This window comes from Arachis ipaensis, chromosome B2, assembly GCF_059453495.1.
Source record: "Arachis ipaensis isolate K30076 ecotype BB chromosome B2, ASM5945349v1, whole genome shotgun sequence".
Taxonomy (NCBI): Eukaryota; Viridiplantae; Streptophyta; class Magnoliopsida; order Fabales; family Fabaceae; genus Arachis; species Arachis ipaensis.
In genome coordinates, this window is record NC_142437.1 from 19,166,062 (window position 1) to 19,238,150 (window position 72,089).

The 72,089-nt window shown below is 34.5% G+C and overlaps 1 protein-coding gene, 1 long non-coding RNA gene and 2 pseudogenes across 2 annotated transcripts; 1 reads left to right on the forward strand and 3 right to left on the reverse strand.

Moving 5' to 3' along the window:
* Window positions 1-11,605: 11,605 nt before the first annotated feature.
* LOC148573197 (uncharacterized) lies at window positions 11,606-13,940 on the reverse strand. Its single transcript, XR_015905289.1, has 5 exons — window positions 13,273-13,940; window positions 12,972-13,113; window positions 12,397-12,567; window positions 12,120-12,179; window positions 11,606-11,833 (listed from the first exon to the last, which is right to left on the reverse strand). It is a non-coding gene; the product is annotated as an uncharacterized LOC148573197 (long non-coding RNA).
* A 16,999-nt stretch (window positions 13,941-30,939) lies between these two features.
* LOC148573198 (formin-like protein 3) lies at window positions 30,940-34,588 on the reverse strand (annotated as a pseudogene).
* A 59-nt stretch (window positions 34,589-34,647) lies between these two features.
* On the forward strand, window positions 34,648-38,867 carry LOC107626945 (oxysterol-binding protein-related protein 3C-like; annotated as a pseudogene).
* A 21,303-nt stretch (window positions 38,868-60,170) lies between these two features.
* Window positions 60,171-66,749, reverse strand: LOC107625035 (protein CUP-SHAPED COTYLEDON 3). Its single transcript, XM_016327565.3, has 3 exons — window positions 66,399-66,749; window positions 62,594-62,859; window positions 60,171-60,937 (listed from the first exon to the last, which is right to left on the reverse strand). Exons 1-3 carry the CDS (start codon window positions 66,565-66,567, stop codon window positions 60,449-60,451), a joined length of 924 nt encoding a protein of 307 aa, XP_016183051.1. The 5' UTR covers window positions 66,568-66,749; the 3' UTR covers window positions 60,171-60,448.
* Between the last annotated feature and the right edge of the window lie 5,340 nt (window positions 66,750-72,089).

Consider the following 72,089-nt stretch of genomic DNA (forward strand, 5'->3'; position numbering starts at 1 on the left):
ATTCAAACACGCTTGTTCCTATCTAAGATGTTCATTCACGCTTAACTGTGATGGAGGTGATGATCTGTGACATTCATCACCTTCCTCAAATCATGAACGTGTGCCTGACAACCACCTCCGTTCTATATACGATTGAATGAGTATCTCTTAGATTCCTTAATCAGAATCTCCGTGGTATAAGCTAGAACTGATGGCGGCATTCATGAGAATCTGGAAAGTCTAAACCTTGTCTGTGGTATTCCGAGTAGGATTCAAGGATTGAATGACTGTGACAAGCTTCAAACTCCTGAAGGCTGGGCGTTAGTGACATACGCAAAAGGATAGTAAATCCTATTCCAACCGGATCGAGAACCAACCGGTGATTAGCCGTGCTGTGACAGAGCGCGTGAGCGTAGTTTTCACTGGAAGGATGGAAGGTAGCCATTGACAACGGTGATCCACCAACACACAGCTTGCCATAGGGGGACGTGCGTGCGTGAACAAGAAGACAGAGGAAAGCAGATATTCAGAAGACAAAGCATCTCCAAAACTCCAACATATTTTCCATTACTGCATAACAAGTAACCTTTAATCCATGCTCTATTGTTTATTTGCAATTCAACTGATAAACATAATTGACTTCCTGACTAAGATTTACAAGATAACCATAGATTGCTTCAAACCAACAATCTCCGTGGGATTCGACCCTTACTCACGTGAGGTATTACTTGGACGACCCAGTGCACTTGCTGGTCAGTGGTACGAGTTGTGAAAAGTGTGATTCATAATTCGTGCACCAAGTTTTTGGCGCCGTTGCCGGGGATTGTTCGTGTTTGAACAACTGACGGACTATTTTGTTGCTTAGATTAGGAAAATTTTTCTTTTTGGTTTAGAGTCTCTTATTATTGTTCTTGGTTAAAAATATCCTTCTTTAAAACAAGTGTTACATTTACTGCCCAATTGGCTAGAGCGTTAGTCTAAGCCCGTGGCAGTTTGGTACACTCTTTTTAAAACCTTTTTCATAAATAATATTTTTTCTATTAAATTTTGTGCCAAACTTTAAGTTTGGTGTTTCCTTGTTGATTTTTCAAAAAAAAAAAAATTCGAAAATTTATTTTGGTTTTCTAAAAAATTTTAAGTTTGGTGTTCTTCCTTCATGTTCTTGTGTTCTTGTGAGTCTTCAAAGTGTTCTTGAGTTTTCCTTGTGTCTTGATCTTAAAATTTTTAAGTTTGGTGTTCCTTGGTGTTTTCCCTCCAAAATTTTTGAAAATAAGGAGCATTAGATCTAAAAATTTTAAATCTTGTGCTATCTTATTGTTTTTCTCTTTCCTCTTAAAAATAAAAAATATCTTTTCTCTCTATTTTAAAAACAATTTTTCGAAATATATTTCTAAAAATTCAGATTTTTTTATTTCAAAATTTAAAACTTTTTTAAAAAAAATCATCATATCCTTTTCAAAACTTCCTAACCACTTTCTCTCTCCTCAGTTTTTCGAAAATCTTCACTCAATTTTTATTTATTTTAATTTATTTCATTTTCGAAATAAATATATAAATAAATAAATAAAAATATTTTTTCTATTTTACATCATCTCCCCTTTCTCCATCATGGACCTAAGTGGAAATGAACAGTCCAGGAGGACTCTGGGGTCATATTCTAACCCCTCTACTGCTTCATATGGGAGTAGTATCTGCATACCCTCCATTGGAGTCAGTAGCTTTGAGTTGAATCCTCAGCTCATTATCATGGTACAGCAAAGCTGCCAGTATTCCGGTCTTCCACAAGAAGAACCTACAGAGTTTCTGGCACAATTTTTACAAATTGCTGACACAGTACATGATAAAGAAATAGATCAGGATGTCTACAGACTATTACTGTTTCCATTTGCTGTAAAAGATCAAGCTAAGAGGTGGTTAAATAACCAACCTAAGGCCAGCATAAAGGCATGGAAACAGCTGACAGAAAAATTTCTGAATCAATATTTCCCTCCAAAAAGGATGACACAGCTAAGGCTGGACATCCAAGGCTTCAAGCAAGGAGATAATGAATCTCTTTATGATGCCTGGGAGAGATACAGAGAGATGCTACACAAATGCCCCTCTGAAATGTTCTCAGAGTGGGTTCAATTAGACATCTTCTACTATGGGCTTGCAGAAGGAGCCCAGATGTCTCTAGATTACTCAGCTGGTGGATCTATCCACATGAGAAAGACAATTGAAGAGGCTCAAGAGCTCATTGATACAGTTGCCAGGAATCAGCATCTGTACCTAAGCAGCAACCCTTCCATGAATGAAGAGGTTAAAACAGTAACTGCTGAACTCAGTCCTGTAAAACAAGCTGCTGAATTCAATCAGCAATTGGACTTTCTAACAAAGCAGCTAGCCAAATTTAAAGACAGGTTACAAGAGACAAGGATGGCTAATATACATATGGACGAACAGTTTAAGCAAACAAAGCAGCAGCTGTCAAGGCAAATAGCAGAAGAATGCCAAGCAGTTCAACTAAGAAGCGGGAAAACATTAAATACCCCACCTCAAGGCAGCAAAAAGCTAAGAAATGAGCAAACCACCCAAAATTCACCTGAGGATAGTAAGAGCCTAGGAAAAAATAATTCTGGCGATAAAACGCCAGAAAATTGGTGGAAGGCTGGCGCTGAACGCCCAGACTATGGCCAAAACTGACGTTCAACGCCAGAAACAAGGGAGGACTGGCGTTCAACGCCAGAAATGGGCAAGGATCTGACGTTGAACGCCCAAAATGGGCACAGTTCTGGCGTTCAGACGCCAGGAGCAGACAAGGAGCTGGCGTCCAGTTTCACCCCAGCTTCTAACTCTGGCACTCAAGTGCCATTGAGGGATCAGACACACACAAATGCTGATAACAACCCCTCTAAAAAGGCTTCTTCAACCACTTCTGTAGGCAATAAACCTGCAGCAACTAAGGTTGAAGAATATAAAGCCAAGATACCTTATCCTCAAAAACTCCGGAAAGAGGAGCAGGATAAGCAATTTGCTCGCTTTGCAGATTATCTCAGGACTCTTGAAATAAAGATTCCATTTGCAGAAGCACTTGAGCAAATACCTTCTTATGCCAAGTTCATGAAAGAGATCTTGAGTCATAAAAAGGATTGGAAAGAAACAGAAAGAGTTCTCCTCACTGAAGAATGCAGTGCAGTCATTCTGAAGAGCTTTCCTGAAAAGCTTAAAAACCCTGGGAGCTTTCTGATACCATGCATATTAGAAGATAATTGCACCAAGACAGCTTTATGCGATCTTGGGGCAAGCATCAACCTAATACCTGCATCCACTATCAGGAAGCTTGGCTTAGCTGAAGAAGTTAAACCAACCCGGATATGTCTCCAACTTGCTGATGGTTCCACTAAATATCCATCAGGCGTGATTGAGGACATGATTGTCAGAGTTGGGCCATTTGCCTTTTCCACTGACTTTGTTGTGCTGGAAATGGAGGAGCACAAGAGTGCTACTCTCATTCTAGGAAGACCCTTCCTAGCAACTGGACGATCCCTCATTGACGTCCAACAGGGGGAAATAACCCTGAGAGTCAACGATGATGAGTTCAAGTTGAACGCTGTCAAAGCCATGCAGCATCCAGACACATCAACAGACTGCATGAAAGTTGATCTTATTGACTCTTTGGTAGAAGAGATCAACATGGCTGAGAGTCTCGAATAAGAGTTGGAAGACATCTTTAAAGATGTTCAGCCTGATTTGGAGGATTCAGGGGACATGAAAGAGCCTCTGAACTTTCTTCTGAATGAGGAAAAACCTCCTAAACCCGAGCTCAAGCCACTACCACCATCCTTGAAATATGCGTTTCTGGGAGAAGGTGACACTTTTCCAGTGATAATAAGCTCTGCTTTAAATTCACAGGAAGAGGAGGCACTTATTCAAGTGCTAAGGACACACAAGACAGCTCTTGGGTGGTCCATAGGTGACCTTAAGGGCATAAGCCCAGCTAGATGCATGTACAAAATCTTATTGGAGGATAATGCCAAACCAGTGGTGCAACCACAGAGGCGGCTAAATCCAGCCATGAAAGAAGTGGTGCAGAAAGAGGTCACCAAATTACTGGAGGCTGGGATCATTTATCCTATTTCTGATAGCCCCTGGGTGAGCCCTGTCCAAGTCATCCCAAAAAAGGGAGGCATGACAGTGATTCATAATGAAAAGAATGAACTGGTTCCTACAAGAATAGTTACAGGATGGCGCATGTGTATTGACTACAGAAGACTCAATACAGCCACCAGAAAGGATCATTTTCCTTTACCATTCATAGACCAGATGCTAGAAAGACTGGCAGGTCATGAGTATTACTGCTTTTTGGACGGCTACTCAGGCTATAACCAGATTGCAGTAGACCCCCAGGATCAAGAGAAAACAGCATTCACATGTCCATCTGGAGTGTTTGCTTATAGAAGGATGCCATTTGGGCTGTGTAATGCGCCTGCAACCTTCCAGAGATGCATGCTCTCTATTTTCTCTGATATGGTGAAAAAATTTCTGGAAGTCTTCATGGATGACTTCTCAGTATATGGAGACTCATTCAGCTCCTATCTTGATCACCTGAAACTTGTTCTGAAAAGATGCCAAGAGACCAACCTAGTTTTAAACTGGGAAAAATGTCACTTCATGGTGACTGAAGGGATTGTCCTTGGGCATAAAATCTCAAACAAGGGAATAGAGGTGGATCAAGCAAAAATAGAGGTAATTGAAAAATTACCACCACCTGCTAATGTTAAGGCAATCAGAAGCTTTTTGGGGCATGCAGGATTCTATAGAAGGTTTATAAAGGATTTTTCAAAAATCGTAAAACCTCTAAGTAATCTGCTAGCTGCTGACACGCCATTTGTGTTTGACACAGAGTGCCTGCAGGCGTTTGAAACGCTGAAAGCTAAGCTGGTCACATCACCAGTCATTTCTGCACCAGACTGGACGTTGCCATTTGAGCTAATGTGTGATGCCAGTGATCATGTCATTGGTGCAGTATTGGGACAGAGGCATGACAAGCTTCTGCATGTCATTTATTATGCCAGTCGCGTTCTAAATGATGCCCAGAAAAATTACACAACCACAGAAAAAGAATTACTTGCAGTGGTTTACGCCATTGACAAGTTCAGATCATACTTAGTAGGATCAAAAGTGATTGTGTATACTGACCATGCTGCTCTTAAATATCTACTCACAAAGCAGGATTCAAAACCCAGGCTCATCAGATGGGTATTGCTTCTGCAAAAGTTTGATATAGAAATAAGAGACAAAAAAGGGACAGAGAACCAAGTGGCTGACCATCTGTCCCGGATAGAGCCAGTGGAAGGGACGTCCCTCCCCTTTCTTGAGATCTCTGAGACGTTTCCTGATGAGCATCTATTTGCCATTTAGGAAGCACCATGGTTTGCCGATATTGCAAACTATAAAGTTGCAAGGTTCATACCCAAGGAGTACAACAGGATACAAAAGAAGAAATTAATCACTGATGCAAAGTATTACTTGTGGGATGAACCCTATCTCTTTAAGAGATGTGCAGACGGAATAATCCGTAGGTGTGTGCCTAGAGAAGAAGCACAGAGGATCCTATGGCATTGCCATGGATCACAATATGGAGGCCATTTCGGAGGTGAGCGAACAGCCACCAAGGTCCTCCAATGTGGCTTCTATTGGCCCACACTCTATAAATATTCCCGAGAGTTTGTACGTAACTGTGACAGTTGCCAAAGAGCTGGCAATCTGCCTCATGGTTACGCCATGCCTCAACAAGGAATCTTGGAGATTGAGTTGTTTGACGTATGGGGAATTGACTTCATGGGACCTTTCCCACCATCATACTCAAACACTTATATTCTGGTGGCAGTTGACTATGTATCAAAATGGGTTGAGGCTATTGCCACACCCACCAATGATACTAAAACAGTGCTGAAGTTCCTCCAGAAACATATCTTTAGCAGGTTTGGTGTCCCTAGAGTACTAATCAGTGATGGGGGCACTCACTTCTGCAATAAACAGCTTTACTCTGCCATGGTTCGGTATGGAATTCGCCACAAGGTGGCCACTCCATATCATCCACAAACCAATGGGCAAGCTGAAGTCTCTAATAGAGAATTAAAGAGAATCCTGGAATGGACAGTAAATACCCGTAGAAAGGATTGGGCACGGAGCTTGGATGATGCTCTGTGGGGCTTACAGAACAGCATTCAAGACCCCTATAGGGACCTCTCCATACCAACTGGTGTATGGTAAAGCATGTCACCTGCCCGTGGAACTGGAACATAAGGCCTACTGGGCAACCAGATTCCTAAACTTTGATGCCAAATTAGCAGGAGAAAAAAGATTGCTCCAGCTAAATGAGCTAGAGGAGTTCAGATTCACAGCTTTCGAAAATGCCAAGCTTTATAAAGAAAAATCAAAAAAATAGCATAACAGAAAGCTGTCATCTAGAATCTTTGAACCAGGACAGAAGGTCCTGTTGTTTAACTCTAGACTCAGGCTATTCCCCGGGAAACTGAAATCCCGGTGGAGGGGACCATACGTGATTACAAGTGTATCACCATATGGTTATGTGGAGCTTCAAGATATTGATTCTGATAAGAAGTTCATTGTCAATGGACAGAGAATCAAGCATTATCTTGAAGGCAACATTGAGCAAGAATGCTCAAGGCTGAAGCTAGATTAAAAGCTCAGCAAGGTCCAGCTAAAGACAATAAAGAAGCGCTTGCTGGGAGGCAACCCAGCCATGGGGCAACAATCCTCTAAGCATTTTGCTCTATTTCTATTTTTATTCTTATTTGTTTATATAGAATTCATTGGCAACAAGGTAAATAATAATTTACAGAAGACCTCGGCACACAAAACAGAGAAAAAGAGCTCACTGGCAAGAAAACGCCAGTAAAAGTATATTTTGGGCGTTCAACGCCCAAAATGGGCATCCACTGGGCGTTGAACGCCAGTGATGGTAGCAATCTGGGCGTTCAACGCCAGAAAGGGGCACCCACTAGGCGTTGAACGCCAGTAATGGCAGCAGCTGGGCGTTGAACGCCCAGGAGAGCAGCATTTGGGCGCTGAACGCCCAAAACAGGCAGTGTTTGGGCGTTCAAATGCCAGGACAGCAGGGAGGAGCCAAATTCATTTTTCCACACGTATTTCCATTCTAATTTCAAATTTTATGTTTCAATGCATGATTTTACATAAACATGTCAAGAACCCTGATTTCTAAATTCCATAATTTCTAAAAACCCTACCACAAAAAAATATCAAATGTATTTTAATCCATAAGCACCAGGCATCTTTGCAAATTCAATCCAACTCTTTTCAAATCTTTTCTGAAAACAAATCTATCTTTTTCACTCAAAAATATTTTCAACTAATCCATATCTTTTTCAAATCTCCATATTATCTTTTTCAAAATTCAGATTTATCTTTTTCAAAAATCTATCATATCTTTTCAAAATTAAATTATATCTTCTATCTTATCTTTTTCAACTCAATCTTTTTATCTTATCTTTTCCAATTTTTCGAAAACCCACCCCCCCATCCCTTTAAATTTGGGTTCAGCCTCCCCCCTCCTCCATCAACAATCGCACCTAGCTCTCCTTCTATCCCTCTCCTTTCTTTTCTTTTGCTTGAGGACAAGCAAACCTCTAAGTTTGGTGTGTTTATCCGAGATCACTAAGATCATGGCTCCTAAAGGAAAACAACCCACTCCAAGAGGCAAGAAAGAGAGCATTCCAAAACCACTTTAGAATCAAGGGAAGTTCTTATCTAAAGAACATTCAGACCATTATCTTAAAGTAATGGGTCTGAGATCAGTGATCCTGGAAGTTAGATTCGATCTGAAAGAAGATGAATATCCGGAGATCCAGGAGCAAATTCGAATCAGGAACTGGGAAGTCCTAGCTAATCCTGAAACGAAAGTAGGAAGGAATATGGTCCAGGAGTTCTATGCTAATATGTGGCAGACTGACAAGCAAAAACTATCTGGAACTGCCTTCTATGAATTTCGGACCATGGTCAGAGGAAAGATTATTCATACCACCCCTGACAAGATCAGAGAGATCTTAAAGCTACCTCAGCTAAAGGATGATCCAGACTCCTTCAACAGGAGGATGATGAGAGCAGACATTGACCTGGATAAGATTCTAGAGGACATATGTATCCCTGGAGCCAGGTGGACCACCAACACAAAGGGTGTCCCAAATCAACTCAAGAGAGAGGATCTCAAACCAGTCGCCAGAGGATGGCTGGACTTCATTGGGCGTTCTCTGTTGCCTACTAGCAACCATTCTGAAGTCACAGTTAAAAGAGCAGTGATGATCCATTGCATCATGATGGGAAAGGAAGTGGAGGTTCATCAACTGATTTCAACTGAACTCTACAAAATTGCTAACAAAAATTCTAAAGAGGCCAGGTTGGCTTATCCAAGCGTGATTTCTCTGCTCTGCAAGGACGCTGGAGTGAGGATGGGAATAACTGAGTATATCCCAATTGAGAAGCCAATCACCAAAGCATCAATGGAAAAACAACAAGCACAGGAGGATCCCATCAAGAAGAGAGTACAGGAATTCCTCCCAGAGATCCCTCAATCTGAATACTGGGAGTATCTTGAGACGTCTGTTACCAAGATACGGGAAGCCATGGAGCAAATAATAAAAGAACAGAAGGAACACAGTCAAATGCTGACCTATATGTTTAAAGAACAAGAGGAGCAAGGGCGTGACTTAAGGGAGTTGAAGCGCCAAAAGTCTTCTCTTGTAGGACCAAGCACCCCAAGGATCAGAGGAACCCCCATTCCCCCAGAATAAAGGTTGTTAATTTCCAATTTCTGCCTTAACTCTGTGACAGTGTCCTTATAGAAGTTTACCTTAGGAGTCATATAGTAGTAATTAGTATCTATTTTGATTTTATCTCCAATTAAGCTATAGTTTATTTTTCTCATCATCAGCAAACATGAATAAAGTAGTAGATCTTTTGAATAAGAGGCAATAAAATTTCGAGTTTTAATAAGAGAAATTCTAATTAGTTAAATGTGGTGGCAATGCTTTCTGTCTTCTGAATGAATGCTTGAACAGTGCATATGTCTTTTGAATTTTTTGTTTAAGACTGTTAAATATGTTGGCTCTTGAAAGAATGATGAACATGAGACATGTTATTGATAATCTGAAAAATCATAAAAATGATTCTTGAAGCAAGAAAAAGCAGCAAAGAACAAAGCTTGCAGAAAAAAAAATATAGAAAGAAAAAGAAAAAGCAAGCAGAAAAAGCCAAAAGCTCTTAAAACCAAGAGGCAAGAGCAAAAAGCCAATAACCTTTTAAACCAAAAGGCAAGGGCAAATAAAAAGGATCCCAAGGCTTTGAGCATCAGTGGATAGGAGGGCCTAAAGGACTAAAATCCTGGTCTAAGCGGCTAAACCAAGCTGTCCCTAACCATGTGCTTGTGGCGTGAAGGTGTCAAGTGAAAACTTGAGACTGAGCGGTTAAAGTCAAGGTCCAAAGCAAAAAGAAGAGTGTGCTTAAGAACCCTGGACACCTCTAATTGGGGGCTTTAGCAAAGCTGAGCCACAATCTGAAAAGGTTCACCCAATTATGTGTCTGTGGCATTTATGTATCTGGTGGTAATACTGGAAAACAAAGTGCTTAGGGCCACAGCCAAGACTCATAAAGAAGCTGTGTTCAAGAATCATCACACTGAAATAGGAGAATCAATAACACTATCTGAATTCTAAGTTCCTATAGATGCCAATCACTCTGAGCTTCAATGGATAAAGTGAGATGCCAAAACTGTTCAGAAACAAAAAGCTACTAGTCCCGCTCATCTAATTAGAATCTGAGCTTCACTCAAAAACTCTGAGATATTATTGCTTCTCAACCTATTAGTCTTCTATTTTATTTATCTAGTTGCTTGAGGACAAGCAACAATTTAAGTTTGGTGTTGTGATGAGCGGATATTTTATACGCTTTTTGGGGTTAATTTCATATAGTTTTGAGTATGTTCTAGTTAGTTTTTAGTCTATTTTCATTAGTTTTTAGGAAAAATTTATATTTCTGGACTTTACTATGAGTTTTGTATTTTTCTGTAATTTTAGGTATTTTTTTGGCTGGAATTGAAGGAGCTGAGCAAAAATCTGATTCATGCTGAAAAAGGACCGCTGATGCTGTTGGATTCTGACCTCCCTGCACTCAAAGTGGATTTTGTGAAGCTACAGAACTCGAAATGGCATGCTTCCAATTGCGTTGGAAAGTAGACATCCAGGGCTTTCCAGAAATATATAATAGTCTATACTTTGCACAAGGATAGATGACGTAAACTGGCGTTCAACGCCAGTTCTCTGCCCAATTCTGGCGTCCAGCGCCAGAAAAGGATCAAAAACTGGAGTTGAACGCCCAAACTGGCACAAAAACTGGCGTTCAACTCCACAAATGGCCTCTGCACGTGACTTACTTAAATCTCAGCCCCAGCACACACCAAGTGGGCCCCAGAAGTGGATCTCTGCATCATCCATCATAGTCTACTCATTTTTTGTAAACCTAGGCTACTAGTTTAGTATTTAAACAACTTTTAGAGACTTATTTTGTACCTCATGACATTTTAGATCTAAACTTTGTATTCTCTGACGGCATGAGTCTCTAAACCCTATTGTTGGGGGTGAGGAGCTCTGCTGTGTCTCGATGAATTAATGCAAGTATTTCTGTTTTCCATTCAAACACGCTTATTCCTATCTAAGATGTTCATTCGCGCTTAACTGTGATGGAGGTGATGATCTGTGACACTCATCACCTTCCTCAAATCATGAACGTGTGCCTGACAACCACCTCCGTTCTATATACGATTGAATGAGTATCTCTTAGATTCCTTAATCAGAATCTCCGTGGTATAAGCTAAAACTGATGGCGGCATTCATGAGAATCCGGAAAGTCTAAACCTTGTCTGTGGTATTCCGAGTAGGATTCAAGGATTGAATGACTGTGACGAGCTTCAAACTACTGAAGGCTGGGCGTTAGTGACAGACGCAAAAGGATAGTAAATCCTATTCCAACCGGATCGAGAACCAACCGGTGATTAGCCGTGCTGTGACAGAGCGCGTGAGCGTAGTTTTCACTGGAAGGATGGAAGGTAGCCATTGACAACGGTGATCCACCAACACACAGCTTGCCATAGGGGGACGTGCGTGCGTGAACAAGAAGACAGAGGAAAGCAGATATTCAGAAGACAAAGCATCTCCAAAACTCCAACATATTTTCCATTACTGCATAACAAGTAACCTTTAATCCATGCTCTATTGTTTATTTGCAATTCAACTGATAAACATAATTGACTTTCTGACTAAGATTTAAAAGATAACCATAGATTGCTTCAAACCAACAATCTCCGTGGGATTCGACCCTTACTCACGTGAGGTATTACTTGGACGACCCAGTGCACTTGCTGGTCAGTGGTACGAGTTGTGAAAAGTGTGATTCATAATTCGTGCACCAGTTACAAAACACTATTTATTTTGTAATAATTTTTTTAATACAAATTACACGCATAATTTTCCAAATTATATTTTTTTAATTATTTAATATATTAACTAATTTACTCAACAAGTCAACATTTATATCATATATATAACATAGATAGTTCAAATATATTTCATTTAACTAAGATTGTTTTATAAATCTTCAACATATAAACCTTAAAGTACAAACTAACAAGATACATTGAAGAACCCTAATGAACTAGATAGATACATAGGACAAGAAAAACAAGAAATTATAAATCTCCAAAATATAAACTACAAATTACAAACTCCATCATGTTCATACAGCTCCTTTCTCATGGAAAAACTTCTAATAAGTGCCACACCTGAAAAGACCACCAATAAAAAAACACTAGCTTAAGAAACAAGATTTGTTTCAATATGTATGTGATGTTTTTGTAGCAATGTGGCACGACATAGACAGTTTCAAATAAATGAGGAATATCAGCATACCACTTCAAGCTATGTATCCTCAGGAAATAGATTCATTATAAAGATCAAGCACTTAGATGCCGAAATATAACAGTAGGGTGAGCCTCAAGCAGGAAATATTCTGCTCATCATTACATATTTAGTTATAGCAATATAAAAATCAATGATACAAATACTTACATGATCCTCAAAATCTGGGCTCCTTAAATTGATAGACAGAATTCTCATCAGCAGTAGCACCTAAACAGAGCATGATTTGGTAAGTACTTCTCTAACATAAATTTATAACTTCACATTTCTAATATCTGTCCAAAGTCAATATTTCAAAGCATTTGTAGAAATAAAGTTTCAATATCTTAACTCCATTTAAGGAGTAGGAATTATTTGTTTGAAGCAAATGAAAATGGACTGTCAAAAGAAATGATTCATTGGACAGTAAGAACACAGGCAAACATACCATCTCAACATCTATAGGATCCATCCTTTTTAGTTTCTGTAAATGTAACCAAACGGTTCAACTCAAATTAAATGAGACCTGCAGCGGTGGTGGCCTCCATCATCCTCCTTCGCATCTCTCTCTGTTTTGTTCTGCTTCTCGACAGCGACTATGCGGAATAGCAATTAATATCTAAGACAAGATCAATAACAATATGATGTTAATTAATGCAATTCTAAAAAATTGTCTAGAAAATTTGAGCTTTACTTGGCAAAGGAACAAAAAAATTTACAGCAACAAAAGATTTAGCTAAGTGATTTTTTAAGCAACACAACAATAAATTCAACTATTCAAGTATTAAACTCAACCCAGTGATGTTATCCATCAACAAAATTCAACCCAGTGATATTATCCAGCAACAAAATTCAACTCAATGATGTTTAACAGCAACAAAAAAATTTGCTCAGGTTCAGTAATAAGTATTACAACAACAACAACAACCACCAGTCCACCATCATAAAATTCTAATTTCAAACCCTAAGATACACTGAAATTGACACTGAAAGTCTGAAAGAACTGGGTCGAAGGGAGCTCACCTGGGAAGCTAACCAGCTGAACTAATGGTCGAAACAAGAAGACCACCACCACTACCACCACTCAAGGGAGCACATGCTGGTTCCGTCTGCTTCTGCAATTCACCACAATGGTATAAAAACAACAACAAATCAACCCTAAACACTAATAATCAGAAAAACAAAAGCATCAATCAACCACTAAACCTACATATATTACAATGTATCAACAAAATTTGAATGATCTGCCAACAAAATTTGGGAGTAATTGGAACAGGAGAAAGATAAGGAACAGGATGGAACCAAGGCAAGAACTAAAGCTTACAGTCTCAACAATGGAGGAATTGGAACTGAATCAGCAACTTCAATGACAGCTCTATTGACGGGAACAGGCGCAATAGCAACGATTCTGACCCCAATTGACGGCAGTGGCAGCGGTGGCATCTTTGACGGCGATGGCTAGGGCTCCGATTGGCGGCGGATCGGCAGGAGCGGTGCGACGGAGGTCCCACGTAGCCCCCTGTTCTCTCTCCATGCGTTTCTTCTCAGCTCAGACCGGCGGCAGATTCGACTCCACCAGCGGCAGTAAGGGATCCTGCCGAGGATGACGATGGCGAGCTTTAAGGCGACGGTGGCGACCTCGCGCAGCACAGCGGCAGAGCGCAGCTTCGACATCCCTCGCGAGCGCGCTTTCTCTTTCTCCACCGCGGACTCTCTCTCTCCCTCTGTCGTCTCTCTCCTCATCCGTGACGGCACAGCCGCAGTGACGCGACGGCGCTTGGCTCGGCGGCGACAACGGCGCGCGACGGTGGCGGCGGACCCAGCAGCGCCAGCAAGCTCCTTCCTTTCTTCCCTCTTCTTCTCCTCTGTTCCCCCCTGCTTTCTCGAATCTCCCTCTCTTCTCGGTTTCCTTTCTTTCTTCCTGCTTTTCTTTCTTTCTTTCCCAGTAAATGGGTGAATAGCTGGGGGTTTTGAGGGGTGGATGGCGGTGCTGTTAGTATTAGAGAGGTTAGGGTTTAATTTGGGGATAATTGAGTTAATTAGGATTTTTTTTTTGTGACTCATAGAGATTTTTTTGATGACTGGGTTAATTAGGATTTGGTAATTCTAATCAAATTAGGGTATATTTTATTAATTTGAAATCTAATTTAATTTCTTGAAATTATTTTAAAAAAATTACTTAATTATCAATTTGCTAATTAGATTTTAATCGAGTATCTTATTTTAAAATTAGAGATGATATAATTTATTTTTTTTGTTTATGAAATTAAAATATTAAATTCTAAAATTTCAATTATTTAAACTAAATCATATAAAATTCTTATTCTTTTACAACTGTTAAAATTTATAATTTATGTATAGAAAATTATTCAATAATAATGAAATTAAGTAAAATTTATATTTTAATTATCAAAACCTGATTTAATTATTTTCAATGAAATAATTTCTGAAAATAAAATTACTAATAAATAAATAAATTTGAAATTGGCTCATAATAAAATTTTCTAAAATTTTTGGGTCTTACATATTCCATTCAAAATATTTAAGAATATTATTTATTAATTACTAAAATTATAATTTCAATTATACCAAATATCCAATAAAGATTATATAAAAATTCTAATTAACTTAAACTCCAATTATTATAAAAATTACATATTATATAAAAATTCTAATTAACTTAAACTCCAATTATTATAAAAATTACATATAACTCCTAATTATTTTTAAATTTAAAGTATCATAAAGCTTTATTTAATTTCTTTCAGTAAAATAAAATCCTCAACAAATATAATAAATTTAATTATCAAAAAATTTGGAATGTTACAGTTGAGTTATGGTCGGTTTAGGACTAGTAGAAAGAGAAAAAAACCAGAACTCGATATTTTATTCTTAAGGGAGTTTTTCAAAATTTTATTTAAATGGACAAGGACGGCAAACAGCAGAATGAAAAATAATACAAGTGAGGGATAAAATTAAAATTTTTACTTTTATATTTGTTTTTATTTTTAAATTTTAATTATTTTTATTTATGTTTAATAATTAATTTTTTTAATTTAAAAAATTAATTTTTAATCAACATTTAAAACTTAATTATTAGTAGAATTATATATTAATTTTATAAAACATATAAAATAATATATATCATTTTTAAAAATAAATCATTTAATCTTTAATTTTTTATAAAAAATAATTAATTAACACAAATAATATTTAAAAAATAAAATTTTTAAAATAAAATAAAATTATCTTAAAGATTTTAACATTTTAAAATAATTTTTTTTAGTTACAAAAATTCTTGTATTTTGTGACAAACAAATAATTTGTTACAAACAATATTGAATTTTGTGACAAATTAATTTTTTGTTACAAAATAATTGGAGTTTTTGAAACAAATGGATATTTTGTTACAAAATATTTTAAACTTTTGCAACAACTTCATCTTTTGTTACAAATATTTTAAAATTTTGCAACAAAACACTTGTTCGTTACAAAACCAATATAATTTGTAACAAAAAAATCAAGTAGTTACAAAATATCAAAACGTTTTGTAACAAATTGTATTGTTGTTACAAAACATTATTATTTTGTAACAATTACTAATTTTTGTTATAAAAAAAAATTATTTTTTATAACAATTTTAAATTTGTTACAAAGTTTTTGTTATAAATGTTCCATTTTCTTGTAGTGATACTTTAGCTCACAGTATCTGTTTGCAAATTTGACTTGATCTGTGGCAGTGAGGAGCTGGTCGGCCTTTTCCTGCGGGGTAAAGTTCTTTTCCCGCCAGGAATCGTCGTGAAGGATATTCAGGATAGAGGTAGAAGATTCTCTTCTTTTCTGTTTGCCTGTAGTTGCCTTGCCTTTTCCCTTACTTTTGGGATCAGACATCCTGAAAAGCAGAAGTAGCAGGATATAATTGAAGAACTAAAGCACGAAAACAAGTAGGCAAGTAGAATTTTGTCAATGTAAGCATAAAGGCAAAAAGAACAATAGGAGCATGAAATGAGGTAAGTATATGTACATTTTGGATTGAATTCGAGTTAAAAATCTGAGAGTAAAAATCACAATCCAAAATGTAATAGAAGTGGAATTCAAGTTAATTTGAAAAAACAGTAATCATGCCTTGAGTTAGAAAGTTAAAGTAGTTAGGTAGAAACCAAAAAGAGAAGTTAGAAAGCTAAACTGGTTAGGAGTTAAAAAGGAAGTTAAAGTGAGTGGCATGAGAATGGTTTTTCTAGTTACCAAGAAATTCACAAACTTGAAGAACAAACAACTTATATTCAAGCAAGGATTGCAGTTTATTGATGATAAGTCCTATAGATAAAGTAAGTTTAAAATGAGAATGAATTCATCAATAAGCAATTTATTACTCAGGGAACCAAGAGGAATAAGAATGCTAGCCCGTGCATTCATGAATTGGTTTGGTTGTAGCCAAGTAATGCAAAACACTGAATTTCAAACCAATACATGAATGGGGATAGATTGAACCATAAATTTGCAGAAAATTTGGGCAGCATTCCGGCTAAAATTGGATATTCCCGGGTAGTAAACAGCAGAAAAAATCAGTTCATATGAAATTAAATAGTGCTGGAAAGATTAACAAATAGCAAGAATATTAAAGAACAGCCCAACAGCAACATCAAATATGAAGAACAACATATGAACAGAATCATCACAACAAATTCAGAATTGCAAATCAGATAAAAATAGGTAGTAGGAACGGTGCAATTACCAGGCCTAAATCCACTAACCACATCCTAGCTACCTAACCACCTAAAATCCACTACAATCATGCATCTCTAACTATCCTATTTCGAACAAAAACTGTAAAATATGCAACTAACTGACTAATTGGAAAATGAAATCGGTGTTCGGAGGAACCTGGTGTGTAGAAACATAAATTAGGCTCAGAGAGATGGTGGCGGTATGGTGGTGACGCAGCGGCGATGGGTGGCGGAGCGGCGGCGGTCCGAGGTAGGGGCAGTTTGGTGGTTGTGGTTAGTTAAGGGTTAAGGAGAAGAGGTGAGGGAAGGGGTGTGAGGGTTGAGGTGGTTGGGGGGTGGCGCGGTGGTGGTGGCTCGGTGTTGGGGTGGTGGCAGTGGGGTTGTGGAGGGAGGAGGAAAGGGGAAGAGGGGAAGGGGAGGGAGGAGAAGAGAGGAAAGAAGAAGAAAAAAGGGGGGGGGGGTGCGGTGGTGGTGGCTCGGCTGGTGTGGTTCGGCGCGGCGGTCAGAGCTGGGCAGCTGGGGCGATGGTAGTTGCAGAGGGGGGAGGAGGTGCAGAGGAGAAGGAAAGGGGATGAATGGGTGACGCGAGGGGTTAGGGTTTCGCGTGAATGGGGGTTAGTATTTTTGAATCCACGCGAACACGTGGAGCACGCGATCGCGTGATTTGGGCGAAAAGGGGAGTGACGCGGTCGCGTCGTTGACGCGATTGCGTGAATTAGGTAAAAGGTAAGGGACGCGTATGCGTGAAGCACGCGAACGCGTCGCTAAATATTGTGCTAAACGCATAGTTCCAGCGTCGTTTTGGCGCAACTCTCTGTTTTCAAAAGGGTCCATAAAATCCACGCGACGCGTACGCGTCGCTCACGCTTTCGCGTGGGATGTGTGTCGTGCAGGTGACGCGTTCGCATCAGGGATGTGAACGCGTGGGCCAATTTGTGCTAAAGGCACACAGCCGCACGATTTCAGCCCAACTTTTTGGGCGTTGGATCTTTACGCCGATTTCCAGTCGACGCCCACGTGTGACCTGCGCGCTCGCGTAGGGTGATTTTTTTTTATGTAGTTATGCAGTATGCAATATGCAATGCTAATATGGGTGATATGAATAATTTCAGGTTCAATGAAAAATAAAATAAAATAAAAACAAACAAAACGAAATAAAATTGAAAAAAAAAGGAATGATCATACCATGGTGGGTTGTCTCCCACCTAGCACTTTAATTAAAGTCCTTAAGTTGGACATTTGGGAAGTCCTTTGTTATGGTGGCTTGTGCTTGAATTCATCCAAAAATCTCCACCACTGTTTGGAATGCCAACAGCCTCCGGGTCCCAAACTAGGCATGTAAAGCCTTTGAGTAAATTCAAACAGGTTCTCAGGTTCCCGGGATGTTAAATGTCAGAATAGATTCCAGGATCCCATACCTTGCTATTATATCCGCCTTTGTCTTCATTTTTACTTTTCCAGCCGGGCGGTTTGGAAGTTGCATTCTCACCAAGATGACCAGACATTTTCCGAGACACATTCAATCGAACTCAAAACCAATCCTTACACTTCAGATTGAAGCGTGGAACCTTATTGAATCTTGCGTACCAGCCTTGAGCACGAACCATTTCCCTTTTACTCTTAAAGCCGCAAAGAGCTCTAAGCTGCCCATCTGTTTCAAGTAAACCATATTCAAGTGGAAAAGTAAAGATAAAAGCTAAGGATTTTACCCACTTAAATTTAGTATTGGGTGGTAATGGCCTCGTGATATGTGTCTCCAGTGGTTTTGCAAGCTCTTCTCCCTTGTGTTCTTCTGTGAATTCTTCCACTTCCTTGCAGGCTTCTTTGGTTTCAACCACATCTTGATCCAAGTCTTCGATATCTTCCTCATCACTCAAGTCATAAGTTGGAGGTTGCGAAAAATCTATCTCCGCATCATCTTCGTATTCACTTGGGGAAAATTCTCCCATCTCAAAGAGTTCACTTGCGGATGCAAGTTCATTAGTAGGAGAACTTGGTTCGGGATTATCATTATCAAGGAAACTTGCTTGTTGAGTTATTCCATCCAGTTCTTCATAAGATTCCTGCTTTGGAGGTTGTGCACTATCCTCCTTAGCATCAATTATAAATTTCTTGACGGAATTCTCCATAATTTTGGATTCCCATGGAGGTTCAGCGTCTCCTAAGTCTTCAACCAATTCTTCTTCTTCGATAATTTCAGCTTCCTCCACTTGTTCCAGTATAAAATCATGCTCCGTACTGTCCAGTGGGGTTTCTAGTATCTCCTTCATGCTGCGTTCTTCATTAGATTGCCCACATGAAGTCATGGGGTTCCTTGAGTGTCCGAACGTCGGGAAGGTAGTCTATTTATCGCTTGATTCAATTGGTGAAGTGTGGCATGAAATTTTTCAAATGTTTCCTTGAGTTGCTCCCTTGTTTCTTGGGGTGATGGATATGGACATGATGCATAGGGAGGTGGTGGTTCTTGGGAGTAATTGGGTTGGAATTGGGGTGGGTAAGGGTTAGGGTCATATGGAGGTGAATGGTGGTAGTTGGCTTGTGAGTGTGGTGGTTCAAAGCTGCGTTGAGGAGGTGGTTCATAGGCATATGATGGGGCTTTTTTTGGTAATTACAAGGGGGTTCACCATATCTATCATCTTGGTGTGCACCTCGGAATGGTTTCTGACTATAGTAATTTGGTGGGTGATAGTTATCACGAAAGGGTCCACCATAACTATTGTCTCGACATGCATTGTTGAATGGTCGTCGTCCATGGTAGTTTGGAGGGTGTTGTTGCCCAAAGGGTTGATCAAATCCTCGTGGCTCCTTCCATCTCTGATTGTTTTGACCCTGATGCATGTTCCTGTTATAACTTCCATTCCTTGCAACAGCATTGGAACCAAACTCAAAGCGATAGGGGTGAGAATTCATAGTGACTAATAAAAATTAAAAACAAAAATAAAAACAAATAAACAGGTAAAAGAAAATATTTACAACAACCAATAATAAGGCACACGTTTGCAATTCTCCGGCAACGGCGCCATTTTGAAGAACAAAACTCTCGCGCGATCTAGATTTTTTACAAATAAATTCGCGCTGTAAGTATAGCTTCTAGACCGACAAGAATTTCTTTCTTATAAAAGTTTTGTTTGTCACTTAAGCAAACCCAATAAAGATAAATAACCGAAGTATTCAAAGCTCGGGTCGTCTTCTCAAGGAATTGCAGGGAGGTATGATTTATTATTGGTTATGTAAAATAGTATATTTTTGGGTTTTTGAAATAATGAACAAGTAATTTAAATGACAAGAAAAATAAATTAATAATTATAAAATCTCTTGGCAAGGTATAAGAAATTGAAATCCTATCCAAGTTATCCTTATCAGGTGTGATGAGAATTGGATTCTGCTCCCACTTTTAATTAACCCTTACTAAATAAAGGAAAGTCAAGTGGACAAATTAATTTGATCCTCAGGTCCTAGTCAACTCCTATGGAGAGACTAGAGTTATTGGAGTGCAAATTAACCAGCAAAGAATTCCAATTTCAATCAACAGCTGAGTTGATAACTCAAGTGTTATAAATTACTTAAGCAAGGCCAAAAGGGAAAAATAAATCTAATTTGAATTGAAATCATTCATAAATAAATTAAAGCAAAATAAAATCTGAAATACCTCAAAATATATTAATTAAGAAAATCATAACATGAATGGTTCATAAGCCAAATTGAAAAGATAAATGACAATTAAAGTAGTGGAATAAATAAAAGTAGAAAATAAATTACAGGAATATTGAACTTGTGATTGAAGAGAAATAATCCTAAACTTGAGAGAAATCCTAATCCTAATCCTAAGAGAGAGGAGAGAACCTCTCTCTCTAAAAACTACATCTAATCCTAAAATTGTGAATATTGTCTCTATTACTAAGTTGTTTTTCGTCTCTCCTTTTGATTCCTCCATTCTTTGGCTTATATTCTGTGTTTCTGGTTTGGATTTGGGCCGAAAAAGGGTCCATAAATCGCTGGGGCATTTTCTGCAGATTCCTGTACGTGGCGTCTGTCACGCGTTCGCGTGGGTCACGCATTCGCGTCATCTGGGAGTTTTCCTTGTCACGCGTACACGTCAGTCACGCGTACGCGTCAATTGCGTTCTGCTCAAGGCGCGCGTCCGCGTCATCTACGCGTTCGCATCGCTGCATTTTTGTGCTAGGCATGTGTTCGTGTTGCTGCCTTTTCTTCAAAACTCCATTTTTGTGTTTTCCTTCTATTTTTGTATATTTTCTTTTTGTCCTTTAAGCCATTCCTGCCCTATGAGATCTGAAAATACTGAACACACAAATCACGGCATCGAATGGTAATAAAGGATAATTAAAATTAATATTTTTAAAGCATAGGAAACATGTTTTTCACATATATCATAAAATAAGGAAGGGAAAGTAAAAACATGTAATTTACATGAATAAGTGGGTGAAGGATTGAATAAATCACTTAAATTGAGCACAAAATACATCATAAAATATGAGTTTATCAGTGAGCAACATTTTGTACAGAAATCCTGTACAAGTATTTGGTGGGCTGATACAGTTTCAACTAATGTCCATCACTGACGACGCATGCATGCAACGAATGTTCGATATTTATCAACAAATCCGATTTCATGTGCCGATATTTTGAGTTTGAACAGCATAACGGGATGAATGCGGTTGGCGACGATGTCAACGTTGATGAACTCGGGGATATAGATTGGGAAGAAGATAACAACGATAGTGAAGAGGAGTTTGAAGCCAACTATGAAGTCGATGACAAAAACAATGACGGAGACTTGGCAGGTAATCCGGCGGTACAAAATGAGGCACATGCGGTTGTAAGTCAGCACTCTTTTGGCGTTCCGTCTTTTATGTGGACTCTGGATCTCGAATATCGGTATGTTATCTTATGGTTATTAATTAAAGTTACCTCTACCATTTATTTTATTTGCCTTGTCCAACTGACGGTGGTTCGCATGTCGTAGGTGAAGGCAACGTTGCGGCAGAAGATGGTGAGTTTCGTGTCGGAATGGAATTTGGTTCTAGAGAGTCGGTGATATCTGCAATCAAAAGCTACACTATCTCTAGAGGAGTTGATTACACTGTTTATGAGTCTGAGCTGCAGATATTCTATGCAAAATGCAAGGGTTATGGTGCAGGGTGCGATTGGCTTATCTGAGCTAACTTGATTTGAAAGAAGGGATGTTGGGAGATCAGGAGATACAATGGCAAACACACGTACACCATGGGCAGGATTTCACAAGATCATGCCAAGTTGGACTCAAACACAATTGCAGATGCTATTAGGCCGTTGGTTGAGGCAGACCCGTCGATAAAGGTGAAGTCTATTATTGCGGAAGTTTAGTCCATGTTCAACTACACTGTAAGTTATCGCAAGATTTGGATGGCAAAGCAGAAATCTGTCGCAAAAATTTTCGGTGATTGGGAAGTTTCTTACCAGACACTGCCAATATGGTTGAAAGCAATGGATGCGAAGATGCCAATGTTTCGTGTTCAAATAAACTGTACATTAGTAACAATGAGGCCGATTAGTAAAATTATTATTTTAAATAAGCAGCCTAACATAAATGGTTAAAACTTACATCGTCAAATCTCATGTCATCGAATCCTCGCCTAAAATACGCAGTAGGCTTCCGTGTATATCTTGTATGCCGGCGTCAATGACTCCACCTAAACAAAATTAGAATGATTGCAATAAGAACAACAACAGCAACAATATTACTAATAATAACAATAACAATAACAATAATAACAACAACAACAATAACAACAGTAAAATACAATACCGTTGCGCAAGTAGAACACCAACATCGACGAGCTGATCACGGGGAATAGGCGCCAGGAACGGCATATACTCCCACGCCCAAACAAAAAGTAGCATGAGTGGCTCATCCATCTCTTTACATTTGTATCGTGATGCACGACACAACGATCTATATAGATGTGCCAGACTGGCTTCCCCCAACTGTATAGTAAAATCCAGTGAAAATTCCGAAGTAGATGTAGAAACTTTGAGTTTAATAAAGTGGTAGACTTATCCGAAAACACAACCGTTCTGAGCACGCAGAAAATGTGAGCTCGGACGTACTGCTCAATGGACTCCTGCGTGTCACACGGTTCGGTGTCTCTGCACCGTTGGACCCATGCAGGATTCACCTTACCCAAGACGTAATCCTGCGGACCGGGCTCCCAACCAAAACAAGCGATGCAGTTCTCTACCAAAAACTGGTGACTGCTGTCTGTTCTACCCGTGACGGGTTCCCCATTAACCAGGAGGCCAAGTATATGTGTCACGTCTTCCAGTGTCACCATCACTTCGCCGACTGGAAGGTGAAACGTGTAGGTTTCTGGCCTCCATCGTTCCACCAATGCACTCAGGAGTGCAGAATGGCCTCTCATTTTGCCTACTCGCAAAACGTATTGAAACCCAGTCAATGCTAGGGTTGCTGCAGCTACCTCGTTAAAGGTCTCTGACGGATCCAGTTTCCTGAGCAACAAATTCCTGATAGCATGGAAAAAGAAAAATGATAATTATTAATATTATTTTATTATTATAATTAGTGTTAACAATAACATTAATAAAAGTATTAATACTTTTATTAACAACTAGCAACAACAATAACTATCACAATAATAAATTCTAAATAATAACAGTTAATAATTTATTCAAACAACAACAACAACAACAACAACAACAACAACAACAACAACAACAACAACAACGTACTCATGATAATAATAATAATAACCATAACAAAGTTTTTAAAAATAATACTCTGTTAATAATCTATTAATTATTTTATTATTTTTTTAAAAAATAATAATAATAACAAGATAATGATAATTTATTAAATAGTATTATTATTATCTTAAAAAATAATAATAAATTATTAATATTATCATAAATAGTATAATAATAATAATAATAATAATAATAATAATAATAATAATAATAATAATAATAATAATAATAATAATAATAATGTTTAATTACTCTGTTGGTTCCTATATTTTCGTGAAATTTTCAATTAGGTCCCTATACTTTTTTTCTTTTTAATTGGGTCCTGCACCAATTTTTTTTTTCAATTAAGTCCCTCTTAGTAGTAATTGGCTTAATTTTATAGGGATCCAACTAAAAAAAAATTGGTACAAGGATCTAAATAAAAGGAAAAAAAAATTACGGACCCAATTAAAAAAAAAATTTGGTGCAAGGACTCAATTAAAAGAAAAAAAAGTATAGGGACCTAATTGAAAATTTTGCGAAACTATAAGGACCAGTAGAGTAATTAAACCTAATAATAATAATAATAAAATTATTAGTTAAAACATAAATAAAGAACATAGAAATAAATATATTTGTTCATCATAAAATTAAAAAAAAAACACTTACCCATTGAAGATGATCCAGATATTTAATAATGTGTTCTTCAGGTACGGCAAAATTACGAACTATTTTTTCTTCCTCCCTCACTGAAACCCTAAACCTTCACTGTGTTCTTCTTCCTCCCACACTTACCCCCTTTCACCCCTCAAGCCAACCCTTTCAATCTCAAAACACCCTCACCGTAGTATAAGTGAAATTGTAACTTCTTCATGGCTTGCGTTTTGCTTTTAAAGACGCAATGCATCACTTTCCTCAACACGTGTCATGCATGCAGGTGGGGAGGCTGCCAATCGCAACCTGTGATTTTCCTGTCCGGCCTGCCAAACGCAACATGCGTTTGGGGTTTCCAAGCTGGTCAAAGTAGCAGGTCATGTCTGCATGCAGGGGGAAGGGACACGTTTCGAGACTTCCTTCTCCTTCCCTGCCTAACGCAAGCTGCGTTTTGCAGCTACATGTAGCTTTTGCATTTTCTGTTCAGGTTAAAACGTAACCTGCATTTTATAGGTTACTGACTATTGCGGATCTACATTTGGGTTGAAGTTTCTCGATAGGGAAACAGCGATGCTTGCTGTTAAAAACTATAACATCCGCAGGAGTGCAGAATACAAGGTGGTAGGGTCAGACCAAAGCAGATATGTATGTTGATACAAGCAATTTGGGGACCAATGTCGTTGGATGGTACGGGTCGCAAAGACGAGGTCTTCCAGATTTTGGGAAATTCAGAAATACCAAGGGCCTCATAGTTGCTTGTCAAGTTCGATGTCTCAAGATCATGTTCAACTTAATAGCAATATCATCTGCCAGCATATCTTCCCCATGATGCATTATGATGCGACCATTTGCGTAAAGGTGTTGCAAGGATCAGTCGAGTCAGCATACAGGTACAAGGTTTCATACAAGAAAGTTTAGAACACGAAGCAGAAGGCAATCGCCAAAATCTATGGTGATTGGGATGATTTGCTTGACCAGCTGCGTAGATACTTCAACGCCCTGCAAGCTTTCATCCCAGGTATAACTGCACTACACTCTTATTAGGCTTTGTTATTCTTTATGGTTTCAGTCGTTTATATGTTTGAATTAGTAAGCATTTTCACACCAGGGACAATTGTTGACCTTCAAACGCGACCTTACTATGTCGAGAACACTCTAGATGGTGAAAGTGTCATATTTCATCAGGTTTTCTGGTCGTTTCCATCCTGTATTAAAGCTTTCAAGCATTGTAAGCCACTGGTCTTAGTAGACGAAACACACCTGTATAGGCGCACCGGCACCATCCGCCATCATTGCGAGCCGATTGTCGATGGAAGATATCAATATTAAGCAGAGGGTTTGGAGGTCCTTGCTTTCCGCTGAATTAACGCAACACCCTATCAACATTAAGGATCTCAATCCACCTGAAAAATATGAGAGGCACCACTGCCGTATAAAAATCTCCTTGTGGATAGCCGAGAAATTCCGCAGGAACTCTAGACAGAATGTGACGGTCCATGTATGGCTGCCAAATAAACTACACAGAAAAAGGAACCTCATCACTGCAGCTATATATGAAGTTATTAAAAAAATTTAATTGCAACATCCACCTACCTCATTCACTTGCAGATTGTCCAACCTCAGGCGGTGCCTCAGTAGGCGTTGCTCAGCGTAGTCATTCTGTCCCTTTTTTCTCGCCCACCTAGTGGACAACAACAACATTGAAATAAATCTATCTTCAACCTCAAAGGATAATTCAAAATGTCACAACATTAGATATATCATAACATACCTCGTAGCTAATAAAAAACTGTATGGTATCGTGACATTCGGTGCCTAGAAAGGTAGTTTATAGTATATCCATGACATAAGCAATGTATGACACCCAGCCATACCCTCAACATTGTAATCTGTTGCTAGGCACATAGCTCGATATAACCAACAAAGAACAGGGCTACCCCAACTGTAGGTACTGATGGCATCATAATCAGCCAATAACGGAAGATATCGAACATGGACTGTGTTGTTGGCCTTGTCCGGTAGTAGCACGCCTCCCAACAAGTAAAGTATGTAACAACGTGCATGCTGCATGAGGGCATTGTCTTCTAAGTCAAGCGGCATCTGCTGAAGACGATTTTTGAGCCACTTTAACTTGATGTTGAGTTTTGTTGTCCCTATGTGGTCGGCGAAACCTTACCTAGAAGTTCGTGACACCATTCCCAAATATGTTTTTGGTAGAACTTGTTCCATGACTTCAAAGTACCACTGACAGGCTCACCATCAACAGGCAGACCTAATTCCATTGCAACATCCTTCAAGGTTAAGGTACACTCACCCCAAGGGAGGTGAAAGGTGTGCGTCTCAGGATGCCATCGTTCGACAAAGGCGCTTATAAGTGAATTGTCATACTCAAACCGCTTTATAAAAGAGGTATGGTAAAATCCTGTTCATCTTAAATAAGGCTCAAGCCTCTGCCGCCTAATTTTCTTGCTTGGATCTGCAGGATCCGACATGAAAACGTCAACAAGTGTGCCAGGAGGAGTGAGAACACGCGTGGGCTGCAAGATAAGATAAAAAAGAAGATTATAATTAAAATTACTGTAACCAATTTTATATGTCGACAAAATTAGTTCCAACAACATTACTAACAACATCAATCAGCTTAACGACTTAAACTAACCTTATGAAGCAAATGTGCCGAATATAAAATTCCTCCAACCGATTAAGGTTCTCTTCCACATTAACCCCACCCCCACTCATGTTAATTTTTTTTTCAAACACAACACCACACATCAACCTCAGTACATATTTCTTTTACCACCAACACTTTTTTTTAAGACCAACTTTTCCTTTCAACCGTGCATGAGATCCCGTCCCCAACACCCTTTTATATTTGTCCCAGCTCCCTTCCCAAGTGTCCCTTTCCACCCAACACAACCAATGCATGTGAGGTACGGGTACTAGTGCTTGCTGAAATCCTGCAGCTTTGACCACCCACTTCGTGCCCACCACAAACGAAAATCCCAATTTGTGGACACCGCTACGTAATGGCTCCATTTCGCTGCCGCTGCCCCTGAAGTGGCCCAACTCGTGTGCGTCAGGGGTGATATGAGCCATTTCGTGGACTGTCAGGCCCATTTCGCGGCCCCCCTGAGTTGGCCCTGCGCATTTCGGGAAGCAATTCTCTTGGTGCATATTTTGGTAAATAAAGTATTTTTGGTATTTATTTATATAAAAAAGCCCAACAATATTCTTGGAGATCGCCATTTTTACTTCCATTAATTAATTAATTTCTGCTATTTCGCACGCAGAGACAATAAAAATAAAGTTAAAAAAATAAACTATTTTTGCTTTCATCGGCAATGAAAATGAGGCAAAATGAGATGTTATATTCAAATTTTTAGATTCGTTTTCGCTGTATTTATAACTGAAAATGGATGATTGTTTAGTGCCTCATTTTAATAGTCTCAAAATCCAAAAATTATGTAAAATTTTTGTGTAACAAATCGTTTTCGATTTTTATAGTGGCAAAAATACACCTAAATATACAAACTGATAAATTTTTATATCTTGATTTTAATATGTAAAAAATTATTTTTTATTTAAATAAAAAAAACTATATATGTAATGAGACATGCATGCTATTTGTGTAAAGTTCACTGTATACTATTACCATTAGAAGCTAAACGTGGGAAGGTTAGACAAGTAACATACACTAAGCATGTAATTGTTAAAGATGGGTATTGTAAAGGCTATTATTGTTGAAAAAAAGGGGTCAACTATGAAGACTATAACCTGCAACAGATGAATTATTATTCTTCCTTCTATGTCAAAACTTTTAAGAAAACCAGTTTGAGTGCTAGCAAGAAATGAAGGGTAAGGAAACTTCTTGAGACCTTTAGGCGTAAGAAACGTGGTCACCGATTTGACCTTATTGCATAGAAAAGCACTAGCAGCGGCTGAGAAATTAGTATATCGAAAAAATTTTGGTGTAATACACGTGAATTGACTTGATAGGTGTAATGCATGTATATGACTAATAAATTTTTGCAGGTTGCAAAAATTATGGATGTATGATTAGTGTCATTTGTTACCGTAAAAAAAAATTCTAATTGATCTATTTAAATTTTCGCAGGTTGCAAAAATTAAGAAAATAATTATTTATTTTTTGTCTATAGTTTTTTGCATATCACAACATTTTTTTATTGTTCACTTTTTCTAACGCTTATTTATTGTAGATTGCAAATATATAATTTTATATGAAAAAAAATTATAAATAAAGTACCGAGGTAGTTTTCACACAATGTGAAATGTAATGCGATTCTTGTGCCATAAATTTCTTATCTTGTTGTGTTCTTTATCAAAGTGTTATTAATTTTAGAGGTTTTTTAGGTGACGAGACTGGAAAATAATGGAACGTATTGTAAATTTGTAAGTGTATCATAATGATGAGATTATATCACACACACAAGAAGGTGTGAGTTTTGTCTGTAAACATCCATTTTCCTTTGTTATTCCATGCACTATGACGTTTACGGAGCTATAAAGCAGTCTTTGTGAGAGCATCAAAAGTAATAATTCAAAGAGGGTGAGCAATATATTATACAGAAATCCCGTGTTAATATTTGGCGGGATAATACAGTTTCAAACTATGCCCATCATGGACAAAACAAGTATGCAATAGATATTTCTTATTCATTATCATACTCGAACTCATGTGCCGGTAGAAGAGTTATTTGTTAAGTTTGAGGAAATGGTGGTGACTGAGGTTGAATACAAGTCATATCCAGGATGAAAAGAAGTTGAGCTGGTCTAAAAATAATAGTGATAGTGAAGAGTAGTTCATAGGCAATTACCAAATCGTTGATGAACCCGAAGAAGACGTGAACAAAGCAGTGGATGCAGTCATGCAAAATGCAATAAGTGCAAGTGCTACCTAGCATGCTTTCGATGTGCTATCATTTATGCATGCTTTAGAACTTGAGGCCATGCATACACATAAACTTCCTGAGTATGTGAACTCTGGTATGTGGTGTCATCATATCTTTTTTTAACAATAATTTTGGACCTGAAAAATAATTACCTCTTGTTTGATGTAGGTATCGTTGCCGAAGATAATGAATTCTTTGTTGGATAGGAATTCGCTTCTCACAAGTCAGCGATATCAGCAATAAAGAGTTATACATTTTCTAAAGGGAACGATTACATGGTGTATGAGTCTGAATCTTTGACTTTCTAAGTACAATGCAGGACGTACGACAAAGGATGCGATCATCTTACCCGAACTAGTTTTATCCAAAAGAAAGCTTGTCAGGAGATACAATAGGAGGCACACATGTTCCATGAGATCGATTTCTCAAGATCATTCCAAGTTGGACTCGGACACGATTGTAGAGGTTCTAAAGCCATTGTTTGAAGCAGACCCATCTTTAAAGGTGCGTTCTATAATTGCGAAAGTTCAATCTATGTTCAACTATACTATCAGTTATCGTAAGGTATGGCTGGCCAAGCAAAAGTCTATTGCAAAGATCTTTGGTGGTTGAGAAGCGCCATATGAATCATTGTCGATATGGTGCACAACCAAGTGTGATAAAATGCTAGGAGCAGTTGTGCAAGTGGAGACTTTTCGTACCTATCATGGACAAGAGGAGGTGGATGGTATAAAGATACTACGTCGAATATCTTGGTATTTCTACCCATGTATAAGCGCATTCAAGCACTGTAAATTGTTGGTGCAAGTTGACAGCACACATATATACTGTAAATATAAAGGAGCTCTTTTGGTTACCACATTATGAAATTGAATATATTGAATTTAGTTATTCAAAATTTTTAATTATAACTCATAAAGACTAGTTTTTTTAGCTAGTTTCAAGTCTTTTTTAAGGTCAATCAACACTCTTTAATTATGTATATGCACTAATCTCTTAGTTCCAAATTATATAAGAAAAGTAAGTTGTTCTTTGAATTTAGTTGCAAAAATTGTATTTATCTATCTCTAGTTTTTGCTTAATTTTTTATATTTATAATAACTAGATCTATTTACAAATTCTTTCTCAAGTAATTATAGATTAATAATCATTTAAATGTTGGCCAACACCACAAAAAAAATTTAGTTAAAACGGCAATATTTTCAAGAACAGCGTTTTTGGGAAATACGTAACTAGGTTTCATTTTGGATATTACGGCAGTTTTTGAAAAATCACCACAATTTCTATGGTTAAATCGGCAGTTTTCTGTACGTTTAAAATGGTGGTCAAAACTGCCATTTTAACTAGATAAAATGATGATTTTTTAACTGTTTAAAATGACGGTTTAAAACTGCTATTTTTATCGATTAAAATGGAATTTTTTTATGTTTAAAATGACAGTCAAAACTGTTATTTTACCGGGTGAAATGACAAATTTTTTCGTTTAACTTGGCGGTTAAAACTTCCATTTTTACTCATTAAAATGGTAGTTTTGCTCATTTAAATTGTTGATTTTAACCACTATTTTTACCAAATTAAAACAATAATTTTATGTCATTCAAAATGATAGTTTTAATTGTCTTTTTTACTTGATTAAAATGATAGTTTTATACTTTTTTATCCGATTAAAATAATAGCTTTCGCTCGTTTAAAATGGCGGTTAGAACTATCGTTTTGACCGCATTAAACCAACAATTTTTTTAAACTTTCGTAATAATAAAAAATCATAAACTATAAATAAAACATAAAATATATCATATATCATATAAGTTTTATAATTCATACATAATCATCAAAAATCAAAAGTCATAACTCAAAGAAATTTGAGCAAATCAAGAGGGAATGTATGTCACTAAACTATAGAGCCAAATTACACCAGCCCAACTCCATCCCATTTCCTTGATTTTTGCAAAGCCCCAGTTAGCATATGCTACTACGAAAGCTGCTTCCTGTTAATTACAGAAATTACAAAAGTCAACATATGAGAAATTCAAAACTAGTATAGAGCGGCTCTTAATGTCGTGTTTTGTTCTTGTTATTCGATAAAAAGGATGAAGAAACCAAGATAATTAACATGAATATAAAGAAGATATTATCTTACCATCATTTAATATAGCAATAATCAAAACCATAAAAGGTGCAAAATCAAACTTCCAAATCAATACAATGAACATGAAGCCAAACTGCACAATAAAAGAATATACAAATAAATCACATGATTCCTTTATACATGTGGAAAAGCTTAGCTTTCTTTAATTTCAAACTATTTCTTCACTTACCACAATACGAATAGTAATGGGTACATCATAGATCTATTTACCAATCCAAAAAAATTTGATATCGGGTAACTAGAAACATTAAAATGAACTCAAACAATTAAGTTAGGTAATGACAGAAACTAATAGTATAGTTCTTCATCCTCTAAAAAATAGCGTTCCTAGCGAGCACAAAACTGATAATGACACCCAAATTAGGCTCAGTAAGGACAATATCATAGGTACTTCTTGCACATTTGTTCCATCAGCAACAGCAATTCCAATATCAAGAAAATTCTTCAACACTTGAGCAAGAAAATAATCATACTTAGACCAATTAAAGTTACCTAAAATTGATTCCCTTTCAAGGTTTTCTTGAGCCATCTAATTAGGCATAAAAAATATTATCAAAATGCATGATAACTAGTTGTTGTTCACCATGCAGTAATCTTTTGGTGAAGAACACAATATTAGTTTTCTTATAGATGTTATCATGTAACAACGTAATTGAAAATTCATGGTTTTGGCCTATAGATTTATATCGTTTTCTCTTTTGTAATTTCAATTGGATCCAGGTTTTAGATATCAAAGTCATAAATTCGTAAGTAATTAACCTTTATTGCCCAAGTTTTATTAAAATACATTTATGATTTATCATCAAGAAACCAACCACAAAGAATTACTAACAAAAGAATACCTTAGAAGTTGCTTCCAAATGGACAAGATCTTTGTAAAAATTTAACAATTCTGGCATTTTCTCATCAAGAAGCTAGTGGGATAAGAACAAAACATTGTAAGATATTATAACAAAAACAGCAACAGTGGCCAACCAAACAGGGAATTACGTTTTATCATGTGTGAAGAAAGGGACAAGAACAAGGCATTTTACAAATATCACAATCCTAAGCAAGAAATACAAATTGAGCAAAATAGATGGAGAAAAGTATGAAAAACTAGAGATTTAGACTAAAGTGGGTAAAAGAACAAAGTAGCCATAATACAAAATGTTACAGAGAGAACCATTATCAATAGGAAAATGAAACTTTTTCTTTAGTATTATGTCCTATAAATATATTCACACGGATGGAGCAAAGCAAAATTATATCAAAGATACCATAGTATAATACAAAATATTGTTAAAAGATTTTTTGGTATATCTACCTTGCACAAATGATGCATCAAAGTCATGTTATTTCTTGCACGAGTATCAGATAACATAAAGAGGCTATCGAATTTGAATCCAACTGATAACCCAACTATTGATATAAGGAAAAATATAATCTAATCAGCATTGTAGAAACTATAATTTTGTAATAAATATTAAGTTAAACCAGGATGCAACAATTAATTTCAAATATAAGACAGTCAAGTTAGAATGGAGTAATAGATACCCCTTGCTGTTCCCTGATTCAGAGCATTTCCCAAGCTAAGAATAGTCTACATTATTTGGCGTAATTTCACAGATTATTTCGCCTGTATTATAAAGCAATAACATGAGTATAAGCTTGGTAATTCTTTCATTTTTTTCAACTAAGAGCCATTAAACAGTACCTCTTTAGCAGCATTGTTGATTGTATTCAAATTTTTCCTCAAATCATTCACCTGAAGAAGCAAGAAGAATTTGTCTTTAAGCATGAAAAGCAATATAAGATAATTATAATTTGGATAGCATACCTAAGATGAAAAGTTGATTTTGAAAGCAAACTTCCTTAACTTGGATTCTACTTGTGAAACCTTTATTACCTCCATAAAAAATTGATACGGGTCATCAGAATAAGAACTTCATTAGAATTAATGTAGCCATTGTAAAGAACTAAACATTCATTGTTAACAACATAAAGCAAGAAGAACCTGTTCACATTTTTCAAGCATATCCTTGTTCCCTTTATAATTATGTAAAACAGAGACATTTCAACTAGGGAAAGAACAAAGAAAAATTTCATTTTCCATATTAAACAAAGAATCATGTCATGCAAATTTTGAAACCTTTTTTACATTTGATTTTGAAGTAATTTGTTATTTTTTTTTATGTTCCATTGGGAAGATTTCTAGTTTACTTAAAGGGTTTAACCTGAAACTGTTCATGCATATTTTTCTCTTATCAAAGAGACCTAACCATAAACAAACACGAAGTGTGAATTTTGAAATCCTAAAAAAATGAACTAAGGTTAAGATGATGCACAAATATGCATATGGCCTAAATGAAGCAAATATGGGATAGCCCACCTATGCAAGTAACAGTGATATGGTTCAAGATTTTTAACCTGGAATTGAGTATGTTATGCAAATGAAGATATTGCAGCCAAGATACAATTCATAGAAATACCAAATCATATGCATTACATGAAGTTATACTTTGTAGTTTAGATAATTTTTGATAAGTTAATGCACACGAGAGTAGAAACCTTCAACATCTCTATCTCTTCCTTGGAGGGACAAAACTTGATAAGATTCTCAACCTGATCAATATCCAGAACAGAAGAATCCAATGCTAGAACAATATTCTAAAACCCAAATAACAAAAAAGACAAATGTTAGAGCAAACATGAAAACTAATGCCCTCAATCAAGCTATATCCAAATGAAAAGTGAAAGTAAACAATAACCTCCCCTAACAAAAAAAAACAATAAAGTAATTGAACAAAATAATAGAAAAACTTACAAGCATATCTGGCAAATGAATTTTGATTTTGGAGAGAATTATTTAACAATTATATGCTCTACGTAAATCCACAATTCATTTTACTAGTTCACAACCTAACCCTGTGAGGTCCTACAATAAAAAAATCTAACGAGATTTCAAATCTCTTCACAATCTAGAAAGAACTAAGAATTTAAGAGAAGGAAAAACTGTAATTAAATTTAGAACATTCATTCTGATCGTTCTCAGTGAACTCATATTCGAGGGCTCAATCGATCATTTCCATGAAGCTTCCTTCCATAGAACAAGAATTCTTTGTTTCTTCTTACTAGAGAATGAATTAGATCTAAAAGTATGAAGAGGAAGGAAAAACCAAAAGAAGAAAATGAAGTATATTACCTATTAGAAGTGACAGAGAAGACGGAACCAAATCGCAAAGGCTCGCTGAAGGTAGCAATAGCGGCATTGCTTGCGGCGGCAAGGTGATAAACAAAGACGGCAAGGAAATGAGCGGCGGTGACTAGCCTTCAGATCGAAGCCAGAAAAAAATAACAGAACCTTAGTGAAGCCAGGAACATGATGTCGCTTGATATGGTTAGGGGATGAGTGACAAACCTTAAGATTGAAGCCAAATCGAGAACTAGATCGGAAACTCGCTGAAGCAACAACGACATTTCTTGCAGTGGCAAGGATATGAGCTACGACGAGAGGATGAGCAATAGCTAGGAGATAAATGACAGCAGTAAGAGATTAGGGTTCTTCATTCACATCACTCACACTTTTCCATATGTAACTGTACTAATCACTCTCAGTCTCTCATATGCAACCCATCATCCGAGTTAAAAGATGGTGTAGAATTTCAAACCACAACTTATCGGCAAGTGCACCGAGTCGTACTAAGTAATAAACTCAGGTGAGTGAGTGTCAGTCTCACAAGGATTAATGGACTAAGCAAGCAAAAATTGATTAATTGTTCTAATTAGACAAGTTGAAATGAGAGTTTTGAATATAAAATAGCATAAAAGTCAGTAAATTAAGAAAAGCAAACAGTTAATGGTTGAGAAAATAGAATGAGAAAAGCGTTAAAGCTTTGGAGATGTTTAAATTTTTGGATTACCATTCAAAGTCAACTATATTGATCATGCAAGGATTGAATTTATGGCAAACCCTAGGTGATTGAATTCCTATTCCTAGGCAATTCAATCTCCTCTAACCCAACCAATTGTCAATTTTTTTATCAATCAATTGTATTAGAGGGTTAAGTTCAAATTCTAATTTATAAGCCACACAAACCCTAAGAACTCAAAAATGATGCAATTATATGTCACATATCACATTAATCCGGATAATTACGGAGTTGTGAGAAGATGGTTTCAAGCTGTAATTTTAGTGATATAACTTTTCTAAGATTCAAAAGAATTCAATTTAGATTAGAGTTATTTTTCAATACACACTATTCTGTAGGATGAAAAACGAAACCAATTCTCAAACATAAATCAATGCATTAACAAGAAAACAAATCAACATTGGTTGTGCATGCAGCCAAAAATAGCCTGCGGCGACGCTGATGGAACACTACAAGATTAATATTTAATTTTGAGAGTATTTTAGTGGAGGTTTCTAAACCCCTCTACAATACATTTTATTTATGACAATTTAAAAAACCTCCACTAATCATTAATATAGGATTAAAATACAAAATTCTCCCCCTAAAAGATCATTTCTTATTTTCACAGAAATTTGAGACTGGTTAGAGGAGGAGAGGACCACCATGAAACCCTAAATTTTCTACTGCTATTTTCGCCGCCGTTTCCGCTGCCGTTTTGCCGGCGCCATTACGACTATCGTGTCCGTTGCAGTAGAGCGCTTCTGGACTGAGCCATCTATTTTATCAACGAATTTTCAGATCTCTCTCTATATTGTTGTTGCTGTCACTGTTGCCACCGCAGTTTTTGCCGCTGTTACCGCTACAGTTTCAGCCGTCAATGCCACCGTAGTTACCGTGGTACAACGCGTTTTCAGATATCTCTCTCTCGATCATCACTGTCACCCAATTTGGTCTCAACTTTATAGCGTAGATATCACATTCTATTTCCTCTGATACTCACACATTGATTATTAAACAATTTCATAAATATTCAAATTATTATTATTATTATTATTATTGATTTGGATAATATAAATAATTGAATTTTGTAGGCGGGAATCGAGTAGATCGCACTCACCGGAATGCCTCAAGTAAGTACTCTTCTCGCCCAAGTCAAAGTGTATTGTTTACTTGTATTTGGGATAATTCCACTAATATATCGTTAGTTGAATAATTGATTTTGATTGACTACACTTATCACAATTATTGATTTGGATGATTGCTTTTGTTGATTTATATTCAAATCTCTATAACCATGATGAGTTAGGCGTAATCAATTGTATTATGGTAGCAGAGCATATCTTGCGTTTGTCGATTATGTATTACTTGAAGCTCGATATGATCATCACTCCTAATAGTAGTTGGAAGGATGTGGTTTTAAGTGCAATTTAAGCTTATTATATGTGTTTCTCCTATCATTCTAGTTTGAAAGGAGTAGAAGTCATAAATTCCGAGGGAGGAAAAGATGATGCAGTAGAGGAAGCTAAAAAAGGAAGATTTAAATCAGAGGTGATTCTTTCTTTCTTTATTTATTTATTTTTTCATTTTTCATTATAGTGTTGTTTCTTATGACCTGCTTAAGCATTAAAAATGTTCAACCCCACAGTACGATCTTCATAGTCCTTCATCATTTAATCCTTATATTATTTTTGTGTTGTGTTGTTTTCAGATTTTGTTTATTATTGCATATTAGTGTGCTGACCATTATAATTTCTTTTTTTGGTTTTATTTTATTTCTTTTGTCTTTTTTTTAGAACATGCCTCATACATAGTAGGTTCGGATATAATTTTTCTCTATTTTCCTTGACTTGGCTCTCTTTATAGAGGAAAGAGATAGTTTCTTCAAAATGATAAAAAATTACATTGGGACAGATGTGACATCATTGGTAACGCTACCAGTTACTATCTTTGAATCTATGACTATGCTTCAGAAAATGGCCGAGGTTTGTGAAACTTCAATTTTTACCATCATTCAATTGCTTCTTTTTCTTTTCTTTTTATGCTGCTTGATTGAACTTCAAAGTTTTTGGACTAGTTGAGGGAGTACTCCCACTTGCTTGATAAAGCTGATAAGTGTGAGGATCCATACATGTGGCTTGTGTATGCATGTGTGTTTTCTCTCCTTTTAATCCTTCTATACAAGAATTTTATTTTATTTGAACATAGTGGAGGAATAGTTAAAAATTTAGGTGAATGAAATCAAGAACCTCTATGTAGCATTTTAACTAGTGTTGACATGTGATCAATCAACAATGTAAATCATTTGAGATTAAACATTTTATTGATATGACTTATGCATGTGTTTTACGACTATTTCTTTACCTTTTGTAATTCATTAATCATCACAGCATCATGGGCTGTATCTGTGTACTATGTATACCAAAGAACATGGAAGCCTTTTAATCCAATCCTTGGAGAGACCTATGAAATGGTTAACCATGGTGGAATCATTTTTCTTTCAAAACAGGTATCTTTTCTAATTTTAGTTGTGTTTTTCATGGGAGCCTCCACTTTCCCTCAAATCTTTTCTCTATCCCCCTCACTTTCAGATCAAATTTTTCTTTTATGTATGTTAGCATTTGGAAGAACTGCCTGTATTATTCTCACGGGTACTTTCTTTTTAGTCCCTTTATATTAGATATCTTCAAAAGATGGTTTTTTTTTCTTTTAAATTTCAGGTTAGTCATCATCCCCCAATGAGTGCTGGGCATGCTGAGAATGAGCATTTCACATATAATATCACTTTGAAGTTAAAAACTAAATTCTTGAAAAATTCTCTGGATGTTTATCCTCTTAGAAGGTGATCTTGTGTTGCATTTGTTCAACCAATTGCATTACTTATCATGAATATGGATTATGCGATATATATAATAATACCTCTAATTTGATGTTTTAAGCAATCAACTTATTCTTATTATTTTTTTAAATACATGCTAATTTGCTTGGTGGCAAAAGTGATTTATGTTCGTGAATGATTGCTTGCAGAATACGTGTAACTCTCAAGAGGGATGGTGTATCTTAGATTTGGTGCCACCTCCTACAAAGGTTAATAACCTGATATTTGGACGGACATGGATTCAGTCACCTGAAAAAATGATAATGACAAATTTGACAACTGGGAAAAAAATTGTACTTACTTTCAACCATGTGGATGGTTTGGGTAAGAAACTTAGTATTGTGCTATTCATATTTCTATATTTTACTTTAACTTGTCATTCACTCCTCCACTAATGTTGTTTCTTCATTCTCAATCAATATCAATATTATCTTGCAGGGCTGGTCTCTATGAGGTAGATGGGTATGTTTATAATGCTGTAGAGGAGCCTGAAATTTTGATAACTGGGAAATGGAATGAGCAATGCAATATCAACCTTGTGATTTGGAAGGAGAGCCTCATCCAGGTACAGAATTGAAAGAGGTCAGTGAGTTTGATTTCGTACATTATGCTTTTTATTTTGCTGATAAGTTAAATGGTGAAAGCTTAAATTCTCCAAGCTAACTAGCTAAGCATGTTGACTGCACAGGTGTGGCATGTTGCTGATATTCCAAAGGATGACAAATTTGATTATATATATTTTATGCACAAATTAAACAGTTTTGACACAGATCCAAGAAAACTCTTGCCATCGAACTCCCATTTACGCCCAGATAGATATGCAGTTGAGATGGGTAACACAACTAAATCTGGTGCTAAAAAGAGCAAGTCCTTTACCATTTCTTTCACTCCCCTTGCATTTTGTTTCAGAAATATCGTAAAGCATCACCATCCTACAACCAATACTCATATAATATTGACTGATATATAGTTTTGCATGCGGTAATTGTACCAAGACAAGACAAAAAATTTATGTTATCATGATCTGTGATTTGTGATCTATCCCCCATTGAAGCTATACAAGACCATAAAAACATGTTTTGAGTTTCACCATACATTGTGATATCAGTATCTACTTCTTTAGAGCTTGACAAATAGAGCTTGCTGTGAAGCCTGTGGCAATCTTAAGGCCGCATTTCTTGTTGCTATGGTGGGTTACTATCTGATATCATTTAATATCATTTTATATATTGTCAGATCATATAAAATATATAATTTTGATTGATCTAAGTTGTTCATTTCATACCAATTTGATTGATATAATTTGTTTAAATTTTTGTTAATTCCATACTAATTACTAATTTCTTTATAGTTAAATAATCTTTAGTTTGATTGATGTAATTTTTTCAATCAATAATAGTAGTTTATAGCTTTCAAATATGTTTAGTTTCAATGTTAAATTGTTTGCAACCATTTAGTTTGATTTAATTTTTTTTGAAAATTTTGTTTTTGTGGGGGTTTTAAACCGCCATAAAAATTTCAAAAAACCTCCATAAAAATTCAACTCAAAACCCCCGCCCACAAAGCAAACAAAAAATCGCCACTAAATTATTTCATGGGGGTTTTGCAAAACCCCCCGTAAATAAGCTTGTGGCACCTCAAATTTTGGAGGTTTGGGAAACTCCCACTAACCTTTCGGTGGGAGTTTCAAACCTCCACAAATCAGAAAAAATCCGCCACAAATCAACTTGAATCTTGTAGTGGAAGTTCTGTCGTCGGCGATGCTACTGCCAAAGAGAGAAAAGGTATTTTTTATTCAAAATAGAATTTTTTTTATTTTTCATAAATTTATTTATTTACTACTAAAAAATATTGTTCTAATTTTTTTTAAATTTGTTTCTATTTTTTATGAAGGTTCAGCTAGAGTTACAGAAGATGTGTTAGTATTTGAATTTAAATTTATTTTTGGATTAGTGATGGTTGGATGTCAATTAGTGTTTGATATGGTTGGTTGATTGATTTTATATGTGATTGTGTTTGGCTGACATTGTGGATTTCAGATTGGGTGAATGGATCTAATAATTTTTTTTATGGTTTGGGTGCATTTGGTGTTTGAATGGTTTTGTTTCATGTATGGTTAGTTAATTCATGGTTGAATGTGGTTGAGTATTGCCAATATTGTTGCATATTTTATGTTAATTTTTTTTAACAGTGTAACAAAAGAGTGAGAAAATGATACAAATTAAATATTAAATATACACAAAATAAAGAACTGAAATGAACAAGTCTAAATTAATAGTTAATTGAGCTTTTTATCAATATCGAATAATTTTTCAATGCCAAAAATTTGAAGTGCTATAAATATAACACTTAGTATGTGCACTAGCCATTTCAAGTAGTAAAATATAATGAGTAAAATATCGCTCCCACAAGAAATTGTCAAGTACTGAATTTGCTTTTCAATTATTATTTAGTTTCACAGAAGTTGATTTTGTAAAAATATAAATTGTAACAAGAGCAGTTAACAGAAAACTTGTATACAATATATCACAATTGCTAGGACGTTTGATTTTACCTCATTATGAAATTCAATATGTTGAATTTAGTTATTTAACATTTTTTAGTTAGAACTCATAGATACTAATTTTTTTTAGCTAGTTTCAAGTCTTTGTCAATATCCAAAAACACTCTTTAATTATGTATATGTACTAATCTCTTAGTTCCAAATTATATAAGAAAAAAAAGTTGTTCTTTGAATTTAGTTACAAAAATTATGTTTGTTTATCTCTAGTTTTCACTCAATTTTTGGTGTTTATAATAACTAGCTCTATTTACAAATTCTTTCTCAAGTCATTGTAAATCAATAATCATTTAAATATTGGTCCATCATTCAAAATTATTAAGAACAATTAGAAACACTTATGGTTCATAACATAAATCGTTGAATAACATCAATCCATAACATATCAATTCACATAATAGATTACACCAATGTCCTAGCCAGTAAATTTAATTCATAATAAAATAAAATAAAATGAAAATCATAATTGAAATTGAGAGAAAGAAGTACATAATTGTAGTTAACAAAAATTTAGCTCTTGGTTGTTATAGTCAGTGACGGATCCAAAAAAGGGGCAAATCATACATAATAAGACAATAATTTTTAGGGTAAGGTGCACTTTTTATTCTTAATATTTGCAATTTTTTCAAAAATACATTTAAGGTTTAGTTGCAGTTAATTTTGATCCTAATGTTTTCGATTTATGTTAAAATTATTCCTAGACGTCAACTTATATAAAATGTTAGGAATAAATTGAAAATTTTTAGGGAAAATTTTGACACAAATAAAAAACGTTAAGGACAAAATTGAATGAATAAAAAACGTTAGAGAAAAAATTGAATGAAATTAATTTAAAATAAAAAAATATACTTAGAAAAATATACTTCACCTTAATTTTTATAATTATATTTTATTATTGTAAAATATAATTTGAAATTTTTGGTTTATCCAGGATAGAATCTGCTATAAGACTTTTTACTTTGAATTTTAAAAACGTATTTTTACTAGAAGAGGTTGATGAATTATTTTGAGATCCAAACTCTAATGGTAATATTTTTTTTAAATATTTCTTTGTTACTAAAAAATAAATTTGTAAACTTAAATTAATTTATTAATAAATATAAATATTATAGAAATACAATTTATAATTTTAAAAAAATTTGAAAGTATAATATGAATATAAAATACTCAAAACAATCATAGAAAAAAATAATTATAAAATTTTATTGTGCAATAACTATTAACCAAAAAATAAAAATATTACACAATAGTATAATTACAAAACAAATGCAGAATAATTTAATAAAATAAAAATTACAAAAAGATAAAAATAAACTTTTAATTAAATCAAAAGAAATTAAAAAATAGAATAGAAAAAATAGAAAAATAAAAAACTGAAAAAAATAAAGAAAGATAGTAACAAAAAAATTGTTTTGAGAATAATTAGAATATTAGGGTTTTTATTTTGACTTCTCATTCTTTTATTATTATTTATTTAATTATTTTTTTATTAAATAGCTAAAATCAAATTTTATATATTTATAAAATCAAATTTAATTAAATATCTTTCAATAACATTGTAATTGTGAAGAGTGGGGTCAAAATTATTTATATAATAGGAACAACTAAAATTTAATACTATATACTACTTGAGAATTTTATAAAACTCAATGGAAGCACTTGTCCCCACATGCCACCAAGTAGATCCGTCCCTGCTCACAGCACTGACAATTTTTTTTTCTAAAATAATTAAATTTATTTTATAAAAAATAGATAAGGAAAAAAAAAGTAGATAAGTCTTTTGTATATATCGTTCACAAAATTCTAAAATGAACCATGAAGAGGGATCGAAAACAAAAATTATTTTTATTTTTTGGGCACAGTTAAGCCATAATTAGTAGTCAAATTAAAAGTCTTGTTAACAAAATTGTTAGCAACAATTTAAAATTATCAAAAATTAACAAATTATTTTATTAAAGATAAATGGTCTGCATATAATAAAACGTCACAGAAGTATAATACAATGAAGTAGACATAAAAAATAAATTCCTAAACCCTATAAATTCCGATAATCGTCATCGTCGTCAGGGTCCCCATGCTAAGGCGGCAGAGTAGGTGCTGGCGTTGGTGCCGCAACAGCAGCATTGCCGATGGAACTAGCGCGCATCTGCTGGTTGTACACCTCCATCTTCTCTTGCAAACGATCTAGCTGCTCTAGCATCTCCATCGGGTCCGAACTGATGGCAATGACTCTTCCCACACGTGCAAGAAGGTCGTTGTACCTCTGCTTAGATTGCTCCGCATGTCGGTGAAGCTCCTGTGTCAGCTTCTACACCTCTTCCCTTAAGTCAATAAATTTCTAGAGATCGGTAGGGCTGGTGACAGAGGCAGAGGCAGAGGAAGCCGCCAACACGAAGGAGCGAAGGCCACTGGCAAAGAACGACTCCAACCCGAAGCGGTGATTCTTGTGGGGTTCAGAGGCAGTCTCGCGCCAAACCCTATTAGGATCTACCAGTGAGGTCTCGGAGCCGCCTTCATCGTTCCCACTAGGCAGCTGAGATTGCTGAATCGCAGCCTCCAACCTCTGCGTGTAATCCTCCTGTGTCACACACGTTATGATTTGGATAACAGTTAATTGGCTTTAAACCAAATAAATTTTAAACATAGGATTAATTTAAAATCACATAATGCGATGCAGACTGCTCGTTGTAACACCCTTGCTACCAGAATGCCACGCTTCCGGCTACGCCACTCTGATAGCTTGGATATTATGAAAACTCTAAACATATTTAATACTAAGATAGGAACCTTTTAAAACTTTAAACCATATAATCTTTCAAAAGACTTTTTGGTTGAAAACATATATACAAACATACAAACCAGATACCATACTTAAAATTATATGTGTACATATACATAGTAATATCTTACAAGCATTACATATCACAAATCCTATCTCTCTTACAAAATTATAAAGATAAAGGCGAGGGAAAAATATTAATAACTAAGATAATACAAAGCATCGTAGAAACAAAAACTAAGATAAACTCTTCATAACTTCGTCATCCATATCCTGAAAGGGAAACCTGTAAAGGGGTGAGAACATTGTCCTCGTTGGTTCTCAGTAGAGGTTACAGAATTGCTATAATAAGATACGTAAAATAAAACTATTTTCAAGGTATAGTAATCGTTGCTCGCTGGTGCGCAGAAATTGTGATTACACTTTGATTATGTAAAAGTCATCGCTCTTTCTTTCCCTGGTAATGGCGCCACAAACATGATGCCAATACCATGGTTCACAACTTCGCACAACTATCCAGCAAGTGCACTGGGTCGTCCAAGTAATACCTTACGTGAGTAAGGGTCGAATTCCACGGAGATTGTTGGTATGAAGCAAGCTATGGTCACCTTGTAAATCTCAGTCAGGCGGATATAAAATAGTAATGGAGTTTTCGAAAATAATTAATAAAATAGGGATAGAAATACTTATGTAAATCATTGGTGAGAATTTCAGATAAGCGAATAGAGATGCTTTCATTCCTCTGAACCTCTGCTTTCCTGCTATCTTCATCCAATCAGTCTTACTCCTTTCCATGGCTGGCTTTATGTAATGCATCACCATTGTCAATGGCTACTTTCGGTCTTCTCTCGGGAAAATGATCCAAATGTCCTGTCACGGCACGGCTAATCGTCTGGAGGCATCACCCTTGTCAATGGTTACATCCTATCCTCTCAGTGAACATGGTCAACGCACCCTGTCACGGCACGGCTATTCATCTGTCAGTTCTCGATCATACTGGAATAGGATTTACTATCCTTTTGCGTCTGTCACTACGCCCAGCAATCGCGAGTTTGAAGCTCGTCACAGTCATTCAATCATTGAATCCTACTCGGAATACCACAGACAAGGTTTAGACTTTCCGGATTCTCTTGAATACCGCCATCATTCTAGCTTACACCACGAAGATTCTAATTAAGAGATCTAAGAGATACTCATTCAGTCGAAGGTAGAACGGAAGTGGTTGTCAGGCACACGTTCATAGGGAATGATGATGATTGTCACGTTCATCACATTCAGGTTGAAGAGCGAATGAATATCTTAGAAGCGAAATAAGATGAATTGAATAGAAAACAGTAGTACTTTGCATTAATCTTTGAGGAACAGCAGAGCTCCACACCTTAATCTATAGAGTGTAGAAACTCTACCGTTAAAAATACATAAGTGAAAGGTCCAGGCATGGCCGAATGGCCAGCCCCTCTGATCTAAGAACCAGGCGTCCAAAGATGATTCCAAAGATTCAAAGATGTCTAATACAATAGTAAAAGGTCCTATTTATAATAAACTAGCTACTAGGGTTTACAGAAGTAAGTAATTGATGCATAAATCCACTTCCGGGGCCCACTTGGTGTGTGCTTGGGCTGAGCTTTGAGTGTTGCACGTGTAGAGGTCCTTCTTGGAGTTGAACACCAGCTTTTGTGCCAGTTTGGGTGTTGAACTCCACTTTGCAGCTTGTTTCTGGCGCTGGACGCCAGAATTGGGCAGAGAACTGGCGTTGAACGCCAGTTTGCGTCATCTAAACCTGGGCAAAGTTATGGACTATTATACATTGCTGGAAAGCCCTGGATGTCTACTTTTCAACGCAATTAGAAGCACACCTTTTTGAGTTTTGTAGCTCCAGAAAATCCATTTTGAGTGTAGGGAGGTCAGAATCCAACAGCATCAGCAGTCCTTCTTCAACCTCTGAATCTGATTTTTGCTCAAGTCCCTCAATTTCAGCCAGAAAATACCTGAAATCACAGAAAAATACACAAACTCATAGTAAAGTCTAGAAATGTGAATTTAACATAAAAACTAATGAAAACATCCCTAAAAGTAACTAGATCCTACTAAAAACATACTAAAAATAATGCCAAAAAGCGTATAAATTATCCGCTCATCACAACACCAAACTTAAATTGTTGCTTGTCCCCAAGCAACTGAAAATCAAATAGGATAAAAAGAAGAGAATATACTATAAATTCCAAACTATCAATGAAACATAGCTTCAATCAGATGAGAGGGACTTGTAGCTTTTTGCCTCTTGAATAGTTTTGGCATCTCACTTTATCCATTGAGGTTCAGAATGATTGGCATCTATAGGAACTCAGAGTTCAGATAGTGTTATTGATTCTCCTAGTTCAGTATGATGATTCTTGAACACAGCTTCTTTATGAGTCTTGGCCGTGGCCCTAGGCACTTTGTTTTCCAGTATTACCACCGGATACATAAATGCAACAGACACATAATTGGGTGAACCTTTTCAGATTGTGACTCAGCTTTGCTAAAGTCCCCAATTAGAGGTGTCCAGGGTTCTTAAGCACACTCTTTTTTTTCTTTGGACCTTGACTTTAACCGCTCAGTCTCAAGTTTTCACTTGACACCTACACGCCACAAGCACATGGTTAGGGACAGCTTGGTTTAGCCGCTTAGGCCAGGATTTTATTCCTTTAGGCCCTCCTATCTACTGATGCTCAAAGCCTTGGGATCCTTTTTATTACCCTTGCCTTTTGGTTTTAAGGGTTATTGGCTTTTTGCTCTTGCCTCTTGGTTTTAAGAGCTTTTGGCTTTTTCTGCTTGCTTTTTCTTTTTCTTTCTATTTTTTTCGCCTATTTTTTTTCTGCAAGCTTTGTTCTTTGCTGCTTTTTCTTGCTTCAAGAATTATTTTTATGATTTTTCAGATTATCAAATAACATGTCTCCTTGTCATCATTCTTTCAAGAGCCAATATATTTAACATTCTTAAACAAAAACTTCAAAAGACATATGCACTGTTCAAGCATTCATTCAGAAAACAAGAAGCATTGTCACCACATCAATATAATTAAGCTAAGTTCAAGGATAAATTCAAAACTCATGTACTTCTTGTTCTTTTGGATTAAAACATTTTTCATTTAAGAGAGGTGATGGATTCATAGGACATTCATAACTTTAAGACATAGTTACTAACTACTAATGATCATGTAATGAAGACACAAACATAGATAAGCACATAGCATAGAAAACGAAAAACAGAAGAAATAAGAACAAGGAATGAATCCACCTTAGTGATGGTGGCGTTTCCTTCTTGAGGAACCAATGATGTCCTTGAGCTCTTCTATGTCTCTTCCTTGTCTTTGTTGCTCCTCCCTCATTATTTTTTGATCTTCTCTTATTTCATGAAGGATGATGGAGTGCTCTTGATGTTCCACCCTTAGTTGTCCCATATTGGAACTCAATTCTCCTAGGAAGGTGTTGATTTGCTCCCAATAGTTTTGTGGAGGAAAATGCATTTGAGGCATCTCCGGGATCTCATGGTGATGAGCTTCATACGCCTCTTGAGCTCCATGAATGTGCTCTCTTGTTTGCTCCATCTTTTTCTTAGTGATGGGCTTGTGAGATGAATCTTTCCATCTCCCATGACTCGGAGGTGGAAGCTTTTGTCTTCCCTTTCTCTTTTCTAGAGGATTCTCCGGTCTTAGGTGCCATTAATGGTTATGGAAAAATAAAAAGCTATGCTTTTACCACACCAAACTTAGAAGGTTGCTCGCCCTCGAGCAAAAGAAGAAAGAATAGAAGAAGAAGAAGAAGAAGAAGATATGGAGGAGATGGAGGGATGTGTGGATGGATGTGAGTGGTAAATGGAAAAAAGAAGAGGTGATCATGAATGGATAAAGAGAGGGTGAGGTGGGTAGGGATCCTGTGAGGTCCACAGATCTTGAGGTGATCCTGTGGTGTTCACAGATCCTGAGGTGTCAAGGATTTACATCCCTGCACCCATTGGGCATGCAAAATGCCCTTGCACACAACTCTGGGCGTTCAGCGCCAGGTTGGTGCCCATTTTGGGCGTTCAACGCCCATTTGTTGGCCATTTCTGGCGTTGAACGCCAGAACCATGCTTGTTCTGGGCGTTCAGCACCAGCTCTTCTCCAGGGTGCCATTCTGGCGTCCAGCGCCCAGATGATGCCCATTTTGGGCGTTCAGTGCCCAGACACTGCCCATTTTGGGCGTTCAGCGCCAGAACCATGCTCTGTTCTGGCGTTGAACGCCAAACAGGTGCTTCCTCCAGGGTGTGATTTTTCTTCTGCTGTTTTTGATTCCGTTTTCAATTTTTATATTTATTTTGTGACTCCACATGATCATGAACCTATAAAGACATATAACTAAGAAAAATATAGTTAGATAAATAAAAATTGGGTTGCCTCCCAACAAGCACTTCTTTAATGTCAATAGCTTGACAATGGGCTCTCATGGAGCCTCACAGATGTGCAAAGCTTTGTTGAGACCTCCCAACACCAAACTTAGAGTTTGGATATGGGAGTTTGACACCAAACTTAGAGTTTGGTTGTGGCCTCCCAACACCAAACTTAGAGTTTGACTGTGGGGATTTTGGTTGACTCTGCTTTGAGAGAAGCTTTTTCTGCTTCCTCTCCATGGATGCAGAGAGAGATCCTTGAGTTGTAAACACAAGGTTGTCCTCATTCAATTGAAGGATTAATTCTCCTCTGTCCACATCAATCACAGCTCTTGCTGTGGCTAGGAAAGGTCTTCCTAGGATGATGGATTCATCCTCTTCCTTTCCAGTATCCAGGACTATGAAATCAGCAGGGATGTAAAGGCCTTCAACCTTTACTAACACGTCCTCTACTTGTCCATAAGCCTATTTTCTTGAATTGTCTGCCATCTCTAATGAGATTTTAGCAGCTTGCATCTCATAGATTCCCAGTTTCTCTATTACAGAGAGGGGCATGAGGTTTATCCCTGAACCAAGGTCACACAGAGCCTTAAAGACCATGGTACCTACAGTACAAGGTATTATAAACTTTCCAGGATCCTGTCTCTTCTGAGGCAATGTCAGTTGATCCAGATCACTTAGTTTATTGATGAATAAGGGAGGTTCATCTTCCCAAGTTTCAATACCAAATAATTTGGCATTCAGCTTCATGATTGCACCAAGAAACTTGGCAGTTTGCTCTTCAGTAACATCCTCATTCTCTTCAGAAGAGGAATACTCATCAGAGCTCATGAATGGCATAAGGAGGTTCAATGGAATCTCTATGGTCTCTAGATGAGCCTCAGAGTCCTTTGGTTCCTCAGAGGGAAGCTCCTTATTGACCACTGGACGTCCCAGGAGGTCTTCCTCCTTGGGATTCACGTCCTCTCCTTCCCTTATAGGTTCGGCCATGGTGCTTATGTCAATGGCCTTGCACTCTCCTTTTGGATTCTCTTCTGTATTGCTTGGGAGAGTACTAGGAGGGATTTCAGTGATCCTTTTACTCAGCTGGCCCACTTGTGCTTCCAAATTTCTAATGGAAGACCTTGTTTCATTCATGAAACTTACAGTGGCCTTAGATAGATCAGAGACTAAATTTGCTAAATTAGAAGTATTTTGTTCAGAGTTCTCTGTCTGTTGCTGAGTGGATGATGGATAAGGTTTATTATTGTTAAACCTGTTTCTTCCACCATTATTAAAGCCTTGTTGAGGTCTTTGATCCTTCCATGAGAGATTTGGATGATTTCTCCATGATGGGTTATAGGTGTTTCCATAAGGTTCACCTAAGTAATTCACCTCTGCTATTGCAGGGTTTTCAGGATCATAAGCTTCTTCTGCATAAGAAGCCTCTTGAGTACTGTTGGATGCAGCTTGCATTCCATTCAGACTCTGAGAAATCATATTGACTTGCTGAGTCAATATTTTGTTCTGAGCCAATATGGCATTCAGAGTCTCAATTTCAAGAACTCCCTTCTTCATAGGTGTCCCATTACTCACAGGATTCCTCTCAGAAGTGTACATGAACTGGTTATTAGCAACCATGTCAATGAGTTCTTGAGCTTCTGCAGGCGTTTTCTTTAGGTGAATGGATCCACCTGTAGAAGTATCCAATGACATCTTTGATAGCTCAGATAAACCATCATAGAATATATCCAGGATGGTCCATTCTGAAAGCATGTCAGAAGGACACTTTTTGGTCAGCTGCTTGTATCTTTCCCAAGCTTCATAGAGGGATTCACCTTCTTTCTGTCTGAAGGTCTGAACATTCACTCTAAGTTTACTCAGTTTTTGAGGAGGAAAGAACTTGGCTAAGAAAGCCGTGACCAGCTTATCCCAAGAGTTTAGGCTGTCTTTGGGTTGAGAGTCCAACCACACTCTAGCTCTGTCTCTTACAGCAAAAGGGAAAAGCATGAGCCTGTAGACTTCAGGATCTACTCCATTAGTCTTAACAGTATCACATATCTGCAAGAATTCAGTTAAGAACTGAAAAGGATCTTCAGATGGAAGTCCGTGAAACTTGCAGTTCTGCTGCATCAGAGAAACTAGCTAAGGTTTCAGCTCAAAGTTGTTTGCTCCAATGGCAGGAATGGAGATGCTTCTTCCATGTAAATTGGAATTAGGTGCAGTAAAGTCACCAAGCATTCTCCTTGCATTATTGTTGTTGGGTTCGGCTGCCATCTCCTCTTCCTGTTCGAAAATTTCTGAAAGGTTATCTTTGGATTGTTGTAATTTAGCTTCTCTTAATTTTCTCTTCAGAGTCCTTTCAGGTTCTGGATCTGCTTCAACAAGAATGCCTTTTTCTTTGTCCCTGCTCATAAGAAAGAGAAGAGAAAAAGAAAAGAAGAGGAATCCTCTATGTTACAGTAAAGAGGTTCCTTATTGTTAGTAGAAGAAGAAAAGAAAAAAAAAATTCGAACACAGATAGAAGGGGGGTTTGAATTTGGTGAGTGATGTGAGGAAGAGATGTTAGTAGATGAATAATTAAATAGAATAAGAAGAGAGAGGAAGAGAATTTTCGAAAATTATTTTTTAAAAAAGAGTTAGTGATTTTCGAAAATAGTTTTTGAAAAAGGTTAGAAATTTTCGAAAATAAAAATCAAAAATTAAAATAATTAGTTAATTAAAAAGAAATTTTGAAAAAAGGAGAAGATATTTTCGAAAATTAGAGAGAGAGAGTTAGTTAGGTAGTTTTGAAAAAGATAAGAAACAAACAAAAAGTTGGTTAGTTAGTTGAAACAAATTTGAGAATCAATTTTGAAAAGATAAGAAGTTAGAAAAGATATTTTGAAATCAAATTTTTGAAAAAGGTAAGATAAAAAGATATTTTTGAAAAGATATGATTGAAATTAGTTTTGAAAAAGATCTGATTTTTAAAATCACAATTAATGACTTGATTCACAAGAAATCACAAGATATGATTCTAGAACTTAAAGTTTGAATCTTTCTTAACAAGTAAGTAACAAACTTGAAATTTTTGAATCAAAACATTAATTGTTATTGTTATTTTCGAAAATTTGATATAAAAATAAGAAAAAGATTTTTGAAAAATATTTTTAGAATTTTTGAAAATAACTTAAGAAAAATTAAAAAGATTTGATTTTTGAAAAAGATAAGATTTTTAAATTGAAAATTTGATTTGACTCATAAAAATAACTAGATTTTAAAAATTTTTGAAAAAGTCAACTCAAATTTTCTAATTTGATGAGAGAAAAGAGGGAAAGATATTTTTTTTTATTTTTGAATTTTTATGATGAGAGAGGAAAACAATGAAAATGATGCAATGCATGAAGATTTTAGATCAAAACAATGAATGCATGCAAGAATGTTATGAATGTCAAGATGAACACAAAGAACACTTTGAAGATCATGATGAACATCAAGAACATATTTTTGAAAAAAAAATTTTTGCAAAGAAAACATGCAAGACACCAAACTTAGAATTCTTTAATGCTTAGACATAAAGAATTTAGGAATACATATGAAAAACAAGAAAAGACACAAAACATGCAAATGCAAAGATCAAACAAGAAGACTTACCAAGAACAACTTGAAGATCATGAAGAACACCATGAATGCATGAAATTTTCGAAAAAATACAAGATGCACATGCAATTGACACCAAACTTATAACATGACTCAAGACTCAAACAAGAAACACAAAAATATTTTTTGATTTTTTTTATTTTCTAATTTTTTTTTTTGTATTTTTTTCGAAAATTATTTGAAAAACAAAAATAAGGATTTAAAAATCTTTAATATGAATTCTAGGAATCTTGTACTCTAAAGCTCCAATCTGAGGGTTAGACATGGCTTAATAGCCAGTCAAGCTTTAGAATGGATTTACATCCATTGAGGTGATTAGTTGAAGACCAATCCTAAAGGAGTTTGGGTATGGCTTTTCAGCCAGATAGGATTCAACATATTACCATGAAACTCTAGAATTCATTCTTGAAAGTTTTGAAGCCATAGAATAATTTATTTTTGAAAATATTTTTTATTTTAATTTTTTTTCGAAAACAAAAGAAAAATTTTTGAAAGATTTTTTGAAAAATTTTTGAAAAGAAAACAAAAAGAAAATTACCTAATCTGAGCAACAAGATGAACCGTCAGTTGTCCATACTCGAACAATCCCCGGCAACGGCGCCAAAAACTTGGTGCGCAGAAATTGTGATTACACTTTGATTATGTAAAAGTCATCGCTCTTTCTTTCCCTGGTAATGGCGCCACAAACATGATGCCAATACCATGGTTCACAACTTCGCACAACTAACCAGCAAGTGCACTGGGTCGTCCAAGTAATACCTTACGTGAGTAAGGGTCGAATCCCACGGAGATTGTTGGTATGAAGCAAGCTATGGTCACCTTGTAAATCTCAGTCAGGCGGATATAAAATAGTAATGGAGTTTTCGAAAATAATTAATAAAATAGGGATAGAAATACTTATGTAAATCATTGGTGAGGATTTCAGATAAGCGAATAGAGATGCTTTCGTTCCTCTGAACCTCTGCTTTACTGCTATCTTCATCCAATCAGTCTTACTCCTTTCCATGGCTGGCTTTATGTAATGCATCACCATTGTCAATGGCTACTTTCGGTCTTCTCTCGGGAAAATGATCCAAATGCCCTGTCACGGCACGGCTAATCGTCTGGAGGCATCACCCTTGTCAATGGTTACATCCTATCCTCTCAGTGAACATGGTCAACGCACCCTGTCACGGCACGGCTATTCATCTGTCGGTTCTCGATCATACTGGAATAGGATTTACTATCCTTTTGCGTCTGTCACTATGCCCAGCAATCGCGAGTTTGAAGCTCGTCACAGTCATTCAATCATTGAATCCTACTCGGAATACCACAGACAAGGTTTAGACTTTCCGGATTCTCTTGAATACCGCCATCATTCTAGCTTACACCACGAAGATTCTAATTAAGAGATCTAAGAGATACTCATTCAGTCGAAGGTAGAACGGAAGTGGTTGTCAGGCACGCGTTCATAGGGAATGATGATGATTGTCACGTTCATCACATTCAGGTTGAAGAGCGAATGAATATCTTAGAAGCGAAATAAGATGAATTGAATAGAAAATAGTAGTACTTTGCATTAATCTTTGAGGAACAGCAGAGCTCCACACCTTAATCTATGGAGTGTAGAAACTCTACCGTTAAAAATACATAAGTGAAAGGTCCAGGCATGGCCGAATGGCCAGCCCCTCTGATCTAAGAACCAGGCATCCAAAGATGATTCCAAAGATTCAAAGATGTCTAATACAATAGTAAAAGGTCCTATTTATAATAAACTAGCTACTAGGGTTTACAGAAGTAAGTAATTGATGCATAAATCCACTTCCGGGGCCCACTTGGTGTGTGCTTGGGCTGAGCTTTGAGTGTTGCACGTGTAGAGGTCCTTCTTGGAGTTGAACGCCAGCTTTTGTGCCAGTTTGGGCGTTGAACTCCACTTTGCAACTTGTTTCTGGCGCTGGACGCCAGAATTGGGCAGAGAACTGGCGTTGAACGCCAGTTTGCGTCATCTAAACTTGGGCAAAGTATAGACTATTATACATTTCTGGAAAGCCCTGGATGTCTAATTTCCAACGCAATTGGAAGCGCGCCTTTTTGAGTTCTGTAGCTCCAGAAAATCCATTTTGAGTGCAGGGAGGTCAGAATCTAACAACATCAGCAGTCCTTCTTCAACCTCTGAATCTGATTTTTGCTCAAGTCCCTCAATTTCAGCCAGAAAATACCTGAAAGCACAGAAAAACACACAAACTCATAGTAAAGTCCAGAAATGTGAATTTAACATAAAAACTAATGAAAACATCCCTAAAAGTAACTAGATCCTACTAAAAACATACTAAAAACAATGCCAAAAAGCGTATAAATTATCCGCTCATCACTCGCCTTATGTATCTTTTCCAAAACCAAACGTTTACATTCAAAAATTCAAAATCCTTTTTTAAAAGAGAAATCCATTAATTCTTCAAAATCCAAAACCTTTTTTTTTTGTATAAAATATTAAAAGTTTTCCTAGACAATATGAATGACCAACCTATTCCAAGCATATGTTCATTAAGTCTATACTGAACCAGTTTGATTTTTCATACTTTACTAAACTAAAAATACAAACCAATCACGGCCTCCGGCCCATCACATAATCAATGACAGCCTCAGGCCCAAACAACTCAATCAACATCCAATTTACCACAATCCGACCAATTTCAGTCACAAACACAAATAATGAGATTCAGATACAATCAAGAACAATTACAACAAGTATAGAAATTAACAGTTAAACATAATTATTCACATAGGCAAACCAATTACAATATGCACACCCAAACAATGTCACATAGATGCATATGATGAATGCCAGTCCTAATTGGCAGTGAGATCTCACTTGTTAGTTATCTTGCCAAACCCGACACATCTCCCAGAGATGACCCTTCCGTTCACGTATGTCATATGCGCTTCGGGGATATAGTGCCCGAATTTACTCTTGTGATACGCGAAGGGATGCAAGTAGGATCCCACATCAATTACTCGCATCCAAACGTAGGCGGGATACCACATTAACCTGCCCCACGCTGATGCTGCTATCTGGACAAGCAGGATCCCACATCAACCTGCCTTGCCAGGCACATAGCGAATTACAAAGGCATCCCTAACAGCACCGTCGAGATCCCACATCAACCGACTCAGAATGTTAGTGCTTCCGAAGGGATCTCACATCAACCTGCCTAGCCTTAACGTTTAGCGACTTATCAACAATCTCAGTAATATCCACAAACAATTAGGCTCAAATCATATATCAAAATCATTCTTGACCCATTTACTTTCAATAACAAACGTATTAAATTCACATATTTCCAAGAATAACTTTTCCTAAAAAATCAACTTCCTTTCAAAACGAAGTCACTTTATGTAACATTTTCCTAAAACTTCCAGACAACTTCAAAACCATACCAAATTTAAAATCTCTTTTAACAAACTCAAAATCATTCATTCTAAATCAGAACTTGGTAATAAAACTCCACAATAGAGTCTCAAGATTTTAGAAAAAAAACAACCCATCTCATTTTCTTAACTTCATTGAAAATGCTTAAAGTCATAACTTCTTGGTTTGAATCAATCGAATAAAATGTAAATCAAACCGGGTTATATAAATCAAAAGTCCCAAACCAATTTCAAAACCCAATCACCTAAAACAAAAACCAATCCATTTAAATCAAAACCACTTTCAGGTTCACTCTTAAAACCAATTCTTTGACTCTTTCCAAAACGTTGCAAACGGAATTATTCAATCAAAGTCCAATTTCTCTTAAATTCACTAAAACTTCTTTGAAAGAAATTCTTAAGTCAAATTCAAAACATAAGCCCTTTTCATATTTAAATCAACTTTAAAGCATAAGACTTTTCTTAAATAATTTAAAATCGTAAAATAAATCTTTTTAAATAAATCGAACTCAAAACAGTATAATTCTTTTCTTACTAAATCAGCCTCAAAACATCTACTTTTCTTAAATGAATTAATTTCGAAACATAACTATTTTCCTAATAAATTAAAAATCAAATAATAGAATTCCTCAAATTCAATCTATTTCTAAATAACTTTTCAATCAAAGCCTTAAATTTTATAAAAAAATTTCAGCAACATCTCTTCTAAAATTCAGACTTTGCCACCCTTTTTGGGTCCCAACTAAACCATCTCCAAATCAAACCAATCCAAAATTAAATCATTTTCAACAAATCAAACTCATTTCCAAGACTGTAACGAAACAATTCAGCAACCGTCTGTTTAACAAAACCAAACAATAATTCAATCAACAAACAATCATATTCATCCAATTCAAGCCAGACAATTCATAAGACTTGCATAATCACCAAAATGTATTATTCACATAAATATCCATTTATAACAATTCTAAATTATAAAAATTGAGTTTTTAGAAAAATTCCTACCTCGACAAGTCGAACTCAAAAACCAAACGCGTCCAAGAAACCTTTTCTTTCGGCCCAAAATCATCGGCAGCTGCAACTACAGCCAGACTCACTTTCGCAACAGCAGATACAACTTTAATTGCAACATGTAACCTCGGTTACTAAATCCTAAAACATTAATATCGTGAAAACCTTAAAACATATAACGGAATACTAGCGGCGAGGGTTCCTAGATAGAGATACTTACTGTAACAAGAAAAGGAAGCAGCAAAGGTCTTTGAACTAATTTGGCGGCAGCTTCGACAGCCAACCCAAACGACAGCGGTGACCAGAACTCCGGTGACGGCAACTGTAACAACCATGCAGTGACGGTAAAATTTTTGGAATTCAAAAGAACGAAAACCAAACACAAAACCCTTACCAGCAGTGAATCCTGGTGACGGCAACAGCTCTGATGATTCAGCAGCAGCAGCGGTGGCTACCCGTCTTCTCTTCCGTTTGCGTTTTCTCTCCCTCAGCTCAGATCGGCAGCGGACCTCCAGCATTGGCGATGGAACACGCAACAGCGGCGGCTGAGCTCGTCAACGATGGCGGCAACGATGACGTGATGGTGGCACTGGACGACGGCGACGGTGAGCCCGATGACAGCAGCGCGGTTCCTGCTTTGCGTTCCTCTGTGCACGATGCTGACTCCACGCCTCCCTCTCTCTTCGGCTCGGACACGACAGTAATTCTGCGGCGACGAGTCAGATGCGCGTCTCCTCTCTTCGCGACTGAGCTCCCTCGCGCGCCTTCTTTTTCTCTCTTCCCTCTACTCTTCGTGCTCCCTCCTTCCTCTGTGCAACACAGCGGTGTGGCGGCAATGATGCCTGCCGGTACCATCCTCCCTCTTCCCCTCTCCTTCTCTTCCCGCAGCCCCTTCCCTCTTTTCCTTTCTTTCTTTCTTTCTTTCTTTTCTTTTTTCTTTTCTCACCGTGGCATGGGAGTTAAGGTTTGCCTTAGGGAGTGTGTGAGAAAGTGTTGTGTTGTTTTAGGATTAAGATTTCAATTTAGAGATTTTGGGTTTAATTTAAAATCTAATTAAATCTGTAAAATTACTTTAAAATATTATTTGTTGTATCAAAATACTAATTGGTTTGAAATCAAATACTCTAATTGAAATTATTAGGTAATATAATTAATTGTCTTTATTCCTAAAACTTAAAGTATTAAATTATAAAAATATAAATTATTTAAATCAAATCATATAAAATCCTTATTATTTTACAACTACTAACTTTATAATTTAAATATAAAAAATAATTTGATAATTATAAAATTAGATAAAATTTCTAATTTAAATAGTTAAACCTCATTATTTTCTAATTTCTAAAACTTTAAATTGTAAATAGGAAAATACTCAATAATTATAAAGTTGGATAAAACCTTAATTTATTTCAAATTCAATTAATCAAAACTTTGTTTTAATTTTCTTTAATAAAATAATTTCTGAAATTAAAGCTGTTAATAAATAAATTATTTGAAATTAGTTCATAATAAAATTTTTCAAAAGTTCTAGGTCTTACACTCGTCAACAAATCTCTCCTTGTTGGCCTTCAAAGTATGGGTATACTTGAAGGTCTCTGCCAGTGTTGCCTCACGATCTAACGACTTAAACTACAAATTATATCAACCAATAAAATAAATCAACAAATTAAACAATTAATTCAGGTAAGGATTATCTTACTGCCCACTTCTAAAACCACCGCTCTTTGGTCTCAGCCAAGATCGTTGTGTACCTTGACCACAGGAGGTCATATATTGACTTAATGACCTCGAAGATCTCCTATGTGCAAACTTTTGTTGACGAGCTGTCTGCGACCCATTATGTGAGTTTAAATTAATCCTAAATTTTAAATTTATTTGCTTTAAAGTCAATTAACTGTTATCCCAATCACAACGACACAGGAGGATTACACATAGAGGTTGGAGGCCATGATCTAGCAGTCTCGGCCACCTAGTGGGAACGACAAAACTGGCTACGAGACCTCAGTGGTAGATCCTAATAGGGTTTGGTGCCAGACCGCCTCTGAACCCCACAAGAATCGCCGCTTCGGGTTTGGGTCGTTCTTTGCCAGTAGCCTCCGCTCCTTCGCGTTGGCGGCTTCCTCTGCCTCTACCTTTGTCACCATCCCTGTCGATCCCCAGGAAGTTATTGACTTGAGGGAGGAGGTGCAGAAGCTAATACATGAGTTTTACTAACAAGCGGAATAATCTGAGTAGAGGTACAACGACCTTCTTGCAAGCGTGAGAGGAGCCGTTACCATCAGCTCGGACCTGACGGAGAAGCTGGAGCAGTTAGATCATTTGTGAGAGTAGATAAAGGTGTACAACCAGCAGATGCGCGCTAGAGGCAGCATTTCAGCGGCAACGCTGATGGTGCCAGCGGCAACGCTAATGGTTCCAGTGGCAACGCCGTTGGTGGGGCACCGACGTCAGCACCTACTTCTCCGCCTCAGCAGAAGGACCTCGACGATGACGACAACAATTACAAGGATCTATCGGATTTAGGGATTTATTTTTTTATGCCTACTTAATTGTATTCTACTTCTATGACATTCTATTATATTAAGACCATTTATTTTTAATAAAATAATTTGTTAATTTCTGGTAATTTTGAATTGTTGTTAGCAATTTCATTAACAAGAATTTTAATTTAACTATTAAATTGTGGCTTAACTGTGCCCAAAAAGAAAATAAAAATAAAAATACTGCCGATGAATTTACCGACGGACAAATCCGACGGTAAGTTGGCGCCTAAACACGTGAAATGGCGCCAAAGTTACTGTCGGGTTAATCTGACAGTAATCATCAATTTAGTCTCGACAAATCTATTTTAAAAACCAACGTAAAATCCGCCGGTAATTAGCGTCGGACGAAAATAACCCACCAATAAATAGTTTCTAGTGTCATTTATACTGTCAACTCCAGGACAATGGTAAATCCAACAGAAAAGTAATTATCGCCGGATTTATTTGATAAATCCAATAATAAATTTGATGGTATTTAGCGTTTTTCTTGTAGTGCGATAAAACTGCATATATTCTACGATGCTGAATTCGACAGTACTCAACATTTTTCTTGTAGTGTTGGTTGTTTATATCAGATCGAAAGGTACTGCTGTTAAGGCTGATTGAGTAATGTAATCCATTCGGCCAAGAACAAGGTATTGAGTTCCCATCTATTGAGTTTTTGAGACGTGCAATCCAATAATCTATATAAATTCAGTGATTGATTTTTATTTTTAAAAAATAATTTTAAAAACTTGGCCATTGAATTAAGTATGCTGATGAATTTGTGACCGATTTAGTCATCACCATAATTTTAATGTTTTTTTTTTTTTTTTACTACTTTAATAGTCGGACACTAAATCGATCACAAGCTAACTGTGAATTTCTAAATTGGTGGCATCAGACGTATTTCCTATAATGGCTTGGGCTTCAAACAGTTAGGAGGGGTAAAATCAAGAAATATTTAAATTTACAAATTAAATAATAAAACAATTAAACAAGAAGGCTCAACCACTTAATCCAAAACTTTTAATATTTTGAGTATTTATGATTGGTGTCAGCTCTAATCCAATATATTATCGTATAATGAACCTATTGCTTATTTAATAATTAAGAACCCTATTGATCCAAAATTAAATTAAAGTCTGATTGTGTTATGAAATATCCTTAGAATAAAGGCTTTAATTTGAATCTGGAACGAATTATTCTTGAGTTCATTTCCACTACTATTGAAGGTCAATAACATTAAAAGTAAGGACTATACCAGTTAGAGTTTTTAGCTTTTGGTTTTAGTTTTTGAACGAATAATGAAAGGACTATACTAGTTGTACATTAAAATTAGTTATTAATATAAAATATATGTTGGAATATAAATATAAATTAAATTACACATATATTTATACATAAATATATTAATAGCTAATTTTAGTGATTAATTTTAGTGTACGAATAACATTTTTATAATGAAAATGTATCTTATCATTTTTTTGGGTGACTAAATGTATCTTATCATTATCATTGGGCGTTTAATTTGCGTTTTTATTATTTACTTTTAATATTTTATATTTTTAAGGTTTTGTAAAAAGAATAATAAAAATAATAAAATTCTACTTTTTGTTTTTATAAAATTCTAAAACAAAATATTAAATGAAGTAGAAAAATAAAAGCCCAAACCAAACTGAGAATTTAATTTATAGGATATTTGATCTTTGATGCATTGTCTCTTCTTTAATTTCTATAAATGATAGTCAATATCATATTTTAGATATAAAGGAGAATGAAAAACTCAAGTTTATCTATGAACACATAAAACGTGACAATAAGGAACAATAATTTTTTTATATATATAAAATAATACAATAATAGAGTCAGTGACTAATTGTTGATGATGACACTAATAATCATAAATTAACAAATTGTACATGATAACTAAAGGAACATTCAATTCCCTCTACAAAGGCTAATGTGTATATATATAAACCCCCCCCCCCCTTCTTCCAAATAATAATATTAATAAAAAATAGAGTAAATAATAAAAATAGAAAAGACTATTTAACAACCCTAATTATACCACAAACCATGTAACAATAATCAAGCACGTGACTTGCCCCGTTTTGAGCCAAACACCCATCATTACACCACAAATCAACAAATTCCCTCAACTTTATAACATAGGATATATAAATATATATATATATAGATATATATACCATATATATACACACACTAGACTTAAATTTCTACAACATAACCATAGTGTTATTATCAACCTCAAATCTCATGTCGTTCAAGTTTGATGCAATAACCCCACCATCATGGAAGCTATTTTCCTCAAGATCCATGTCCCACATGAACCCATAGCCGCCGTCGTCGCCGCCGCCGCCGCCACCACCACCTTTGGGACTTAGTTGAGTAATGGTACTATTTTCCTTAGTGGAAAATTGAAGGAGATTCATCAAAGAGGAAGAACCGTTTTGGTTTTGATGATGATGATGATGATGATGATTATGGTGGATTGCCATTGGTGATGATGATGATGAGAAATTGGGAAGTTGGTTATACCCAATAACATGCAAATTGTTGCAATTTGTTTGGTTTGTTGGTGGGGATGATGATGATGAAGCCAAAGTTAGGGATGAAGGTGTGGCCTCATACATGAATTGTGGGCTTAGTTTGGCACTATTGTCTGTTTTGCCCTTGTGAAACACTCTACACAAAACCCAATCCTCCTGTGTAATCATCAAATAAATTTAATTAATTAATTGATATGTGTAATGAAAATACTTTTTCTAAAAGTTAAATGAGTTTTTAAGTTGTGGTCCAGTTAATTTTTTTTCTTTTATTTGTAATAACAAGACTTTTAAATAGGTAGGTGCGGGTAAATTTTTTTTTATTTATTGTATATATAAATTAAATTCATAAATTAATAAATAAATAATTATACAGTAAATAAATAGATGACCTAATTAGCAGAAATAAATGTGAAACCAAAGTTTAGGACTTAAAGGAACTTTATCCTCACACCAAAAATACGCGTCAAACGAAACCAATTTCTTTTTCTTTCCCATAATGAAATTATTCTGTTCCATCCAACTCAAACACTCATAGCAATGCATGCATAGCTGTAACAAATTTCATTGGCGCATATATATATTCTAATATGAATATTTTATATTGATTATGTAAGTGTTGTTAAACTTAAGTAATTTTTTTAAATATACTTTTTAAAAATTATTATTTAATAATTAATAATATATTACTTTAATTTCAATAATACTTTTTAAAATATTATAGTCACCGTAACATTATTATATTAATATATATAAGTTGTCACAGACGCATGCTGGTTCCCTTTTTATCTCAATAATCTAAATGATCGATGCTGAAGCCAAATATGATCCTAACTCAAACGTTCACATGGAGAAAAGACATTAGATTCTACCTAATCTTTTACATGACATAGGCTAATTAAGTTTTCAACTTTCCAACCAGAAATGAAAGTTGTTTTCAATTATCTACAAGGTTGTCACTTTAAGATGAAATACAGGTCAAGTTCTTTCCATATTTATGGTGTTATACATAAACCCGTTTATTATTAAAAATAAGAGATCATGTTTTATTAGTCGTTGAGAATGTTGTAGAGTTTTACATTTTGAATCGATAAATTACAAGAAAATAAGAAATCAGAATGTATAGTTATTATATATATATAATAATAGGTACTTATTTATATTGATTTAACACACTTTTTATAATTTTAGTGATTGACAATGCAATTATTTATTATATTTTTCATATTATTAATTAGTATGTAAACACTTAATTCCTAAAAACAAATTTGTATTAGCAAACAAATTAGTTAAATATATGCCTAACTTAAGTGCCTAATATGTTTCTTTAAAAAAAAATCTTATCATCGGATATTAGTCATTTCATCTAAAGGTTTCATTAAGATATAAATGAAATCACAATCATAAGTTTTAACATATATCTCTTACGTGGGAACATATTGAAACTAATTAAGATCCTTCTCTCCACTATACCCTAATCTCATTCCCCATTTATCATGTACCGTACACTCCCAATATAGTAGTGGCCATTACTATTATTAAGTAAGCGTGTAAACCATATCATAATCAATTAATCATGATATCTATATGCACCTTTGAAAATATTTATAAATATTTTTTAAATTTAATTTTAATATACTGTCTATATAAAATAGATTTACATATACATCTAATCACATATTGTTATATCAATAAAAATAATTATTTTTATTTTGACTACATAAATAATCATTTAAAAAAATAGATGTAATTAAACGACATCGTTAAAAACTTTTGAAAAATTTAAAATTTGAGATGCGAGAAAAATGAATTAACCTTAGGTGGCATGTGTGGGGTCTCCAAGCGAAACTCATGCATGATCCAACCAGTTTTGATGCCATTTGGGGCTCTATTCTTGTAGAACACCAAAGTCTTCCGCATCCCTACGACCTCGCGGGTGAGGGGATCGAGAACCGTACGATCCTTGCCGGTCGCTTTCCAATAGCCAGATGTCGTGGCGCGATTGGTGCGAAACCCGGTGGCGTATTTGCGGTCACGGAAGCTGAAGAAGTACCATTCATTTGCATTGAGCTTAGCCACCTCTGTGTGTAGAGTACGCATGCATGAAAATACATTACATATGATGGGTCAGTTTATGGTTCTAGCATATGTGGACAACAACATCACTTAAGTAAGGTAGGTATCACGAAAGAGAAATCTTATATTTTATTTAAATTACACTAAATATTATTTTCACTTCTTAATCATTTCCTTTAAAGATAAAAAAAGTTTTTTACAATTTTAAAATTTTTAATTATTTAAGTGGTCAAAAATCGTTAAGTCTATAGATCGAATAAAAAATTTTACACTGTAAAAGACTATTTTATTCTTCAGTTAAATTATCAAAAATTAAAAATGACATTTATTCTTTAAACTAATATATATATATATATATATATATATATATATATATATATATATATATATATTATTATCAGATAAGATCATACGAAAAAATTTTTGTCGAAATCTCGTATATTATATATATACTGATAAAAAGATATGTATGAATTTAGGATATTGGACAAAAATATATGAATTCGACAAGACAATTCATACGGTAATTAATAGAGTATTTTTTTTATGCAAATTCCATATGATTTTGTCATGCATAGGTGATTTTCATGATTGAATATCTCAACAGTAAAATTAAATAGGGGATTCAGAAAAGGTATTAATAATCAATGATAAAGATTAACATATGAAGTGTTCACAAAAAAAGATAGACAAATAGGTATAATATATAGAATAAAATCATAAAAGATGCTCTTATGTGTAAGACTGTAAATTATACATAAAAATTTAATATTGATGATAAAAAATAAATATGCACATATATAATCAAGTCATACATACATAATTTAATTTAGATGAAGAAAGAAATATTTTCCACAAGAAGACACATACTTTATATAGATAATTTGATAGATACTATACATTAGTTATCGTATTGTAGAATTAATTGTTTCCATGTGAATATAATTATGATCATCTCACTATCTCAGTAATAATTAGGTCTTGTGTGTGAAATCACTTTCATGTATGTCATCTTGTTCATCAATGACCTTGCAATTTTCAAGTTTCCAATCCCCATCAGATAAAGATGACCTAAACAATGGCACTTTTGAAGTTTCAATGTGTTTGCCACATATTTGTGATTGTGTTGTAATGATCTTTTAAAAAAAAAAAATTCTCTCTCTGCTTTTATCCCTTTTACCGTTTTCAAAATTTGAAAATCAGTTAATTTAGATTAGGAAAAAAAAACTAAAAATGGATATAGATATAACTATTCGTATATTTTTTTTTATTGGTTTAAATTTTGGAAAAAAAATTATGACATGATATTAAATTTCTATAATCTAAAAATTTAGAGTTCAATTCTTCTTGACAAAAAAATAATAATTTTAGTATAAAACTAATAAAAAAAATAAATCTTGCATAAAATTTTACACAAATCCAAAAAAAAAAAAAAAAAAAACTCTTACATATGATAGAGGCATATTATAACAATTTATATGCTTCTTTATTTTAAAAAGAATAAATTTCATGGCACAATTTCTAATATATAGCATCTATAGTTGATTATATATTGTAAAAACAAAATTATATATTAAAGTTAACTAGTCAAAATCACTTAGATACTAAGCCATGTTCAAGAAAAGTAATTGAGAGTTACTGAAATAATATATATATATATAGGTAAAATAATTGTATACTCTTTAGCAATCAATATTTGTTGCTTGATGGGAAATGAGAATGAATTAATAGATTTTGTCAACTTCATAATAATCGTGCATAGTATATATATATATATATATGCAATAATAATAATAATAATAATAATAATAATAATAATAATAATAATAATAATAATAATAATAATAATAATAATAATAATAATAACAAGCGTGTAATTGAAGTGACAAGCATGACATGCATTAGTGAGAATGATGACTTGAATCCCAAGAGAGAGAAAGAGAATTGTGATATATAGTTAGTAGTTTCTAGCTAGCTAGGCCCTATATGTTGTTAATTACAAATGTCCGGTTTCTCTTAATTACATGATGTTGAGGTAATCTTAATAATCATCAATATCACAAAATTAGGAGGTTATTTAACACTACAAGTAATATTATATTTTGTAAAATAAATAAAACTAAATATTATTTTCATAAGAAGAGAAGAGTGAACACTACATACACATATAACACATACTACAACTCTTCTAAAATTAATTTAAATAAGGCCATATAATGATCATGGGCAAAAAACCAAAAATAAATGATATATACTAAGAAATGAAATAATTCTAATGTGTAGTGCATGTGCATCTATCCAAGTATTCATATATATAGAGACATGAATATGGACCAGCAAAATAGGTTTGGTGTCAACGGTTTTGGTATTTGTGGAAACTAAACATGCAATAGAGACGATATTTGCACATGACAAGTACCTCATGTTATACATATATATAGGCCATGCATGTAAATTAGATTTGTTTTCATTCTAAACACAGATAATTTCGTGTATATATATATTCTCATGTTTATAAAATAAAGTATGAAAGAGGATAGGTAAAAATATTTAATTCCAAAAAAAAAAGTAATTATTGTTTTAATTTTATTAGTCCTCCATTGCAATTTGAATTTTACTAAAAGAGAAGATAATAAAATAATAATAATAAAAAAGAATGCTTGAAAATTAAAGTGGTGTAATAAAGTGGTGCAAGAAAAAATTAAAAAAAAAAAAAAAAACAGAGAATCTTTACAAGAGGTAGACAAAAGACATCCTTTATCGAATTTCAATCTTTAAAATGATTTTATTAGAAAGAAAAAGGGAACGTGTTTTGGACGCGCTTTACAGCCAAAGAATTCAATCACATACAAACTTTACAAATTAAAGACAAAAGCAATAATAATAATACACACAAGTAGATAAATCAAGTGGAAGAATATTATATATAAAATAATTGTATAAAGAACATAATAATTATTTTATTTTGGCCGTGTATTCCTGAAGAAGTTGCCATTACCCTAATCATTGAGGAACTGAATAAATTATTACACTTAATAGTAACACCTCACCTTCTTGTTTCTTTCTCCCTTTGCTTTGAGTTTTCTTTCTCTCCCTCTTCTGCTTCCTCCTACTTTATTCTAAACATGCTACCTAGCTTTTCTTTTTATGTTAAATCTTATATTTATTTTGTTTAAGGAAACAAAATTCAAGATCTATGGACACCATGTTAATATAAGGAGACAAGGTTTAGATTAGATTAGACTATAGCTCTATATATATGTGACTGAATGTGAACCAAATATCTATGTCTATTTTCTATCAAAAAGACAAAGGCAAAAGACAAAAAAACCACAACAAATAAAACATGGGAAAAACATGATTTATGATTATAACTTTAATGTTGTAAATAAAATGGAGGAGGAATTGAAGGAGGCATGCATCATGCATTAGGATAAAGGTTAATTAAGGATATATTAAGGAATAACAATAAGGTAATTATAGAATTTAATTCGTAATTATAATTGATATTACTATATATATTAATAATTAGATTAGTATGTACCAGGAAGCTGCCATGGCTCACAAGTGTGCAAATCAATTTCCATCAAAGTACCCTTGAGAACTTCCTCATTTGTGATCTTCTTGTAAAGATAGTGAAGAACTAATTCTTCATCACTTGGATAGAACCGAAACCCAGGTGGCAATGAAGCACCAATATCTCTAAGACCCATGATTATATTTTTATTTTCTTGTAATAGGGAAGAATATGGAGGGAAATCTAATTAAGAATTTTTTTTTTTTTTTTTGGAGAAAGAGAAAGAGAGAGAGAGTTTTAGTATATGGTAGAGAAAGAGGTGTGTGGTTTAAATTTGAGAGAGTAGTTGCTATGTTGTGTATTTGAAATATTAAGGTATAATGGCAGAAAGGTTGGTGCCTTATATATATAGTTTTGAAGATAAGAGACTTTGCCATATAAAATTAAATTTCTTTAACTATACAATTATATTTTTAGGCCAGGGCCATGCTTGTGTAACTGGTTAGACATGGTAGGAAGTTTCAAGAAATACCAAAGTTACAAGAAATCTTACATAACTGTTTAATAGTATAATAACAATAATCAATACCAAAAAAAAAAAAGTATAATAACAATAATAATAATAATAATAATAATAATATTATAATTTACTAAATAAATAATAGTTGATGATTTATATTTTTTCCGAAACCTATATGCAAAAGCCTAAACTAGCCAAAAATTATTAGAGATAGAAACCCTCCAAAAGACCCCTTTTTATTTGTATTATTAAAAAAGTTACTTTTTCTCTCCCATTGTCTTCCGCCACAAGTGATCTTTGAATTTAATTATCGTTGTGTTTAATTAGATAGAATCATTAATTTTATTATCAAAAATGTAATGAACTTAAATTAATAATATATACTACTACATAATAATTATTTATAGACATTTATACATTTTTAATAAATAATTGAATATATTTCTATCACACCTAAGAACTTCTTTTGAGTTTGTGTAATTTTTTATATAGATGTTTGTTTTATACTATTTTTTTTTTTTGAGTTAGCAAGAATTGAATTCTAGACTTTTAGGTTGCGTTTGTTTATAGAGATAGGGACACGGAGACACAAAATCGTGTTTGACAAAGAGATATGGACAGAGACAATGTGTTTAAGACACTGAATTAGTGTATTTTGTGTCCATCTTGATAGGAATGATACGGAGACACTAACAAAGGACACAACTTATTTTTCATTTTTTCTTTCATTATTCTTGTTAATTTTTTATAAATGTATTTTTTATTATTATATTTTTTGCCTCAAATTTTTTGAATGAAAAAAAATGAGAATAAATTAAATTTTCACAATTTGTTCTAGTTTATCACCAAATAGGATACAAGAACACAAAATTTGTGTCTCTATCTTTTATGTCTTGTTTTCAGTGTCTTGTCTTATCCTGTTTTCGAAAACAAACGCAACCTTAGATTATAAAAACTCTGATCTTATGTTATGAAATTCCTCCTCTAAATGGTTAAATAGATAGAAAAAGATAGATGAATAATTATATATATATATATGATTGTAAAAATTCTCTAATATTTTAATTTGAGTATTTTTTTTTACCAAACCGTGTTTTTCGGTTTCTATATTTTGATAATCATTTTCGTCTACTTTTCGTTAACGACGTTCGTTAATCAACTTTGGTTCCTTCTTGTTTAAAAAAGTTGGCTCAAAAATATAAAAAAAAAGGAGACCTAATTGTTAATAGTCCAACACTTTTCCTACTCTAATTAGTTCTCTAGATTCGCATGCACTTCAATTAATTAATCATGTTTTATTATACATATATTTTTTTTAATTTTTTTATAGTATACTATAGAGCGTACATTGAATCAAGATAATTTACTTGTAAATCCCCCCAAAATCACGTTTTTCGTTTTTTTCTTTCCAGTGCTTTAGTGAGAAACTATTTCTAAATGTTGAATCTTTCTCTGTGGTGCATAAAAAAATTGCTCCACATCATCAAGGACAAGTGTGACTCTATGCTTATTTTATTGGCTAGGTTATTAAAATTATAAAAGAAATATTTTTAATTTGCTCTTAGAGAAAAACATTTCTCTTACTTTGATTCACTTAAAGATTTCTTGTTTGTGTAACCAAAACAAGTTTTGTTTGTTTCTTTGTCAAATATAAGTTTTGTGAAGAAGGTAGCTAGTGTGTCATTAAAAGAATACTAACAACTAATTAGAGCAAATTATCTATATGAAATGATTATTTTTTATTTTTTTTATTAAAAAATTTAGGTTACTTTATTATTTACTAATTTCTTAATTACTACAAATTAATTGTTTTTTGTGAAATTTTTATATATTTAGTTTCTATCAGAAATATAACTATTTTTTTCGTCTCTAATCTTTTATTAATTTAAATTTTTATAATAGAATTGGTTTTATGACATAATATTAAAGCTTCTAAAATCTAAAAATTTTAAGTTTGATCTTTATTAATTTAAAAATAATAATTTTAGTATAAAAACAAATAAAAAAAGAAAGACTCATATAAAAATTTACATAAATTTTAAAAAGACTTGTATAAAAAAATTAAAAATATAATTAATTATATATATTTTTTATTAATTTAAATTTTTTGAAAAAATTGATTTTAGGACCGTTTTAATTCTTGTCATTTGATGGTAAGAAATAATATATATGCATGAGACAAAGTCAAATAAAATTTTCAAATACATAAAATGATTATTGACAATAACCGACAAAGTTAACATGATAAACAAGCCAAGGAAGAACGAATCAAAATTAAAATAAACACCTCTTACACTACATTAAAAGCATCTATGAATTTCACTATATAAAATGCTAGTGAGCCAATAACAGATCACCACCATACATGAGTTAAGAAGTGAGCAGCCATTGGCCCCATTATAAAAAATAAAATAAAATAGAAATATATAGATCAGTCATAAGCACTATAACTATTCTATACGTCCCATGCTTTCCAATTATTATAAAATGAAAGATCCCAAAGATTCAGATGACAAGCACATGTAGCATTTTATTAACAAGCTAGGGAAAAACGTTTTGTGCATTTATTTTATATCATAATTTAATTTAGTCTTTTTTTTCCCTTAAATTGATGAAAATGGACTAAATTGAAAAATAAAATATTATTTTAGAAATAAATCAAATTTTAGGATTAAATTGAATATTTAAAAAATAAAAAATTCAAGTAATAAATTAACATCTACAAAATTCTTGAAAAGCAGCAGTATACATATAAGATTTTATTTGATTTAATAATTAATATATACTATTTAAATAAAATGAATCATGTGTCATACCTAAAATAACTCATTTGATTAAACTCGTGAGCCCAGATGAACATGGACAGTTCTAAGAAAAACACAGAGGGAAATAATTCATGGTGATAGCTGGAATTAGAATTTGAATTTAATGCCAATCATGAAAATGGAAGTCCCATCTGTTCCATTTTCCATCACAGAATAACAGTTTGGAACGATTCGTGGCTGTGGGGCACCCAAATTTGTCTTTGATAATAGGTCCTACTATATGGACCTAATTATGAGCCACTTCTTAGCTTCTTCCATATATATGATGTTAGCTAGCTTATCTAAAATTCACGAAATTTCCCTAAATAATAATTTTTTTATTCATTATCATAATTTACGACTCGGCGCGTGACGCGCGTAAACGACCTATTTAAAAATTGTACACGCTTAAATTAAAATTATATTTTCATTCGCATCTTTTTTAACCTTAATTTTAGTATTTTTTGAATTTCAGACTGACTTGATCTCAAAATTTAAGGCGATAGCTAACTGATAATCGTCGGTCTCATTTTTCTTTTATAACAGTAATTCTTCACCAAAATATAATTATTATCTGTTATTATTTTCTCTATGATGAGAAGGATATGCAAGCACATATAGGGGCAATAATAATATAGATGTGGACAAAAAGGATATTTGTCATAACATGTATGATCTAATTAAATGATCATTTTGAAGGTGGGAGTATATATGGAAGTTGATGACTCAATTTGGGTCCCTCTCTCTCCATTCTTCAACTATTTTATCATACATCATGTTAATTATATAAAGATCTATTCAATTATTTAATCATATAAAAAAAATATATTAGAGTTAACTCATATTTGTAGGTTTACGTATTTCAATGATTTCTAATAATTGTATTTTAAGCCTTATTATTAGTATAATTTCAAGCAATTCAAATTTCATACGTAATTCATAATAAATATTTTGTCATCATCACTTTTATTTTTAATTATAATTAGTTGTTTTAGGTCATTAATTAGGGTTAGCCATGAAAGTAATAGAGCCCTCACGAGAGTACTATTTATTGTGTGTGTGTGCGCATGAGTGTGACAAAACAAACAAAGAAAAATTAAAAAAGAAAAAGAAAAAGGAAAAGAAGAAATTAAAGAACATAGTACAATAATACATTTATTATGTTAGTTTAATTAAATGAAGGAGAATGTAATGAAGAAGGATGTTAGCATAGGATGATGGATTACTTGTAAAATTGGTCACTTTTCAGTTTTCATAATCGGAGTTGATGGACCTTTTTCGCCATTGCAAGAAAGGGAAACTTTGTGGGTCCCATGATGAAGTTTTGTGGTATGGATGATAGACAGTTACTGAAAAGGAGGAACTGTGTGTCATTAATCATCCAATTGATCTTGTCGGATATACAGTTAATTAATTATTATTATTATTGTTGTTATTTAATTATGTGTAATTACCTTAATTAATTAATTCACATTAACTGTCACCAAAGTTTTACTTCGGAAGAACTCAATTGTAATATTAGAAAAATCGTTGCTAAATGTTTTGTACCATTTAATATATTTTGCGACGGTTAAAAATCGCCGTTGTTTAACTTCAGAATCAATATTATCTACTATTATTTTTGTAATGTTACTACCAAAAAATCTTTTAAATTAGTAATTAATTTTAGTGACTATCCAAATTAAATCCGTCGCAAAAAGTGTATATTTTCATTTTAACGATGGATTTTGTATATTTTCATTTTTATTGTACGTGTAAATCTTTCTTCTTCTGTAATAATTTGCTCTAAAAGGAAAATGAGCCTATTGTTTGCACCTTTATGGTGTTTTTGATGTGATTAAATTATATAAGCTAAGAATACATTGTAGTTATGTCGATAATCACAATATTGTGGCCACATCAGATAATGAAATTTGGAACTAAAAAACCTTCATTTTCCTAACTTTTTTCAATAATTAAGATGTATATGCTTAATCTCTCAATAAAAAAAAATTAAATACAAAAAAATCTTACAAGAAAACGCAATCCATTCTAAAACAAAAAGATGGAAAAAGAAAGCAGAAGAAAAGCATAATCCCTAGTCTCTGAATTGCATAAAACAATACAAAAACACTGAATCTTCCAAACTCTCTGAATATCCTACCAACCTGTCATGTATTTTTTTCCAAAAACAGCACATATAGAATAACAATAATAATAATAATTTCACATAATATTATCTTAGTGTAAAGGCACGCAAACCTATTATTATTATAAAAAATACTAAGAGTCCATCAAAAATTATTATTTTTAGTCATTAATTAGTCATCAATTCAATTCTCTTAATTTAGTTCTTTTAATTTAATAATCTAACAACATATTTTATTCATATTTCAAATATTAATGACTAAGTGA

Excerpts from the sequence above, each read along its gene's own strand:
- LOC107625035 (XM_016327565.3), bottom strand. The coding sequence starts at position 66,567 with ATGGGTCTTAGAGATATTGGTGCTTCATTGCCACCTGGGTTTCGGTTC. Across the intron at positions 62,860-66,398 it reads TGAGCCATGGCAGCTTCCTG|AGGTGGCTAAGCTCAATGCA; the intron begins GTACATACTAAT and ends CTCTACACACAG. Across the intron at positions 60,938-62,593 it reads CCCCACACATGCCACCTAAG|GAGGATTGGGTTTTGTGTAG; the intron begins GTTAATTCATTT and ends ATGATTACACAG.